This window comes from Sinohyriopsis cumingii, chromosome 12 (genome assembly GCF_028554795.1).
Source record: "Sinohyriopsis cumingii isolate HCF-2022 chromosome 12, ASM2855479v2, whole genome shotgun sequence".
Lineage (NCBI taxonomy): Eukaryota > Metazoa > Mollusca > Bivalvia > Unionida > Unionidae > Sinohyriopsis > Sinohyriopsis cumingii.
This window is the reverse complement of record NC_142972.1, coordinates 28,460,804-28,532,892: the sequence shown is the minus strand read 5'-3', so window position 1 is coordinate 28,532,892 and position 72,089 is coordinate 28,460,804. Positions and strand designations below refer to the sequence as shown.

At 36.2% G+C, this 72,089-nt stretch overlaps 1 protein-coding gene across 1 annotated transcript; it reads left to right on the top strand.

Annotated features, from left to right (window-relative positions):
- Positions 1-17,526: 17,526 nt before the first annotated feature.
- Positions 17,527-51,376, top strand: LOC149786157 (cornifelin homolog B-like). The gene is made up of 4 exons (XM_089978154.1): positions 17,527-17,660; positions 44,668-44,825; positions 46,761-46,900; positions 49,112-51,376. The coding sequence occupies exons 2-4, from the start codon at positions 44,681-44,683 to the stop codon at positions 49,202-49,204; spliced, it is 378 nt and encodes a 125-aa protein (XP_089834280.1). The 5' UTR covers positions 17,527-17,660; positions 44,668-44,680; the 3' UTR covers positions 49,205-51,376.
- The last annotated feature ends 20,713 nt before the right edge of the window (positions 51,377-72,089 follow it).

The window sequence follows — 72,089 nt, the reverse complement described above, 5'->3', positions numbered from 1 at the left end:
TAATGAGGAATGTGCTGACCGAAGAGGTCAAGAAGATCAAAGAAAAGTGGTCAAAGGAAAGAAAAGAAGAAGAAAATAGAAAAAAAAAAGGATGAATTCGAAAAACTGAACACAAACTGGATGAAAATCCAAGAGAAGTTCCGGGCCATGGGCCACCCGGACTGGCTGCCGGAAACAGAAAAGAAAAAGAAGAAAGGAATGATGGACAAAATAAGAGGATGGTGGAAGAAGTTAAGAAGTTAAAAGAAGAAGAAGAAAAACCCAAAGGCCCTTTTCAGGGCCAGCCATATTTCTCGAAAAGAGATAGCCTTTCCATTCCCTACCCCTTTTTTATTTAGTTTTTTTTTTTTTTTTAAAAAAAATAGAGACCCTCCCTGTTTCAATTTTACATAGACCCGATACAGACCCAGGGTTTTTGTCCATGTTAAATTTACATAGACCCTATACAGACCCAGGGTGATTAATGTTAAATTTACATAGACCCTATACAGACCCAGGGAGGTCTGTAATGCTAATTCCTCATAGACCCTATATCGACCCAGGGATTTTGTCCATGTTAAATTTACATAGACCCTATAGTGACCCAGGGTGTTTTTTAATGCTAATTCCCCTAGACCCTATATCGACCCCATTCACTACTGTCAGTGCTGGATTTAGGCATAGCGAGGCCCTACGCTATGGGAAGCTATAGAGGCTCTATTTGGTATAAAAATAAATTTAAATGGTCCCTTCAGACTGTGAGTTCCGACTGTGAGGCCCTAAACTGTAGCTTGATTAGCTTATGACTAAATCCGGCACTGGATATAGTACAGTGCTAATAAGAATAAATCTGCTTGTGAGGGTAAAGCATCTTACGAAGCTAGTCAAACATCTTAATAAAATCACAATCATTGATATTTGTAACAATATTTTTAATTAAAGATTATATCGATTATTTCCGTCAGGGGTGGTATGTGTGGTCTGCACTCGTTATGGTGCTATGGTTATAGTTATCTTGGAGATGATCCACTACGGTGTTATTGCCCGGATCGAGTATACAATAATTTAAAATATGAAATTATCGGATGGAATAATAGATATCTGAACATGGATACAGAAGACACCCCTTTCCCAACTAGAGGAACCATGCAGAAGTAACAATTGATGATATGACCTGTTGGCTCTCTCCAAATCATTGGCACTGCAAAAGGCATAGATTTATTTTCCCTGTTCAACCACTGGCAAAGATTTGCTGCACAAGTGTTGCAGCATATGTGTGGAGTCCTCCTCTTAACCTAATCCCAATTTTACAACCCAAATACTGGTAATAGGCGTTCTTAACCATAGTTTTTATACTGCGCTTTTGTTATGCAAAGTCACTTCATCACAAACATAGCAGAAGGTATCTGCATTGTTCACGCAAGTACGAATTATCTCTGATCACTTTGTTGAAACGGAAATGTGTCCTTTCGCAAAATCAAATCCTGATAAACAAGAGAGCACGACACTATAATTTCTAGACCTGATATTGGGCAATTTGCTCAGCAGAGTGATGTAAGTTTAGTTATGATTGCATCATCCATAACTAACATGATGTAATTCACATAATGTATAATGCAATACCAACTTCCTATTACATCATTCATTGTTCTGGCTAGAAAGCAAGTACTGTCCAAACCCAGTCTTAGATGTATACATATATCCAGTAAAAGATGTATTTTAGTCATTTCTGGTTTAAATTGAGATCCCCTCCATTTATAAATCGTTTATTAGAAGTCAATGGTCGTATATATATATATATATATATATATATATATATATATATATATATATATATATATATATATATATATTGAACACTACGTCAATCAACAATTTTAAGCATCATTTTCATTCTCAGGGACCTAAAATTAGTCAAAGTTTGACTACATTTATTTCGGAATAATTTTCGCTGTAGACCAGTGATATTCTGTACAAATAATTTATTGAATTATTTTTAGTCATGATAAAGATAAAACATGATGTTATTATAATTAAATTGGTAACACCTTTAATCTGGACTGTCCGTACATTCTATACTGGGGTGAGGAAATATTTCTTGTGGATTTTTGGGGCATATATGATAATTATTTGGTGTGACACTTACTTATCTGTTTTAGTACGCGGGTGGACGAGGGGCCTTTCCTCTAGCTTGATGTTTGTGGTCTTCTATCACTGTCTTTCCTGATATTTTTTGTTTTCTCCCTCCTTCCTAGCGTCTGTGTTATTCTCTCTCGTGGTGGTCTCATGTACTTGGCTTCTTTCGTCCTGATCTTCTTTATTTCTGCTCTTTGTCCGCCGTGTTTGTCCCTTTGTCTTCTAATATTGTTGTCTACGTTGCCGTTGTCTGATTGGTCATATGGTTAATAAACGTTAATTGCCTATTTAGATTTGTCAGTTATCTGTTCCTTTTCCCTAATTGTTATTTTTGTGCTAACTTAAGTTAAAATCATTATATTTGATGATGGCTGCTTTTATTTTTTTATTTTGCTATCTTTGTTCTTTCTCTAATTGTCTTATTATTATTATTACTATTATTATTATTGCTATTTTACCCTTTCTCCCTCTTCGCTTGATATTCGGTCTATCTCTTCGACATAGCGAACCTTGTGCTGCAAGTGGAGTTGGGGTGGGTGGGCTGATATCATATTTGAATACTAGTTCTCACAGTGGCGGGACTCCTATTACCAGTCCCTTCCCCATCGGGGTTGCTTTGATTATGTGAGTTGTGCTCATTGTGTTTATTGTGTGTTTGTTTTCCCTGTCCGCTTGACCTTTGTCTGTCTCTTGGACAAAGCGAATCTTAGGATAGTTAGGTTAAGTACGATTGGGATCGTTACGTTCAAGTTGATGATGTTGTTTTATCTTAAGTTTGTGCGATTGTGTTATCATTTCCCGTAACGGGGCCGCGGGTGACCGAATGGTCTGAAGCCGTTCCCTTTACTGATCACTGCCATCTCACCTTTGCCCGCGTGGCTTCGAGTCTCTGGCTCGGCCGATCTGGGTATGTGAGAAAGCTGCCAGTAGCTTCTCGCATGTCGTTGATTCTTACCTTGTCTACCCCAAGTTATTCTTCGACCAAGTTATACTGGCCGCTATATATTATCTATCTTGCCGTGGCGGGCTTAGGATCCCTAGTCTACCTTGGTTCGGTGTTTCTTTAACACCTCTCCTCACTTTCCTATGTTATTTATAAATTCCGTGATTTTATTGTAAGCTCTACCCAGGGTTTTGTTTTTGGCCTATATTAGTAGCTCCGGGTATGTGCTTTGTTTACTATGTTTTCCTGTTGTGTGTTTAATTCTGCCCTTTATGGACATTAATTCAATGACAGGTCAGGCGGACAGTGAAATAGTCATTGACAGTAATAATGCAACATCGAGATAAGAATCTTTATATTGCACAAGATGTGGGTTTATAACAATAAATAAACATATAATAAGAAAAAAGCATTTTGGGCATACATAACACAGAATAGTACCTGCGTACATTTATCTGACACATACGAGTACGTATATCTGACAAAAACAATTGCTTATATCACACACAATATATATATATATATATATATATATATATATATATATATATATATATATATATATATATATATATATATATATATATATAATCTGACACAAGCGAGTACATACATCTGACAAAAGAGAAAGAAGGAAATACATAAAATTGATGACCAAGGCATGTACGCATCAAATTTAACTCCTTAAATAACGAGTTCTTCATAATTAATTTGATCGTAATTAACTTTTATTATAAGGCAGTGGCGAGATATAGGTTTTGTGTGGCAGTGGCGAGATGTAGGAGTTCTGTGGCAGTGGCATGATATAGGTGTTCTATGACAACAGAGAGATACAGGTGTCCTGCAATGGCAAGATGTAGGTGTTCTTTGGCAGTGTCGAGATATAGGTGTTCGTTGGCAGTGTCGATATATATGTGTTATGTGGCAGTGTCGATATATAGGTGTTATATTGCAGTGTCAATGTGTTGATGATCACACTTGTGTTTAATATGATACCATTTGCAATTTGCTTGAATTTACTCAGAATAAAAAAAAAAACATTAGTGTCAAAACTGAGGTTGGCTTGTTTTACTAAATGTTGTCAACACTGAGGTAACGTTGTTTAATAAAATATGGTGCTGAAATCTTGACAACAAATTAGAACACTTAAAATATAACCAACACTGGCGACATCTCTCTCTCTCTCTCTCTTTCTCTCTGATTGAATTCCATTTTTCGATTTAAAAAAATACAAGTGAAATTGTTACTGTTAAGATGCATTTGTGTGTGCAGTTGATTCGTCTGCCGCGACAACAGATGCAGAGAGAGAGAAAGAGAGAGTAATCCTTCCATGAAATCGTTCATCATGTCTAGTCCGTTTGCTTCTTGGATCGCTAGTCCTTGGTAAGGATGTATACATCTTTCATACCTCCCATGTTCTACAATGCCGATTGTTTCTTGGACATAATTTTACCAGGAATATTCCATCATTACGTACTTTACTGATCAGTCCTCCAGTGTGAATATAAGGATGTCTTTAAGTTATACCAATCTGTCATCCAGTATGACTACACGGATGGTTTATATTTATACCAATCTTTCATCCGGTATGACTACTCGAATGTTTTAAATTTATGCCAATCTGTCATCCAGTATGAATACAAGGATGTTTAACATTTTTACCAGTTGTTACCAATCAGTCATCCAGTATGACTGCACGTATGTTTTAAAGTGATATCAATCTGTCATCCAGTAGGACTACATGGATGTTTTACATTCATACCAATCTGTCTTTAAAGCCGCGAGGCCGCATCTCGTTAAACCTGAACGAAATCACTGCGAGCGTGCCGATAGAACTTGTTAAAAGTTACATCGATGCTTCCGAGGCGGCCAAAAAATAAAATATGTAGATGTATAGGTCGCCATGATCCCTACACCACAACGCGTAGCATCTTCATGGGGAAATATCAAAGGAATATCGATCAACGAAGGGGAGGATTAAAAAAAACGTTATATCGAGTGGTCGATGTACTTTCCGTGTTAGAAACGGGGATTACTTTAATATACTTGTACCTCACATCTGTGTTCGAGTCTTGCTCTTATTTCTTTATCATATGTGAATACAGTGCGAGTCGGGTACAATGCCAATATAGGAAAATACACTGCTCGAATTTTTCGTTTAAAAAGGTACTTAAACAACTTAGGAATTTGTACTTAAGATTTGTCATTACATATTCATGATGGATTGTGAACAGCCACAGAATGACCATGACGATGGTGTGGGATTTTCAGACGGGGTGTCTGACTAGTAAAGAGGATATGTTAACATCAATAGTGATTTTGCGCCGTTTCTCAACATATATCTAACTGATAGGGGCACTTACAGATCCTGGTATACACTGAAATATAATCTTTTCACGGGTCAAATATAAATTGACCTTTGAGACCACACTGATTCACTAATATCAACACGAGTTCACCCTGGAATCATTGAATCATTGAATTATCGAGCGAAAATGTCCCGCCGCAGACTAAACGACCAGACGTGAAAAACCCAAGGAGTGCATCAACAAAGTGGCATTCACTAACAAGCCTACCGTGATAACATTTTCAATCAATCATGTCAAAAAACCAGCATTGATTTAGACAGGAAAAGAAAGGTCACACTGATAATCACTACTTGGGTACATAACAGTTCTTGCGAATAAACGAGAACCTTTGAGACACAAATTAAGGGCATAATCTATGTAGTTTTCGATTAATGTCGTGACAAAGTCAGTCTGTAGAGCAATTATACTTCATGGTAACAGCATTAACAGAAGAAACTTGATAGACTCTCAAAGTCACCGACGTAGAACAACAGCAGCGAGATGAAATCACCAAGAAAACGGTACGCGTGTGTTGTTGTAGATGCTATTTGTGGACTCGCCGCAGCAACACCCGTTTGCATTTGTGTGCCGGGAATTGTGCCTACGGCAACTATCATAGGTACATCAATTGTTGTCGGAGCCATATGGATACTAATTGATGTTACCGGTGATACCGAGAAAAAAGGTCTTCATTACGGTTACATTCGCGAACACGTGTTTGTCCAGAAAACCTTAATTTGATTTTTGACTGGGGAGAGTGCAGATTAGTTCTTGCAACTTCACAAGCCTTTGACAACGTATACTTAAAATTGGAAACATAATTTAAAAGAATAATTTTTGTATTTTCATTAGAAAGAAGTTTTTCTTTTAACAACTTGAATGGTCCACGCACAGTATGTACAAACACTAGTTAAAAGGGGCTGAAGCTTAAACATTTTTGAACTGATTCCCTAGCAGCAAACGATAGAAAATGAATGCCATCATCACAATCATTGTCCGTATCATGCCAATATGAGAGAATCATATTTTTTAAGTTTAATAAAATATTTCTAAAGCCGATTGGCTCTCAGGGCGATAGGCAGAAGACTTGCATTGTTGGATGCAGATTGAGCCGATTTGGGAAACTTTATCAACTCGTTTACTATTGTTTTAATTTTAATATTCCTCAAATGAATTGCCCCTGGGAATCTTCTTGACGCACACATAATGGTCAACAAGTATTGGTTACCTGACTTGGTCTTAGGTAAGGGACCGACACAATTACCATTATTCTGCTAAATGGTTCGTCAAATGCAGGAATAGGTTGCAGATGAGCATAATGTATCTTATGATAGGGGTTTCCTACCATTTGACAAGTGTGACAAGATCTGCAGTATTTACACTTTTATTTTAGGCCAATAAAAGTGATTCAAGGTCTTGTGATGAGTCTTATTAATCCCTAAATGACCAGCCAACGGGATGTCATGGGCCAGACTAAAACTTTCTTATCTGTACGATTTTGAAACTACAATTTGATAGTTCACTGACCACTCGTCACCAGCAGGTACCTCAAGTGGTCTCCATTTTCTCATACGAATCCCATTCTTAACGAATAGCAAACATATGCTGCTTTATAATCAGTTTCAGTAATTGCCCTTGAATCAAACAGATCTCAGAATATTTTTCCTGCTCGATGAAACGTGATACCACTTGATTGATCTCAACGAGAAGCGAAAGTGACCACATCGAAAGCCTGACCAATACACATGTCAGCTAAAGGAATACATTCCTGACTAACATCGTTCTCAAGCGTTTTCTTTGCCATAGCTCTAGTAACTGCACAAGCTGGATATAAATCACGATTTCTTTTTCAATAGGATCGACATTCTAATCCGACTAACTCTCGTCAGTTACAAGTGAATTAACCACCACCTTATCTCCAGCGAAGTCATTGCCTAGTAATAAATGAATACCCTCAATGGGTAAAGAAAAGACTGTTTCGACTGTCACGGGTCCTGAGACTAAGTCTGATGACAAATTTACACAATGGAGAGAAACATTAATGAAACCGCTCTTAACTCAGTGAATAATAACACTCTGATTTGAAGAAGAATTCTCAGAAAAAGGCAAAGTACCTGATAATAAACGACACCGAGAACTTCCTATGTCACTTTAAATTTTAATATGGATAGGATTGGTCGAATCATCCATCAGTGATATAGAAAGCTTCGACATGACTGACTCATAATTCTTCTTCATAAAATCATACTCTTATTTATTAGACCCAACAAATGTATTAGTTTCAATACATGACCGTTACTTTTACATCTTACATATAATAGCTTTTGAAATAGATCTGTCTTGATTCTGTTGCATACTTTTCAATATGTAATAACGTCTCCTTTCTTCTTGCAATAGGTACACGTATGAAGAGACAAGGATTTCTGATCAATCTTAACAGAATCTTGATATCTTAAAGTTGTGCTAGATCGAGATTTTGAAGGGCTCATATTAGGTTGAAATACTTTGTTATCAGAAGACGGCTGAGTGGAAGACTTACAGACAAATAAAATTATATGCGCTTAAGGAATATTCATCAGCAGTACGAGCAGCATTGTCTAAAGTTTCGACCATATGCTCATCAAGATAAACCCTAATATCAGCATGGACGCATTTCCTGAACTCCTGAGTTTTCTAAGATTTTCGTAATCTTTATTAACCTTTTTCAAAGACCACCACCTATCAATTGTCGTGCTTTCTCAATGCTAATTCGACATAGGTTTGGTCAGTTTATTTTCTAGAATTTCTAAAACCTTGTCGATAGGCCTCGTGTACCAACTCATCACCCTTTCTTTCAGATGTGTTCCTTAATCACATCCTAATCAGCACCCTGCTGTAGTGACAGTGAATTGTAAATATCACGAGCTTTGCCAGTAAGTACGCATCATAATAATAAAGTCCAGTGCTTACTTGACCATTTCGAAATTTACTTCTTCTTCCTAAATGGGAGTGTACTAACTTGATATTTCTGAAAACATCAAAAGTAGTGGAATGTTTTCCATTTGTCGGTTCTAATTCTTTTATTATAATTTGAAATTCCAGTTTTTTTCCTTTCTCTTTGCATTTGTCTTTGCTCTCTTTCTACCAGCCATTGTCCTTCTCTGTCTTCACTCTAGTTTTGCATTTTTATCATTTCTACCTACAACTGAACCCGTCTGAACTCTAATTCAAACCTTTTCAGCTGTGATTCCATTTTCAAACTTTCTAACCACTCCTGGGTTGGATTCAAAACAAAGGTCTCTACTTTAGATGATATTGTAATAAGCTTGCTGATTTCACTAAATATATCTCAAATATGAACAATAATCTGTGATTTAGAAAATTCCAAACCAAAGTGAATCAAAATCGTAAGCAGAAAGATAGTTAACACATGGAACACTGCTTCACTAATCTCTACCCAAACTTTTCTGTGCTACAGATCTATAGACTGACAATCTCATGGGACATGCTTGCCTTTCAATATATACTCTTTTCTTCCAAACAGTAGTGTCTGTGAACTTTGTGATAGCATACGATGATTTCATATACTGATGTAGCCTGTATTGAATAGGATGCTGGAGATGATAATGTTAAATTCTAATTGTCGTGTAAGTTCAATTTTTTGTAAAAACAATGTATAGCGACAAGACAACATGGTTCAATCAATGCACTAATATTAAATTCCACTTGTCGCTATAGGATAAGTTTTCCTGCCATAAGATCGTTCCTGCTAAATGACGGCCGTAATTCCAATTTCGTTGATGCTATATCGTCACATGTTGCAACTGATACTAAAATTTGATGAGTTGCCAAATATATAAAAATTAGTGTGCAGATTAAATAAAATAATATTTTCCAGCAGATAACGAAAACGATTTTTTAAATAAAAATATTAACGATATATTAGTTTAGATATATCATGTCAGTGTTACGGTCTCAAGAAGCGTGATAAAATCGAGCAAATAAGATTGAATTACATCAGATAAATTTAATATGATTGTGCAAATATTTCAATGAAGTCCAAGAACAAATTCGTGTGAGACCAACGTAGCTTTCTTCATATTGTAAACACGATTAGCAAAAGCGATATACTATTTTGTTTAGTCTCAAATAGTGCTCTCAGTGCAGTCCATAGTACGTGGTTAAACTATCAGTGCAGTCCATAGTACGTGTTTAAACTATCAGTGCAGTCCATAGTACGTGTTTAAACTATCAGTGCAGTCCATAGTACGTGTTTAAACTATCAGTGCAGTCCATAGTACGTGTTTAAACTATCAGTGCAACTTAATTGTTCACTTCTTAAAATAAACTGAAAGGAACTTCTATACTTGACAGTTATACTGTTACAGATACGGTAAATGATTATGTATGGTGAGATTATACACAAAGTTTGAATTATTTTCACACACAAAGGCAAACCTAATCTGAATGAACCATGAACTTCTCGAAGATATGACCTAAATATTGATTATTATTTGTGAAGGAAAATGTAGCTCATGCAAACATTTTGCAAAAGAAATAGCATACAATATATATATATATATATATATATATATATATATATATATATATATATATATATATATATATATATATATATATATATATGTGTGTGTGTGTGTGTGTGTCTGTGTGTGTGTGTGTGTCTGTGTGTGTGTGATGTATAACAATGACATAATCCAAAATGTCCTTGCATGAATTCGCAATAATTTCAAAGTAGTGATTTAGCCATAACGTATTTCTGAGCACATTGTATTGTAATTCCAGAGAAAAATTAAATCCTCTCTAATTAAATCCAAAAACAACTGAAGTTAAAGATATAAACAAAGAATTTATGTATGCATGGCCATTATCGAAAAACCCAAGATACTATGATGGCCAGGATAAGATTAATCTTGATGGAAATTTCCATAAGACCATAAAAAATTAGTTTCAGAATCAATGCTGTATATAGAACTGAAATCTAAGTAAGTATGCTTCCATAAACGTGATAACTATCTTTGTGTATAATTTACAATGTAATACAAATTTTAGCTTTATAATATGCTGTTTAGGAAAGAAATGATATTAGTCATTAGTCATGTAGACCCAAGGACCTACCTTAAAAATCGTATCATTTTTTTTTCTGAAAAAACTGAAAGCCATATGACCATCGGGTTGTCACCAGACGACTTCTTATAAAATCTTGTTGGTCTTAAATTAAAACGGATTGCTTATCTGACATCCAATATGACGACCATGGTCGATATCTTGGTAATCATGTTAACGATACCTATTTTTTTTTTTACTGAAATGATATTTTGACGGTGTTTTTAATACGAAGGGTTCTAGTGGTGTCTAGTTATTCTAAAATAAATGAGGCAAACTGATTCTCAATATGACCGCCATGGTGACCATCTTCAAAATGTCTTTATCTCTACTTCTATCAAATGGATGGCTGTATTAGTATGGGATTTTCACCAATTGACTTCTTATGATACCTATTTTTTCCTAATTGAGCACGGTGTCAAATGCAAATCCAATATGGATACCACGACGCCTCAGTTGACAAGTTTTGTTGTCTCTGCTCACCTTGAATTGATTCTCGTAATGACATGGGGTTTTGAGCAAAATACTACTAACTATGTCTCCTTGCTCATATCGTTACGAGTCTGTGCTCTTAAAATAAGTAATAGAAAAGAGTGAAGACAACAAGTTTGTAAAATTTAACAAATAGTTTATTTCCCTAGAATACAAATTGAAAAAATTAAGAGAAAAAAACAACTTTCCGTTTTACGAATTAAATTAAAAAATAATCAAAGAATTCAAAAACATGTCATCTCAATTAAAAGTTCTCAGTGAAGCACAGTTCAAATCCCAATGAAAAATCCAAAATATGTCAACAGTCTCTTGTTGAATCACAGAAAATATTATTCCAGTTTGTTTTTCAATACCGCACAATTCAGGTAAATGTCTTCGTCTAAGAATTAATTTAGAGCACTTTTGTATTTCCAGGGAAAACAATCACATGAATTCAATAATTTAAAGAAAATAAAATTTCAGCCCCAAACTTGAAACAACATATAACAACTTGACGTCTGAAGTGTTAAGAAGTTGGTTTACGAATTAGCACGTGTCACAGGTCAAGTAGTCCAGGTATGACCTTGACACCTTTAAATGATTCTTACTCTGATAAAGAATTTTAAAAAAATTAAAAAGGTTGTTTACCAAAACTGTCTCTGATTTTAAGGTCAGCAACTAGATACAGTGATTATATTATCAGGTATTTACATCAATAAAATAAATTATAAAAATCAATAAACTAAAACAGAACTGAATTAATTCTGAAGAAAAAAACCAAGTCCAGTAAACAATATTACATTACAACAATATGTCATGCAATAAAACATATTTTAAAACTAACAGACAAGCAATTAATTTAAATATACATAACACTATACGAAAACGATGTCATTCTGAGGTCCAATATCTCCACCACCGCAGCTAATATGAAAATACGTGCTATCGCTAAAGAATAGCAGAAATTGTTTCAACATTAAGTAGTTAAAAGGAAGAAATTGTCTTGTTGTGCATTCCTTGAAATTCTTTCCGCTTAGTTGAGCATCTGTACCTTAGAGAGACACGCTTTTGCAGATGATATTCCTAAACGAACAAAACAAATACCAACTGCACTTGGATAAAATATTACAGGTGTTTTCAGATTCGTGTCATGTCATATCATATTCATGTCATGTCATATTTACGAACGTTTTCATTACTATTTTGTGTGGGATCGGATGTGATGTTTTCCATAAAAAAGAAGTTGTAAAGATGACCTTTTGTCATCTACATGCCAAAGGTTCGCACCTTATATGACAGTGTGCCTTTACGACACAGGAAAGCCCAACTAGGAATGATTTTGAAAGTTGCAGTTTTTAATATAACTGCCAATGGAAAAGTGTCACCGACAGTTGTGTTTCAATCAGCAAGGTACTGATCGACAACGATTGGAGTGAATTACTAATGATCCTTGGTTGCAAACAAATTCAGAATTTTAACATGCTTTCGATGTATGCTGACGAAACAGACTAAATAGTGACTATGTCAACAATAAAAACTGAAAAAACGTGATTTCATTTGCATACTTATGTTTATTGAAAGTTGTTATTAAATAACTTAGACAAGAATTGGACGGTCTGGCCAAACTCTGAAAAGCCCCATCCTGTACCCCAATATCAATTTTTAGAAAGAAACATAGAATCTAGGAGAAAGCCTTGGTCATACATGAATGACCAAGGTCAATGAAACTAAGACAATATAAATAATCTCAGTACAATCAGTACAATAACATTAATTATACTTCACACAATTAGGCCACACTTCGTGGATACCTTGCAATTAGGCCAGGAGGAAGGCTGTCAAAAATTGCTCCAAAGGTCAATGATATTGTAATTGTATCTGAAAGATGTAAAATGGTTTCCGATGAAAGATTAGTTCTGCAATACATAGCACACCAGATTATCACTAATTCCATTCATTACAAACCAGAAATCACACGAAGTCTTCTACTCAAACCGCAAATACTGATGTAACCAGTCATCAAGGAAATGTAGCTATAATACTATATTCCTGATGCATACATATTTATTTATTTATGTTTATATTTATATTGTGTATGCTTAATTTTTGTCCATGATTGTAAATGAAGCTTTACGATAATGTTCATTTGTATTTTAAAAAGATATTTACGTAGTTAACGTTTGTCCTTGATTGTAAGTTGTAAATAAGATGCCGATATATCTTTCTGAGTTCAGAATATTCTAGAAACATTTTGATGGAATGTTCGAGTTAGACATTACTGGCATCTAGGGAATTCTATAACATTCTATTAATTGTGCATAAATGGAGGCTTTCTAAAAAAAGGTATTGATTCCTGTTTCATTCCTGTTGTGAAATCAGTATATAGAATCATGTTTTAATTGTGCTCAGATCTAATTTGAGAGGAATCAATCATTTAAATATTCATTGAAATCACTCAAGTTCTCGTCACTTCATGGATTATCCACATTCCTAAATTAGATTAATGAGGACTAATTCAAGCACACTCTGTGTCACATCATTGTAGCACATCGGGACGCACAGGATTATTGCAAATAATTTGGATCATTCAATAATCTTGTCAAATTCAGGATGATTTGAGATTTAATTCACAATAATGTGTGTCTTAAATTTACACTTTGTAAGAACAGTACTTGTTGATTTTACTTATATTGTATATTTCATTTTGTTTCTATTAATTATTTTAAGGTCTAGAGTCGTAAGTTAGAAGATTAGCAATGAAACATTTCTGAAGATGGTCTCTGTAACAACCATAAAATACCACCTCATGTCAATGTGACTTTTTGTTCAGCAGCATTAGCGATAATAAGGTATTTCAAGATGGCTAACGTAACGGTCATATCCTCAGTCCCTCATTACACAGGCCAAACTAGACCGAATAAGAAGTCTGTAGTGAAAACCCCATCATGATGTGTCCATCGTTTCAGAAGGCGTATGGATATCATGACCTTTAAGATGACTGCTATGATAGCCATATTGGATGCACGAGAGGGGCAATTTTTATTTAAGACAAGCTAGACAATAGTGAATATTTGTGTGTGTGCGTGTGTGTGTAAAGTTTCATAGAAATCTACAAAGTATAGATGACAAATTTTTGCTAACGGACAGACTGACGCCAACATTATCGAGCTCTTAATAATAATAATAATAATAATCGTTATTTACCAAGGATAACACACGGAATCTACAGTTCGTTATTAGCTGTTGATCTGAGATGATGGTCAGTATTTGATGATCTTTGCTCAGTTCGGTGGGAGATATAAACTGTAGCAAGATCGTTTACAGACTTACATGTCAGGATTCCTTTAAAATAAATAATACTTTTTGTATAAGTGGCTAGTGTATACCTAAGACCTATAAACAAAATATTCGGCAGAGTCATAATTGTTCGGGAGACCTCTTTCTAGAGTTTTTCAGTTCAGGATAGATTTTAATTGGATGTGTTTCTGCATATGATACAGACGTAGTCTAGCAGAGTTAGTAAATATCCCGAAAATAAACGTTCAAGACGTGAAGAGGTAGAAATTTCAACTAATTTTCATAGTTATTTTTTGATGACCGTAACAAATATATGTAATCGAGTTGAGATGTTAATCAATGTAGATACCCAGACGTTTTTTGTTTTCAATACAACACACACTGAGAATAAACTGAGCAAGAAATAAATCCATGTTAGTGAATAAACACTGCCTTGTTCCTATTTTTTCATACATTTCGTTTTAGAGGCATCAAAAGAAAAAGACGTGGGCCTAATATAGATCCATGATTAGCACCACTTAACATTGACTTGAAGTAAATTTGTCGGTGAAAACAACTTGGGGTCTTGTAGTGAGATACATATGAAATGAGTTTGAAGAAAACATACAGGCAGGTGGCTTTTTAATGATCACAAATCAAATGTTTTTCAAAATCAATAAGGATTACGTCAGTAAGTTCGCCTGATTCGATCTAAAGTAGCCACTGGTCTCTAACTTTTGTCATTGTAATTTGACATTAATGTTTCTGGAGAAAAACTGCATTGATTTATGGAGCAGTTGATACCAGGTAAGATATCCAAATGATGTTTGCCAGCACGTTTTTTCCTGCTGACATGTTTTTTCAATCATTTGTAAAGTACAGATAGAACAGTTATTGGTCGAGAGTTTGATGTTTTATTCTTTCCATTTCCTTTATGAATTGCCTATACGTTTGCTAATTTCAGTGACTCTAGAAATTTACAGGATGTGATACTACTGATAAGTACTTCTTTCACTTAAAGATTGATAAAGCCCAAATTTTCAGAGTTTTGACGTGTATACCATCTAGACCCGTTGATTTGTCTGCCTCCTTTTTTATTGATAATACCAATATTATCAAATATTGTAACTAGGGGAGTTTTGAAATTACCATATTAACATGATCGGGTACCCTGTCTTTCGCGGAGATACTAAGTTTGTCTCTGATAGACTTTAAACAATTAAGTGTTTTCGAAATATTAATAAAAAATAAGGTTCAGCTTGTATGCAATATCGTGATCATCAGCATAATTAGAGGCATTAGCAATAATTTAGTATTTACATAGAAGTGCTGATTTCGTTATAGTTATTCCTTGCAAATGTTTCCAAATGGATCTGTTATCAGAGATTGGGGCGTTGGCTTCTTCAAGAAATAATTGCTTACGCTTTACAATATCTTATTTGAGATTGTTTAGAGAGACATTCCTTTTCAACAAATGTTTAAGTATTGGTAATGCATACAGGAGTGTGAATTGTCTTTCGTTGCGCTCAGTTGCTTACGAGTTACACATATGGTATAGTGATCACTAATAGAGAAACAGGGTACGTTAATGTCAGATTGGGTAGTGTAGATGTAGGGTAGAAGCACATGGAGTTACTCTTGTTGGAACATTGACTACTTGTGTAAGGTAGTACAGTTGTAACATAAGACTCAATTAGAGTTATTGTCAGAGAGAAAATCAATATTAAGGTCTCCAATGAGATGTACTTCATTGTTAAAAGCTGAAGCGAATTCTAGAGCTCGGGTACAAAGTTGTCCGTCCATGACGAGAGGGCGTCCGTGGATCGGTAAGAGCAGAAATTATAAATAGATTGATTTTGGGGGAAACTTAACTCGCTCCATACTGATTCTACAAGGCATATTTCGAAATCAGTACATTCATCTTTGTTTGAAACGTACATGACCATGCGTTGGTGTTGATCTCGTCCTTCCATTTACAAACTGCTAGCATAAATAGCACAGTCAATTACATTACAGTCAATAAAGGTTTCGCATAGTCCAATTACTGCAGGGATTGGTTTATTTTGTATCGTAAGTTTTAGTTCATCGATTTCTTTCGTAATATGTGTTTTACAGTGAGGTTAAAAAGTTTCAAACTTTTCTTTTTCAAGTCAAAAGGTGTTTTGCGGTTTTTTTTATCAGTTTGGGTAGAACAGAGGACATTTATTATTTATTTCCGAGCTAGAGGAAGAGACATTTAAATCTTGGCATGTACACTAACAATTAATACTTTGGACGCTAAAGAAAAAAAACAAATGCCACAAAGAACCTGATACTTAGATTTGACTGAATGACATGTATTAGCATGCACCCAAAATGATGTACGTAATGTTTAAAATGACAAGTACAATTAAAGAAAATAAAATGGTGCAATATTAGGCTAGCCATTAGGTAAGTAGGTCGAATAATGAAACAGTAAGAATTCCAGAGTGGTTAGAATATGGCCATAGGTACGTCATATTATCGTGAGCTAACTAGTTCCGTTATGTTTTAAACTTACAAAATTGTGACAATAGCATTATTCATGCATTAAGTCTATGCACTGAAAATACAATGCTGAAGTTGATGCAGACGTAATCGCCATCATATCAAGTTAAATCATTTACCTTTTGTGTTTACCCAATCAATTTCGTTTTCCTTTTGAATTGTTTTATAAATTTAATATTTTTTGTATTGCCTCTTTATAACCTTCATTGCCTAGGTTTGATTATTAATGCGTCCCAGTTTGACTACTGTGACAGACGCAACGTCCATTTCTGGACGTCACAGACAACATAACAAGAATTATTCAAACAAATATAGCAATAATTCTTAGAGAAAACAAAAAGCAGGATCCATTTATCTAAAGACTGCACTTGTTAACAGGTGTTACCATGGAGTAGCAATATAAAAGTCATTTTGCATGTCAAGATTGGCATTATAATTTAAACAGTAAGAATCTTAAAGATCTTCTTGGGCTCTGTAGGCACTTGGACAAGGCATGCTCATGTTTGGTTGTGTGTATCATTATATTATATTATATTATATTACATTATATTATATTATGTTATATTATATTATATTATATTATATTATATTATATTATATTATATTATATTATCATAGCCACAATAAAAATATTATTCTTAATATTCATGAATATTTTGTCTACAATACTTTGGAAATCGAAAACAAAAGTAAAATGTATAGCAGGTGGCCTAGGATATATAATATCAATACCACTATTGCTAATGACGATACCATAATGCAATGTCTTCAGTCAACCGTTTTTTAGTACGGTATGACCTCCAGAACACTTGTTAACCAGGCATTCTTTGTTGAAGCATTTCCAGGGTATATTGCATAGCCGTTGTGTTTCTAAGGTAAGACAATCTAAATATTCAAAATCTTTTCATTTCAAATATAAATATCGATTTTCTTAACAACGACGACTAAGTGGGAGATAAGTAAACAATACGAATATAAATTGTTCGTATTTATGGTTTATATCATAGAGATGGGCATTGGATACCTTTTCTTTATGTATGTGATTGCCAAAATAAGGGACGTGTAGTAAACCTGTCTTCTAGCGCTTATATTAAAGTTGAGCCACATTCCCCTTGGTAACTCTTAAAATATGTTTCCAAAATGTATTTGCCGTTACATTTAAAACATCATAAACAAATTTATTTTCTAATTAACAATTTTTTTTATTTTTATTTTTTTTAATTAACCCCGTAATAGGTTGACCAATGGGTCGGGGAACCATCCCAGGGTCACCTTACAATCAAACATTTCTGGTTATCAGATAATCTAGGGATAATAAATATAATCTACAGAGAAAGTAGAAAAGAAAACACACACACACACACACACACACACACACACGCATATACACATGCATATGGCACACAATCTAGGTGACATGGCCTTTGCGATATTACAATATTTTGTTCCTGTTTACCATCAAGTCAGAGACAAGTTAAATCTTCATTGTTGAGGTCCATTTTTGAAGAAATTGGTCCTCTTTTTTATTTACCTTAGCAGTGTATTTTTCAATGTTCTTATGCATTGCAACTATTTGCTTAAAAGCAAAAATGGAAAGATTTTTCATAGTGAATCTGCAAGTATAAATATAATATTTTGCCAAAATAAGCAGAAAATTACCCAAACTGTCCAGTTGTTCACTTCCTAAAAATGTTTCTTTTTTGGACAGATGTACAATATTTGGGCAAAAAGGTGCAAAAACTTAAATAAAACGGTACCAAAACTGTGAAGTAATACTGCAGTCATAAAAGAGATGCTCAATACTTTCAGTTTCGCTCTTACAGAAAGTACATTTGTTGTCATCAAATATGTTAATTCTTTTAAGAAAATCATTAGTAGTGATTATTCTATGGATTAATTTAAAGTTAAAAGAGATCAACTTGGTATCCTTGGTACAGCATTTTGCCCGGCTATATATATCAGACCACTCCTCACTACTTATATTTTTATTTAATACTTGCATCCAAGTTTCTTGCTTCGCAGTGTGTTGCCTTTTAGCTTCCTGTAAAAGATCTTTGTAAACAAACTTGAGTGAATCTTGTTTTCGCAAGTTCGTTATTTTATCCTCCTGCTTATCAAAATTATTATGTACTAGGTGGTTTTTTTATGGCATCTTTCCATGCTTTAGGAATTCTGGATATTAAGGAGAAGTATTTCAAGAAATCATCGCTTCCAGTTTTTTGTTTTATTATCTCAAAAGGTATTAAATTACCGTGATCATCTACTAGATCGTTCAGAATTTCAAAACCAGCTTCTGTCCAGGATTTGTATTGATAAATCATTTTAGGGGGGACAAAATTTAAAATACTCATGGATAGATACTCGTTAGGACTTTGCGATTCTTCTTTCCATTTAGATACTGCCAAAATTACATCTCTCCAAAAAGTGTTTTTAATGAACTTACTAAATTCTTCTAATTTCCTTCTCCCTAAATTCCAAATATCCTTTTTATTTCTGAGTATAGTTGTATTGACTAAGTTCTGCCACGTTCCATCTTCCTTTTCCAGCAATCTTTTAACCCATCTTATCTTAATATACCTAATGAATGAAAATATGTGTATCATATTTAGTCCTCCCTCGTTTTCTGGGGAAACTAGTATATCACGTTTTATTCTCTCTACTTTTCCACCCCATACAAATTTAAATAACGTGCGATTTAGTTCTGCTTCAACTTTTGCTGATGGGTTAGGAAGTGCTGAAAAAAGATGTATGAATATGGGCAGAACAAGAGTCTTTACAACAATTAGTTTACCAACTATTGACAGATGTCTTTGACTCCAGCTTGCCAGTATTCGTTTTGCCTTTGTTAGTTTCTTCACATAATTAATTTCCACCATCTGTTGTAAATCTGGAGAAAATTCTATGCCAAGGAGTGTAAAGTTAGAAGAGGACCAAATTAGGCCCATTTCGGGACATATTCTTTCATTAGAAAATTTCCTGTTTCCAATCCAAATAGCTTTTGTTTTTGTTATGTTACATTTAAGTCCCGATAATAGAGAAAAACCTTGCAAGATATTCATAGTTGCTTCAAGAGAAAAACTAGATCCATCAAGAAGAATAAAAGCGTCTTCGGCATACTGACCCAATTTATATTCACTGGCGTCAAAGATTACTCCCCGTACATCCACATTTTGCCTTAAAGTTATAGCTAAAATCTCAACCCCAATGATAAACAAATAAGGTGCAAGGGGATCTCCTTGTCGACATCCTCTTTCAAGTCTAAAAAAAGATGACATATGTCCATTATTTATAACACAACTATTAGAGTCATTACAAAACAGTTTAAACCACTTACAAACGGAATCACCAAAATTAAAAGATTGTAGAGCTTCTTCCACAAAGATCCAGTTAATTGAGTCAAATTCTTTTTCGAAATCTATTAACAATAATAAACCATATCTGTTTTCATTCTCAAGTTGGTCCATGATATCATATAATAGTCTGGTGTTTTCTACAATGAATCTACCATTCATATATCCTTTCTGAGTATCGCTGATTATTGATGGAAGAACCTTTTTAATTCTAGCTGCAATTGCTCCCGAAGCAATCTTATAATCAGTATTTAAAAGTGATATAGGTCTCCAGTTTTTAAAATATCTTCTGTCTTTTTCCTCCTTTGGTAGACATGTGATGACTCCTTGAGTCTGAAAATCTGAAAGTTTTCCTACAGTATATCCGTAATTTATTGATCTACATATAAATCCCCCCAGAGACTTCCAAAAGAATTTATAGAACTCTACAGTGAATCCATCCGAGCCAGGACTTTTTCCATTTTCCATCCGTTTTAGAGACATACCGAATTCGTTAATTGTAAGCAGACCCTCGCATGATTCTCTTTCCTCTCGACTAAGTTTAATATTGCGATTAAAAAATCTATTTCGAGTTTCTTGAGTAGCCTCGTCATCAAGCTGAGCAATTCTACTTTTGAACAATTCCATATAAAACTGTTTTTGTGCTTCTAAAATATCTATTTGGTCAGATATATTTGTCCCATCATCTAAAATAATTTCCTTTATTGTCTTATTAACATAGTTTCTTTTTTCAAGATTTAAAAAGTACTTTGTGCTTTTTTCCCCAAATTCATACCATCTAGCTTTAGATCTTAATATAACACCTTCTATGTATTTTGTCCTAGATTCCTCTAATTCTGCTTTTTTCTCTCTAAATTTTCCAGAATTTCCCCATTTATGTTATTCGACAGTCCCCCCTGAATTTCTATTATTTCCTGCTCAATTTTCTTTAATTTTTCCCGTTTCTCTTTTGATTTCCCAATAGAATAACATATAGTTTCAGATCTTATTTTCATTTTGAAAATTTCAAAGAACATTTGGTCGTTACAGGAAAGAGAAACACAGAGAGAGCCATCTTTATTTCCCCCTACATAATATTCATTACAGTGTCAGTTATACACGTTTTGACCAAATCAGTATACTCAATGTTCCTCAACAGTTGGGTATTAAATTTCCAGTATCCTTTTCCCCTTGGAAACGTTGAAAACGCCACACTCAAAACAATAGCTGAATGATCAGTCTTGTACCCTGGTAAGATACATGCATCAGCTGTATTCATATGAATGTCATCCGATACAAGAAAGTAATCTAGTCTACTTTGTTTCAAGGGAGATTTTTGCCTCCAGGTATACATCTTTAAGTCTTGGTTGGAATTTCGCCAGGGATCAATTAATTCCAATTCGTTTTTCAGGTCTTGAATTGCTGCCCTAGACTGTTGGTGTTTGTCATGTAAAATATTATAAGCATCCAAATCTAAGTCTTGAACAGTATTCCAGTACCCGCACATTATAACTGATGAGTTCTCAAAAAATAAAGTCTCCTCCTTTAACTTTCTAAAAAAGCTAGGATTATCATCATTATAACCATACAAATTCACGAGGGTTATTCTGTTGCCATAAATTGTAATATCTAAAATAATAAATCTCCCTTGACTGTCACATCTTTTTCTATGAATTATAAATTCAAAAGTATTTCTAAAAAAATATTGCAACCCCAGCACTCTTACTAGAGCAGTGGCTTAATATACATTTGTATCCCCATTCAGCTGCCCAATATATTTCATCGTTCTTTGTACTATGAGTTTCTTGCAAGCATATTATAGATACATTCTTTTGTTTTACCCAGTGGAAAATATCCCTTCGTTTTAAGACTGAACCTTGCAGGCCTCTAACAGTAATAGATATAATTTTTATGTTATTATCCATGAAAACAGCAGAAATTTTACACATACATATTCTTGTACAGGAATGTATGAAGTAATTATCACCTTGAGTTTATCATATGCATGGCTTTCACACTCACACTCACGCAGAATACAAACATTCATAATAAAATCATCCATGGTGTTACGGTAAATGCTGTAGCTTTGGCTGCGTTTAACATTGATACAGTATACTATGGACAACAAGTGAAACAACTCCATTTGCAATAACTCTTATGCACCTCTGACAGACCTTTCCGGAGCTAAGACAGTTTTGTAAACCAAACGGCACAGATTAAAAAGAATATAAAGTACAACTTAATGAATGAAAGAAGGGGTAAAAGGGAAGAAAAAGAAAGGGTGAAAGAGCGCATACATGGAAGTGGTGGGTGATTGAATGTATGAGCAAAAAATGTGAGACTGAGAGATTTATCGTGGAAGAGTAATGTTGAGAAAAGTGAGTAAACAACTGAGTAAATATGTATATGAGAGTATAAGAGAGAAAGATGATTTATAAACTAGTGAGAGAATTTATTAAGGAGAGATATAACAGTGGACCAGCGAATAAACAAACATATTAATTAAGGATAAAATTGGTGAGGGAAAGAAATGTCTTATAAACAAAATATTAAAACAAATTAGAGTAGAAAAGGAGTATAAAAACGAAAGTTCACATACCTGTTCGGTCAATGTCATAAGTTCACAGAATTGCATATTACACTTATATCTAATTTTCTCATCAATTTCATCATAGATGTCAAATTTTATCCTTTTTCCTGATTTGATTTTACCATACACAGATCCATTAAAGTACCATGCACTGTCAATTTCTTGATGCCTGGATAATTTATTGATAAGTTCAGTATTCAGCCTGGTTATATCCTCTACCAGTCTAATTCCTTTGTACTGCAGAAAATCCTTCCACTTCTTGATAATTGGAAGTTTACAATTAACAACTTTTGCTTCAAAACGATATTTCTTTAACTTTGGTTGAAAGTCCGAAAGAAAACTTAAATATTTCTAATTCTTCAAAAACCAAAAAACGTTCCAATTATTTATCATATTTCATGCTGACAATTGTTAGAGTATATCCAAATCAGTTCAGCCATTTTCAAATGTAAAGTTTAGAAACAAATTGGTCAGTCATTGTGTGCATATGAGAGAAAAGGAATGAAATCGGAAATAGACCTAAATAAATTATTGTAGAAAGACAACATATACGTATATCCATATTACTTATTCTGGCCTCGTGGATTAAATAGAAGTTGGGCATCGTCAGTGCTAATATGGGATACTTGGGGGACAATGGGACTATCGATTGAAAAGCGTAAACTATTTATAGGAACAATGTGAAATTTATTATAAATGACGTCACGGGGTTTACAGCGACAAACGAGTTTATAGGGACAGAAGCGTTTTATAGTCACAAAATGGTTATGGGAAAAAAGAAAAACACACCAACAAAATAATTACAACACAAAAACAATTTTATTTCGGGATGCAAGAGTTAAAGACTATATCTTTTCGAAGCATGCGAGTGGCCTTGGAAAGGGCGTTGAATGTTTTGTTATAATTCCTTCAGTTCTTCAACCATATTCTCAGGTTTTGGATGAAATTAATTTTCTTCTTACCATCCTTCTTGATTGGCATTATAATTAAAACAGCAAGAATCTTGAGAAAAAAATGTATTGCGCTCTGAGCTTAGTTGGACAAGGCAAGCTCATGTTTGGCTGAGTGTATTATAACCATCTTGAAAACATTATTCTTGATAATCGTAAATATTTTGTCCACAATACTTTGGAAATCTCTCATTTCAATTCTACTGCTGCTAATGACAATACCATAATACAATGTGTTAAATCAACAGCTTTATCGTATGGTCTTACCGCCAGCACATTTATTAGCTAGGTATTCTTTGTTGAAGTATTTGCGGGGTCTCTTGCATAGCTCTTGTGATGTATGTGATAGCAAAATAAGGGATGTGTAGTAAACCTGGCTTCTAGTGCTTGTTAAAATTGGCCAATGTCCTTCACACTCCTCTTGGTAACTTTTAAAATATGTTTCCAAAATGTATTTGCAGTTACATTTGAAATATCATAAACAAATTTATTTTCCTATAAACAATGGTTGCTTTAAAACAATATTTCTTTAAAGTTCGTTGAAAAGTCTGAAAGATAAACCTATACGTTTTCTTATTCTTCAAAAATCAAAAACAAACGTGCCCATTATTTATCAAACTTCGGGCTGACAATTGTCATGCTATATCCAAACCATTTCAGCCGTTTTCAAATGTAAAGTTTAGAAGGAAATCGACCAGTCATTGTCTGAATATGAGAGAAGAGGAATGAAATCGGAAAAGGAGCTAAATAAATGATTGTAGGAAGACAACGTACATGCATACCCATACTACTTAATCTGTCCTCGTCCAATAAACAGAAGTTAGGCATCATCAGTACCAATATGGGATACTTGGGGGACAATGGGATTTTCCATTCAAAAGGGAAAACTATTTGTAGGGACCATGGGACATTTATTATGGATGACATCATGAGTTTATAGCCACAAAAGAGTTTATATGGACAGAAGCGTTTTTTTGTGCAGAAAATGGTTATGGCGACCAATAACATATTCACCAACAAAATAATTACAACACAAAGACAATTTTATTTCGGGAGGCAAAAGTAAAAGAATATATCTTTTCGAGGCATGCGAGTAATATTGAAAGGAGCGTTGACTTTCTTATTTGTTTCCTTCAGATCTTTCAACATATTTTCAGTTTTTGGATGAAATTATTCTTCTTCTTACCATCTTTCTTTCCATCCTCAGGTATCCAGTCTGGATGCCCAATCCTTCTAAATTTGTTATGAAACTTCATCAAGTTAGTATTCAATCTCTCAAAGTCTGTTTTACTTCTCATTTTCTTTTCCCTTTTTCTCCAACGCCCAGTCAGCCTTGATCTTTGCCACTTCCTCCTTCTTCACTTTCCTCACTAAAACATCAGCTCTCTTTAAGGCGGCTGTCCCTCTTCTTACACTGTGTAAGTCTTGGTAAAACCAACCGACCCAGGCATCTATCTATTGTAAACAAATATAATTTACTTCTGCCACACCATCCGCAGTCTCCTTCAGTTTACCAACTCTACAATTTTCATATGTAAAGAGTCCTTTCATCTTCAGCTCTTCTTTCTCCGTCATTTTTTTTACAAGCCCCTAGATTTTTTGGAGCTGACAGTTGTTTTGTCACATGGTGTTTTGTAACTCGGTAACTCCAATATGCTTCTGTTGTTTTCTAAAAGCTATTCCACATCAACCATCCAATGTCATGCTTCTTCTAAATAAATCACTGGCATAACTTTAGTGTTGTCGAGTCAACGAGGGTGATGGACGGACAAATGTGTATTTGATATATCTGAAGTACGAACGTGAAGGAAAACTACAACTCCCACAAAACCACAAATCACATACAAAACATAAAAACGAGATAGTAGCGTGGACGTAAAAGAAACTCTCTTTCAACGTTTTTAATAAAAATATACAAACACACCATGCAACACATATTGTACAAAGAAAAATATTTTTTGATAAAGATAAAATGCAATCAAAGAACCGATCTAAACTATACTCCATCATACAAGTAAGGGTAGTAAGTGTTAATAAACTAAACCCTCAAATACAGACCCTCACATTCTAACATACCAAACACACACTATCACAAAAGCAAAGCTGGTTAGTGTTTATAGACACCCCATCAAACCCTCACAAACAAGCACACATCTGAGAAGGGAAAGCGAATTATTTTGGTTTATAAAAATACTCATATGTACACAAACAAACAAACACACACATAACTATTTCGGCAAATTGATATGTCTCTCTTTACTACAGCTGGTGCTCCAATTTGGCTTCTCCTACGTCTCAGCCTTGAATGAATGTAGATAGAATTACTTATATTGCATTAGAGTCGTTTGCGCCTATAACGCATGCGCGGGCCAGTAAGAAGACCCGGGCCGAACAGCAAATTTTAATTTTATTAAAGAAAAATTCCATTTGAACAAAAACTAGGAGAGACCCTGGTGATTCTTACCCCAGGACCCGTTATAGCTCTCTAGGGCTCGGAGAACAACGATTGCAGTCTCCATTATGTTCAATGTCCTCTTGGCTCCAAGTGTCGTCAATAGGGTCTAAGATCCATTGGAAGAAGTATAAATGGAAAAAGAGAGAGTGAAATAAGAAGAAAAAGGACTTTTGGTGTTGTGTTTTGAATTTGCATTGTGCTTTTCAAAAAGAGAGAATGTACCAAAAAGAAAAATCTAAGTGCCTCTTGGTCTTGATTTTTGTAACAAAGACCTATAAAAACGCACGCATACACGTATTTCATTCAAACATGATAGGAAAATGGATCTGAGTTCTACATAATTCGAGTTTTACTTGATTTGGCAATCTTTGATTAATCTTTCTTTTCTAAAGAAATGAGTGGCCCTGAAGAGAACCGTTAGGTATTTGTTTTTTAACAAACTCATGAGCTGGAGAAGATAAGCTTTAACTGTCTTATACCCTTGCCACGGCAAAGTACTACATCTTCACCTGCTGCTATGGATGATTTGATAGTGATTGCTCCTACTGATGGCCTCTCAGGGATAGTCAACGTAAAGGTAGTGGTGACTAAGTTGGAAAGTTTTGCCCGAGAAAGTCTTTTTCTCTTCGGTCGAGTTAAAGAAGTCTGATACATTTGTCTCAGATACCTTAATAGGAGACAAAATGTCTAGTAGCAACGTCACCGTTTGACTTTCATCGTCCTTCTTTTCTCCTTTTCATCTTCACTTCTCTTCTTCTTCCTATAGTTTCATATTTCCTCTTCATGCTGCTGCCGTTGAATGACAAAACTTTGTTCCGCTTTTGTAAAAAATTATATAATTCTTCTTTATGTCTCTGTCTGAAAGTGTATACCCTAGTTCAGGAAGAAGAATGCGTTTAAAGTGTTGGAGCCGGTATAAATTCTAGTGAAGAGAAAAGAAAATTAACTAGATCCCAATTAAAACTATTCTCTTTTGGAAGTTGAACCGTGGTTGTTTTGGTAGCTGCCATACCATCACTCCCCGTCACCCCAACACATGATCTTCTTAGTTGCCGCCATTCTCAAACTATGTCGCATCGGGTCAGTAAGCACAGACGCAAACGCTCCTACAAAGTGCATGTCAGTGGAAGATTGGAAGAGAGGCCCCTAGCTCTGACTGAAGTTTATAACGCGCTTTTGGATTGGTGAAACTTGTCATTCGATTTCGATCCGACCTTAGACTATAAATATCATTGGCTCGCCTAGTGAATTTATTTGTTCCCATGATAAGACAAACAAACGTTGAGTCGTCTGCTCTAATTTCGGAGATGCTGTTCAGAAGGTACAAGTACATGTATGTGAAATCATCATGGGCTATCACTAAGATAACAGATAAGGCTATTTGGAAGAGAATATTTATGTCGAGAGGAAATAATGACTGAGGAGAGTCTTGATGTACGGTCCCGCTGTCAAACGAAGTTTACGGAAGAGAAGACCAATGCGATGCTCGATATGTTAACAAAAACACCCATGAATATCATTGTTTCCAAATAATGCCCGAACATCATGTTCTCAAATGGAAGCTATATCAACTCAAAATTACTATCACTGTAACAAATCATGTATCCAGTTTGTCGTTTGATACTGTCCAATGCGGTTACTAGGAAAACCGAAATACGCTCAAAAACAGAAATACACCGAAACACGAAACACAAACCGAAATGCACAATTATTTATAGCTTTTGGGTGTATATATTGGTGTACAGCCAGATATTATGATTTGCATGACTAGAGCCATAACTAGAAAAATATTAACAATCCCTATACAAATATTAACAATCCTTATAAAAATCACCGAAATCATTTTTTTTTTGTGCTTTTATATCATTATTCAAATTGTAATACATTTATTTTCATAATTATTATGGTACAACATATGTGCATTTTTTGTGTAGTGTATTTTGGTGTTTCTAATAACCCTGTTCAATGATGTTATGGAAGAATTAGATTACATGATCACAGTATTGTCAAGAAATTGAATCTATGGTAGCAAATAAGAGTCAAAAAGTCGCAATTGGCTTAACTTGAAAACTTTGATGTCGACCATTTATTACTTTTAAATGGAACACTGGGAATTGATTAAAACGTCTGAGATCGTCATGTACTTTCATACTCATGTTGGTTGTCCATTTTCAGTGACCATCCCAGCGCTACCCTCCTCGTCACATGTGGTTACATATGAATTTCTTTTATTCTTTCTGGTAAGTTTCTGTTGAAAGGCACAGGTGGCAGAATGAGTTCCATGGATGTATCTTCCATGTTGATTTACACTTTGTGCAACATATATACATCAAGTTCTCAACAATAGAACATGTATATGCCATCGCAAACATTTTTTTCTGTATTAACACGATGCCAGAATAACCGCCTTTCATACACTAGAATCTGCATGGTGTATGTTTATCTATCGTTTCCTGAAGTCATCTGATTTAAACTGCAAATTAAATGCATTATAATATAATGCAGAGAACAATAAATAGAGGAATAATATCTTGAGGCTCAGTGTTTTTATTTACTTATTCGCCAATCACAAATTTGAAGACCCACGACAACATGTCACAATGGTATACTCTTCTACTCTTACCAGATGTTTTCGTCCTTGTCTTGTATAAGTGTTTCTTTTGTCTATGTTTTGTTTATCCCCATACATCCTTTTGTCCCATTAAAACGCTAATGTCTCTATAAACTCTTTTATCTCTATAAACACCATGATGTCACCCATGAGTAGTAACGTGGGGTAGCCTAGGGACAATGGGATTTTACTATTACAATAAGGTATATGCACTCTAGTGACAATGGGAATTTAACATGGGGAAATTTAACAGGGATTGAGCTTGTCTAGGGACAATGGAAATTGAACATGGTGGGTCTGTCTAGGGACAAAGGAAATTCAACATGGTTCGTCTGTCTAGGGACAATGGAAATTGAACATGGGAGATGGATATAACACAGACAATAGACAACAGACATAACACTGATACAACAGTTTTTTAAAAAAATTTGAGGCAGGAAAGTCAATTTCTTTTCGAGATATAGGAGGGGCCCTGACAAGGGCCTTTGGGTTTATGTTAACTTTATTCCATGTTAACATAGAGGGCAATACTTGGGTCTTCTTCCTTCCCTTAAACTTTGTCTCACTTCTGGTCCGTAAATTAAAACCCTCTTTAAACAACCTTGCCTCTCCACGTAGATTCTTTTCTTCCAAATGCTTGTATCTGTCATCCTGACGATAGTCCACGATGATCGGACATACATCGGTAAGTCCGACCGGAACAGCATTGAAGAGACTAGAGTAGAGGATTCCACGTTGGTCCACATCTTGGTGACGATGACAGGTGAAGGAATGCAGCGAACTACGTTTATTTATAGGGAAAGGGACGATCGAAACGGATTGAGTTCATTGACCAATCCAAACACACGTTACAAAATTCAGTCACCCCATGTCCAATCCGAAGAGGTCAGTCTGTGACGTCACATTCCCTATATAGAGTCATTAGCGTCTGTGCGCTGTCAATCCATGCGACAGTTTTCAAACATGACGGAAACTCAGAAGACGATGAATTGGGGTGCACCGGTCGTAGCAACGAAAAGCGATGGAATGGCATCGATTACCCGAGTGAACCCGGACTTACTTCCAGAAGAGGTGAATTTAAATTGGGATTTTATGGATTTTCTTACTTCGCAAGAATTTGTTCCCGAACCAGTACCTTCGCCACCTTCTCCTTCTTTACCACACGTGGAGAATTTTAAACAGAGACAGAAAGAAGAATTGGAGAAATGTATATATCAGCAAAAGGAAGCAGAACAAGCTTTTCTCCTACAGCAGTAAGATGAAGAGGTAAGAAAGAAACATCAAGAAGAAGCAGCAAAGAACAAGGGTGTGAAAGTCAAATGGTCACGGTACTGGTAGACATTTTAGCGGAGTTAAGAAGACTGAAACAAATGTATCAGACTTCTTTATTACGACCGAAAAGAAAAAGACCTTCCCGAGCTAAACAGCCCAACCCTGTGACTACACCTACCATACCACCCTTAGTGATTTCGACCAAATCATCATCGACAGTACGCAGTCCAGAAGCAGGCCTTGGCCGTGGCAAAGGCTTAAGGTAGTTAAAGTTGATTGTTTGAATCAACAAATACCCTAAGGCCCTTTTCAGGCCCACCCATTTCTCTCGAAAAGAGTATTTCAATTACCAACATCAATTAAAACTTAAAAAGCCCCTTTTTTTACCCTTATGGTACGTGTGAATGTTTGAGTGCGTGAGTGTAGATTCTTATTCTATAATTCAAAACCAAGAGACACTTACGTTTTATAGACTCTATTCTGGTACAAATTTTACAATCCAATTCACAACATAGCACTTTAAAAAGTTCACAAGCTTCTTCTGTGCCTGTCTTCACTCTCTCTGTTTTTTCAATTTCTTCACTTTCACAGCTTTTTCCTCCTCTTCATCCTCACTTTCTTCCCTTCTTATTTTTTTTCTTCTCCTCTTTGTGTCTTTACCTGTCTGCTTTCTTCCTCTTCTTCCTCTCCATGACTCCTTCCTTCTTCTTCTTACTCCTGTTGTTTCTTAGGGCAATCTGGAGACCAATGTCCATTTTCTTGACAATGATAACGGGTATCTTGACTTTTGTCTCTTCTAACCCCTGTTTTGCTTTATTGACGGTCTGGACACTCTGAAGACCAATGTCCTTTATTCTTACAGATATAGCAAGTACTATGACTTTTATCTCGAAAGGAGGGTGAGTAATCCGTCGGCTTGTCTGAAGAAACTTTTCTGATGACCCCTCGCAAAGCTCTGATGAAAAGTTCGATCTATGTAGTCTCTTCTATCGTTTTGCTCAGTTTGAGAGAGAAATGAGTAGTGGAAGGACAAGACACACACCCTTTATATATACGCTGGTCTGCTATGGATATAAAATGACCCATGGTGTTTAACATGAAGTCATTTGACTTTTTTCAGTCAAGATGAAACGATCACATCTATTCCAGAAGAAAGAAGTAAGAGGCAGAAACGTGATATATCGCCTCGTACCAGGGCTGAAGTCTTGGCACAAATTCATGCCTGTGACTTTGAAGATGACATGAGTGAACCAGAATCCAGACCCAGAGAGTCTGTACCTAACCAAACTTCACCACCCTTAGTAAACCCTGAAAAGTAATATCATATTCGAGAGACGGAAATGCGCTCCTCTAGAAAAATTTAGAATCACGGCTTACAAATACACGGTGAAGTTTAAAGATTTCAAGTCCGACGTACCGTTCGAGAGAGTAGGGAGAATCACCGAGATGTGGGATTCTTTGTTAACCACACTGAAACGGCAATGTCAAGCCAAACAAGATGATCCCTTGAGACTTTCCATACACCAGGACGGATTGAAATCCTCTGCTTGGATCGAGTTTAGCAGCCCCGCAGAATTGACCCCTTCCAAAGTCATGGACAAGATTCAACACGTGCAACAATCCAACGACCAGTTTGACATCACCGATGGAAAAGCCACACTGGACATGACCCACGTCTCTCCTCCTCAAGGGACTGGACGCAAAAAGGTCTTATTGGTGGACGACTTTTGCAACACTAAAACAACTCTCGTCCGAATTAGCAACCTCAAGACTAGATGTGTTTAGCCAAGGCTATCGTGGCGGGACGAACCTATGCCAACAAGAACGACACGGCAGAATGGAAAAGAGCCTGGGAGAACATTCGAAAATCGGAACGAGCCAAACAAGGAAGTGAAGCAGAACTCCTGTTGCAACAAGCCGGCCTGTCCAAAGACACACCTTGTGGCATTCCTGAGATGCAAATATTGCAAGATGCCCTAGCTCCACGCTACACATTCAAAGTGCACCCTGAAGAAGTGCGTGGAGCTCTGTTGTTTCGAGTCCAAGACGTAAAGGAAGGAAAATACATTCACGTATGTCATCACTATGAACATTTTGATACAATTACCAGTATCACCGCATTCCTGGGATACAGTTATTACTGTGAGAAATGTGACTATGGCTATAACAATCGAGAGTATCACAAGCATTGTGGATCGAAATGCTCAGGATGTTTGACCTTTCAACCCTGTCTGGACAAAGAACAAGAAAGAGTGCATTGTCTTGCTTGTCAGCGCACGTTTGTCAGCCCTGCCTGTTACCAACAACATCTAAAGACGCAAGGTTTACAGCAGAAATGTGCTTGTCAACTGCTGAGATTGAGCCCTACGTGTGGACAAGGCATACGTACCAATAATGCCAAAGCCCACGTATGTCCAGGAAAGAAACGATGTTACATTTGTCACCAAATCGTGGACTTGGAACACGAATGCTACATGCATAAATACCAACCCCAACAAGAGGAAACTGAGGACCACAAGAAGAAAGGCAATTTCATCTTTTTCGATTCCGAATGCATGCAGGAGACTGGCATTCACATTCCTAATTTCTGCGTGGCTCATCGAGCGTGCGAGAAGTGCATCCAAGAACCTATCTTTAGTCATTGCCCTCAAAAAATCTATAAAAACTTCGGACACTTTTCGTTTGTCTCAAACAGCGTCAACATGACGTCCTTTCAGTCTCATCTTCTCGTTAAATTGATTCGTGGCTTATATGGCATCAGTGGCGAACAAAATCCACAAATACGGTCTCGTGTCCTAGAAGCCAGTCTCAAAGAAGTCTTACGATGGTTTACGCTGACAGCACGTCAATTACTACAAGGCATCATTCAGATTCCTCATCAAACCAAACGCGTTTTTGATAGAAACAAAGTAGCTCTGACCCAACTGGCCGATCCCCGCATCGACACTCAAACCATAAGCAAATCATTTTGAAACCTGGAGGGAGCGGTACTCTAGAAGGTGTCATCATTCGCTCCCTCTTAAGGTGGGATCTTAATGCTCCCAAAGTTCTCCCCAAGAAAAAAGTTAAAAGAAGCCCCAAGAAGAAAAAGAGCAACGGTGTCAAGACCAGGTCACAACCCCAAAAAAAGAAAAGCCTCCAGAAAAAGAAACAGAGAAGTAATCCGAAAAAGAAAAGTTCACAGAAAACAAGTCGCAAGAGAGGCACTTCGGCCAGGACGCAACCTTACATTCGCAAACCGCGACCTGCAAAGACGGTGACCGCGCCTCCGGTAGACTCAGGTTCATCCACTTCTCCGTTGATGACACGATGGAAGCCCGTGTCTCCAAGAACTTCTCCAGTGGCGGGACCCTCCTCTTTAGTGGCAGTGGCAGCTATTCACAGAGTACCTGCTCCCAAAATTAAAGTCAAAGAGAGATCGGGGATGTTACAGAGTTTACCGGATTTGTCCCAGCAAGAACTGGCTCAATTTAGTCCGTTGCGAACCCCTGCATGACGTCTGTTGCCTGTCCTCAAGTTGATACGACGTAAAGATAATCAGTGGCGACGCGTTCCAGTATAAAAAAGGCCTGCGACAAAATAGGGGTATCAGTGTTTTGTGCTCCTAAACTCCATAAAGATGTCACCTCAAAGAAGTACACACCGTCACAATCGTCAAAAGAGAAAGAGACAAAGATAGACGTAAACCTTGACATCGAATGGAAGGACGAAAACTAGCTTTATTGCCATGAAAACGATGGAAGGAATACCATCGTTGGCAAGAACAGCTGACCCCGCATTTGCCTCACAATCCCAATTTGACCGAGATGTCCCAGTTACAACACGAATTTCAGTCATTGATGAATCGCCAAGATTTGTCCGAAAGAGAAAAATCGCAAAAGTACGGACAACTCTTGCAACGACTGCAACTCTTTCACCAGAAAGCTTCAGACGAAACAGCTCTACCCACTCTGAATGATTTTAAGACCTTGATGAAAAGTCCATCCCCCACACCACCACCACCACTTTTACCATCCCCAGGGGTCACCAGAGACGCTAGCACACGAAGGCCTGAGGAAGAAGGGATACGAGAAGTTTTTCAAACACCGTCAGTAGCTCCCATTTCTAGTAAGATTGCAGCATCCTTGTTGACCCCGTCCCCCACACCCCAACGAGAAGAAATGAAAGCTTAGGTTAAAAACATGATGTCCACTCCTGCTGAAAAAGAAAGAAGGGAAACCAGAAGGGAAAAAAGAAACGAAGACCATTACCACCTCCGCCACTAACTTCGACTTCTATTCCCGTAGCCCATCGGACACTTAAATTCGTTTCCAAGCCACCATTTCGCCCCATTCAAGGTAGGATCAGCGAAGAGTGTGTCACATATTAACAACAAAAAAATGGAAAAGGTGTTAGCCAGCATTTATTACAATCCATCCCATCCTGCAGGTTACGGAGGAGTTCAAAGATTGTATCGGGCTGCCAAAACTCGACTGAAAAACTCCGTTTACCTCAAGTACAAAGATGGTTACAAGAACAAGCCACATACACTTTACACAAACCCATTCGACGCAAGTTTTCCAGAAGTCGCACCTAAGTGGAAGGCATTGATCATCAATGGCAAGCCGATTTAGCTGATGTCTCTCATTTGGCCAGCTACAATCGTGGCTACAAATATTTGTTTTGTGTCATCGACGTCTATTCCAAATTTGCCTGGATCGTGCCATTGACTTCCAAATCGAAGCAATGAGTTAGTGCGAACCCTGCAACGGGTGTTGAAACAAAGTGGTAGTCACCCTCTTCGATGGCAAACGGACAAAGGTACCGAATTTCTGAACCAAGCTTTCCAAAAAGAAATATTTTACGCATCACCACACTCTGGTCGCCTGTTTGGTACGTCCCCGACGGTGGCTGTCCCCAAGAAAGGTGATGTGTTGGCTGTGGGAGATTGGGAGCCCACTGGCAAAACCAAATGCACTTTCGACAAAGGTTATTTACCTAACTGGACCACCGAATTGTTTCGTTTCACCGAACGAGTGTATGGCCGTCATCCTGCCGTCAATAAATTGGAAGACACGAACGGTGAAGTGTTAAAAGGAACGTTTAATTTACCCGAGTTACAGCATGTCACCAAAAAGAAGACGACGTGTACGACATCGAAATAATTCTCGAACGCAGAACTCGTAAAGTAGGCAAATGACGTTTCAAAGAAGTTAAAATACGTTGGAAAGGATATCCAACCAGTTTTGATCCTTGGATAGACCCTTTGCAAATCATCGACTATAAAAAGAAGTGGCCATCATGCCCGTCCACACAGCTTTAGCTACTGCTACCACTTCTGCGACCACTCCTTCACCCAGTTCTTCTCTGCAAGATTTACAGAAACAACCCTTGTGGGTGTGGTGTGGAGAACGTGTGCCTAATACGCAAATCGTCTTTTCCTGTTAAATCTTTGTGGTGTATTGTGTTATCGGTGCAGCCATTGCCAATTTGAGTTTGCAACACGGGGACAAACAATTGTGGACCATTTTATTAAACAGCTGCATCGGTTACCTGCTTCCCAATCCCTCCCTGAAATTCATCTCGAACAGCAACAACGGGAACCTTGTGTCCAGTGCCAGTGCCAGTCACCACTCCAACAACATTAGCCCCATTTTGGGCGGAGATACTCCTCTGACTTCCAGTAACCCCTCGGACAGCCACAGAACTCTTAAATTATGAGCCACTATAACCAATTTTACTTAACCTTACCCAGTGACAGTTCCATGAACGTGTTTCCCAGTAACACTTTGTGCTGTTATACTGTCAAATTACCTCAGGCCATCCAATTAGATCACGAAGCCTATTGAGAACTGGCTTTAGTGGAAATCATTCACCCGACCCAAGTCCTCAATATCCTGCACAATCAAGTGGAAGATGACCAGCAAATGCAAAAGTACTTGAATAATTTAAAATATGAGATTAAAACCTATAATGAACAGACTCAAAAGTGGACCTACCACTTGATAATTCCCACAGAGTATTATTTTAGTGGTCAACATTTGGTGAGCACCATTGCCTCCAGATTTAATGTCGTGTTTCTCAAAGCTTTGGAAAGTGTCAGAAAAAGTGTCACCCTGGAGTACCACAAAGTAGCTCGTCGCTTCCTGATGAAATTTGACGGGGGTAAAATCATGTCTATTTTATTTTTTCCTGAATTATTTGACATCTCGGGCGGGGACATCGACACGGGGATGGCAGTGATGAAGAAAAACGAATTACCAGTCATTTCCGATAACGATTCTTTTACCAAGTTATTTCGTTTCCCAGTGGAAATGAACCAAGGACTGAATTTGATCTTTGTTTACTCCGATGTGGTTGAGTACAATGTGGTGGGACACACCTCCGTACCGTTACTGAGTGTCATTCCTTTCAAAGTGGATTCTGCCACGGTCACTGACGAGGAAGGTGGAAACACTTATCACGTTCACCGCGAATTTGTACATCCTCATTATTTGCCCGTCAGTAAGTCGTATTTTGACACTGTAATCATTGTTATGAAAGGAGATCTGGGACAAAATATTTCATTCTCCAAAGAGAAAGTCACGATGAAACTCCATTTTCATAAACGTTCTCTAACGAGTTGTAAGTCATGTATCCAGTGTACCGAAGCGTTCCTCGATAGCGAGGATATGGTTTAGGAGATATGTTAAAATCGGCCTATCGTTCGGTGGCTCCGGTGTTGAAACCGATAGTGACACGAGGATTGCACGCCTTGAAAGATGCCGCACTGAAACAAGGCAAAGAATTTCTCCAAAATGTCATCATCGACAAACAAAACCCTAAAGAAGCTTTCTTGAGAGCAGGCCAAAATGTCTTGTTGCAAACGGGCAAAGACCTTTTGGGTCGACGAGAAACTCCTATAAATGCCCTGAGCACTAGCGAGTCAGGCATTCCCGCCTCCCTGAAACCACAGCAAGGACAGGGTAGAAAAAGACGAAGAAACACCCTTTCACAAGACTTCACACTTCAAAAGCTAGAAAGACTAAGAAAAGAAGAACTGTTCGAGATTTAAACGTTTTTGGCTATTAGATTATAGAGAGACAGAAAATTTATGCACTGAGAGTCTTGCGCCTGTTCCACGTTGGAACTAGATCTGTTTGCTATGCCACCCACCATGATGACCATGCAAGAATCCCAGTGGGTCGAATTTCATCCCGTCTCCTCTTTGATGGATTCAGCTGCCATCGTGTTTGATATCAGTGGTCAGCCCGAAGATTAGATCGATCTGAATAGCAGTTGCCCGTACTTGAAAGTCAAAGTGATCAAAACGGACAACACTAATCCAGTAGCCGATGCTAGAGTAGCTCCTGTCAACAATTCATGCATTCCTTATTCAGCGAAGTGGACTTCTACCTGAATAACAAACTGGTCAGCAGCAGCATGGATACTTACCCTTATTGAGCGTATCTGGAAAATCTCTTGACGTACGGAAAAGAAGCCAAGAATACTCATCTGGATGCTTGCGTGGTATGGAAACCTGACACAGCGGGTGAGAACACGTTTAAAGACACAGTCCTGACAGCCGATCACGATCCTCACAATGTGGGGTTTAAAGACAGTCATAAGAAAACTCTGCAAGGACGTAGTTTAGAACAGTTGGATCGTTTGCATTTGGACATGTGGTTACACGAAATGTATTTGCTGAACGGAGTGGATATCCGCCTGAGACTGAATCGTAGCACTGCTGCTTTCCAATTGATGGCCCATGCCAATGATTACAAAACTATCATTTAAGAAGCCAGACTCTACGTGCGTCGTGTGGAAGTGTTACCTAAAGTGGGAAATGACATCAGTCACACTTTGAGCAGAACGACCGCCTAGTATCCGATACGAAGAGTGGAAGTGAAAACGTTCACTATTACTGCTGGACAGCGTTCCATGATCGAAGATCATCTGTTGAAAGGACAGTTACCCAAGCTTTTGATTATTGGTATCGTCAAAAATTCAGCCTTCAATGGACTTCACAACGAAAACACTTTCCAGTTTCAACATTACAACGTAGCCTAAATTGAAGTCAGTCGCGATGACAAGACCTTGTGTACCAGACCCTTCGAGCCTAAGTTTGGTGACAGGAATTATTTGAGATCGTATTTGTCCCTGTACGAAGCCACCGGTCAGTTAGGGACAAACACCAGTCACGGTATTTCGTACGAGCGACGAGGGACATTTCCAGCCTATAAAATCCGGTCAGATTCGTGTGGAACTTCAATTTGCGAATCCAATACCCCCAGATAAGTCAGTGAACGTCATCATATGTGCCGAATTCGATAATACGATAGCAATTATCAGTTTGTGAGAAGTCATTTTAGACTATTAGAAGCCATGGAAGGCTTTTATCAATGTTTATATAGTAGAGATTGTTTGGACATGGAATGTGAGGAGACTGTGGAAGGAGACGAAGGAGACGAAGACAAAGACGAAGAAGAAATAACGATGAAGTCCAGATGGCCAGAACAAGAAGCACATTTAGTCTCCTGTTTTTGCTACAGTCCTGTCAGATAAAATTAAGGAATTGATCAAGAAGGATTGCTATGATCATCCCAATCAAATTCAACACGATAAATAACAGATGTTGATACAAGAAGAAAAATTGGACGAGTATCTGGAAAAAGCTTGGAGTCTCATAGAGATAGGAGACGTGTTTTATCAGTGGTATAAAGGCTTACGTGAACATTTTTGTTCTCCATTAACGCCTCTTCAGATCCGTCGAAAAGAAACTCTCGTGATCCAGGGACCGAAGTCGGAGCTCGTACCCCTTTACTTGTCAGACATTTTCCAAGAGAAAATCAGGATCGAATTGATCACTTATCATCCTCTGTGAAGAAAAAATGTTTGTTAGTTATATTGAATGGTTAATGTTAAAATTTTATTGTTACTTGTTAGTGATGAGTTATTGGAATAAAAAATGTTTTTTGAAAAAATGCGTTTTGTTTGTTTTGCTATGGGTATCATGAACCATGCTCTTTGACTTCTCTCTATCCCTCACATGACACTAATTTAGCGTTCCGACTCGAAAACCGTGTAGGGATATTTTCATTCGCGTCCGCGCTTTGACCATAAAAACGGGGTAGTCTCCAGTCTGACCATCCATTGTCGATTATCCTCCTACGAAGATGTGCTCAATATTAGCCACGTTGAACGAAGCCTACGTGAATTTGCATCGTGTCAGACAAAGTCTGATACCGAAGCCTGAAGAGATAGAGAATGTTAGAATGTCAAATGTCACTGAAGACCTGATAGAGGAGCTCTTCAGAGAAGAAATTAACAGGGAGAAAGAAGACTGGACAGAGAATAGACTTCAGAAACAGCAGAGAGAGCAGCAACAACAGCAGCAGCAGCAGGAACCTGACAGAGGCTTTGTCGTCTGTCGTGTCGACACGAAAGAGTTCCCGTTCTCTTTCCGAAGAAGCAGACCTTATCCTGTGAGAAAGGATGTCGCCAGAGGAGGCCGCGCTCTTAGATCCTAAAAAGATTGCCATAGCTCCTCGTTCACACAACAACAAAAAAAAGCCCTTTTTAGGGCTACCCCATGCTCTAGAAAAGAAATAACAATCCATTGCCTATGATAGGTTCGAAAAAATTAGAAGTGCATCTATAAGCGCATACATTTTTTATCTAGGCTAGAAAGTGAGTGTATAAGCATTGTCTTTAAGTGGTTAGTCAAAAAATTTTAAAATAGCGATAGGTAGTAAAAAAGTGAGTGAGTGTTTATTTTAGGCCGGCGCGTTTTTAATGATCATATAGGTAATGTAAGTTTTGGGTCTTAAGAGATGTTTTCCTTCACGTCCGTGCTTTTGATATAAATACGAAAACACTAGGCAGTCTGGGTACCCTTGTTGATTCGTTAACAACAAAAAATGAACACCTAACAAAATTTATAGAACTTCAGATGCACCTGGAATATGGCCATGGAGGCTGTAGAAGAGGTAGCAAGAATAGAGGAAGAGGAGAAAATAAGAAGAAGGAAGAAGAGGAGGAAAAGAAAAAAGGAATCCTGCCACACATAATAGGAAAACCTGTGTGTGAGGTTAAGCCAGGACACCTCCACAGAGACAAGTACCACAGCCGCTAGCAGTACCGCAGCCTCTACCAGCACCACAGCCAGTACCAAAACAGCTGCGTACACAGGAGGCAAGGGTGCTACAACCAATAGCTGCACCAGAAATTAGACATCGAAGAGTATGCAATAGGAGAAGAGAGAGGGGAGCCTACAATATTCCAGAGACAGAATATTGGGGTGCTGAAGCGAATCATCCTTCTTATGCGCTCCCAGCCACATGAGTAAACTGGGAGAACGATTGGAGGATTAGATGTGTCTCCAGTGCCAGGCCAGGGAGATGTAGGCATTAGTCAGGAGCCTCTGTAGTTATAAAAAAAACCAGCCCTTTTCAGGGCTAACCAAACCTCTAGAAAAGACAGCAATTTTCAATTTGCCAATGTGTGAACGTGGAGTAGTGTGAATATAAGCACTCACTCGTTTCCTGGCATGATTGTGTGTGTGTGTGTGTGTGTGTGTGTGTGTGTGTGTGTGTGTTTGTGTTCGTTAACGCTAACGTATGTTTGTGTGGATAGTAGATTATTGGGGTTTGTAAGCTATCAAGTACGTATTTGTGAATAGTAGAGTGTGTGGTTATTAAACATTCCCTGCTGGGTGGATGGTATGTTTGGGTGGGGGTTTTTTGTGTTGCTTCTCGTGTGTGGATAGTAGATTGTGGTTATATTTTTGCTGCTTCCCGTGTGTGGATAGTAGATTATGGTTTTGTTTTTGCTGCTTCCCGTGTGTGGATAGTAGATTATGGGTTGGGTTTTTGCTGTTTCCTATGTGTGGATAGTAGATTTGGGTTTGTTTTTGCTGCTTCCCGTGTGTGGATAGTATATTTTGGGTTTGATTTTACTGCTTTGAGTGTGTGGATAATATATTATGGTTATGTTTTACTGTCTCATTACCTTAGTGTGGATAGTAGATAATATGAGAAGAGAAAAGTAGGGGATGTTTTCCTTCACGTCCGTGCTTTACATATATCTATCGAATAACCGAGACAAGATGGCGCGAGTGTCTGCTTTATTCAATCAATTGAGAGATATATATTTCTGGATGATGGATGTAGAATATGTTATAGAAAGGATAGAAAAGGAATGGAGGTATGGAGATACCAAAGACTTGGTAAGCAGTCAATTCAAAGGTCTAAAGGTAGCCAGGAATCTAATAGAAGGGATGATAGAAGAAGAAGTTAATAAGTTGAGAAGATTAATAGTCCAGTCTTTTGGCAGAGTGAGAAGTTTGAAGGAAGCACTAGATCATGTAATCCACGTTCGGTGCTTCCTAGAACATATAGTGTATTGGACGGAGTTGTCTTATGTGAAGAGGGGCCTGGACAGGTTGAAAAAAGGAGAAGAAATAATGAGGCAAGTAATGACCCAAGAGGTGAATAACAGCAAAGAAAAATGGAGTCAAGAAAGACAGAATAAGGAAAAAATAAAGAAGAAAGAGGCCTTTGACAAACTCAATCAGAATTGGATCCAGATACAGGAGAAGTTTAGATCTATGGGTCATCCTTACTGGTTACCAGAAAATGAAAAGAGGAAGAAGAAAGGAATTTTGGGAAAGGTCTGGGCATGGATGAAGAAATGGAGAAAGTTGAAGAAGAATAAGCAGAAGAAGAAGAACCCAAAGGCCCTTTTCAGGGCCCCTCCTATATCTCGAAAAGAAATTGACTTTCTTGCCTCAAATTTTTTTTAAAATGTTGTATCAGTGTTATGTCTGTTGTCTATTGTCTGTGTTATATCTGTCTCCCATGTTCAATTTCCATTGTCCCTAGACAGATCCACCATGTTGAATTTACATTGTCTCTAGACAGACCCACCATGTTCAATTTCCATTGTCCTTAGACAGGCACAATCCCTGTTAAATTTCCCCATGTTAAATTCCCATTGTCCCCAGAGTGCATAGACCTTATTGTAACAGTAAAATCCCATTGTCCCTAGGCTCCCCCATGGTACTACTCCCATGTTAAATTTCCCATGGTCCCAGTAATACTTTCTACCTTTTTTCGATGGAAACTCCCATTCTCCCCCAACTATCCAATATGACTACTCTCCTCAACCAAAATGTTATAATGCTCAGATTTCCCATCGTAACATTTAGCAAACATAAAATAAATTAATAAAAACATTGTCAAAATAACACTTTCTTCTAAACAACCAACCACCGAAAAAAATGAATGAAATAGTGTTTCAAAACAAACAAAATTATGATTTGTATATTCTAAATATATTGATAATTTTAACAACGAAAGGAAGAAAGAAATTTTAGTCAATTGCCCAAATGGGGACACAACTCTTTCAAGTATCTCTCTGTATAGGAATTATTCCCCTTTAAATTTCAAGTTTTGATGTCTCTGTACACGGTAGATAACACATACAACAACAAAAAACCAAAATAAAATCTTCAAATTAAATGTTAAATTAAACCTTTTAAAAAGTGTCATGGCCTTGAATCGAATTGTGATTCATATGAACCGCTTCTCCCCAGTTTAGGAAAGGACAATAAACACAAATAGTTCTTTCATTACGTAATGATACGGCATTCATAGAAATGTTTTCCATGGAAAAATGTCTCCTTCATTTGTGCGCATTCTACTCTTATTCAATACACCAATATGTAATCTAATTGGAAGTATAAAAGGATATATTAACACAAACACATAGGTATTCATTATTCATTGTATATGAAACAAGATATTGTGAAGGACTTCAACTTAATTTGTTGTCCCATTGTTGGCACGACTGTATGCAGTATACATATGTATAAATTTATAGGAAAGGTAGACATATCTAGGCATCTTGCAAACCTTTGATAATTTGGACGTTTTCAAATATACCAAACATAAACAATAGCCTTATTTTGGTATACTCTAAATGGCATCGACTGATTAGGACGTGTCAGCTGGATGGGCAACGATACAATGAATTTTGATTGTTTGTGCCTATACAAAATCTCATCAGAGCAAATTTCCGGTGGTATCTACGGTTTCGAAGACTGAACAGATAGACTTTATAGTCTACTGAATCTGAGTTTGTTTTAAGCGATATCTGAGCAGACTAATATGATGATGAAATGTTTCGTTGATTTGGCTACCTGTTGTTTCTACCGCCAATTGGATTATTGATATATGGTCATGTTATCCAGCTCTCAGATTCACGCACCGGTCTTCTAAATATGCACAGTCACCATCTGATTCATTGAGAGGCCATATTACTCACATCGAAGACATAAAGTTGCATTGCTGAGATACAAAATTTGTGATTTTAGAACATCTAAAGATATGTTCAAATTTTTTAAACTTTCATGACCAGATGCAATATATCTCATTCTTGGATGAAGAACTAAACATTTCATGTTAGCTATGTACTGGATGAGAAGAGAAAAAGAACCAATTATTAGGGTTATTAAAGCTTGGTTAACGTCGCTTGTATAGGGTCTAAAAGACAAAGTAGCGTCTATCCTGTATCATGTCTACTTGTAAACCTGTAGTAGTCACGTGGTTCAAAGAAACATGTTTAAAAAAGTAAGACAAAAGTGTGGATTTGTGATATCCTCAACAAGAAGCAAATGTCGGCATGCTGTTCCACATCCTGTATGTGTGTTGTCCCACATCCTGTCTGTATGTTGTCGCACATCCTGTCTGTATGCTGTCTCACGCCCTGTCTGTTGTCACATATCTGTATCTGTTCCACATCCTGTCTTTATGCTGTCCCACATCCTGTCTGTATGTTAAACCACAACCTAAAAAGCAAATTTCCAAAGCAAACATCGAACAACTTGCAGTTAATTACAAACCACTCTCAGCTATTCAGCATTTGTATAAAGCATTTGCTTTCAAAAGTAAGTTAAGATGGAAGGAGTTTCAGAGAATTTCTAGTTCAAGGTACCAAAATATTCCCTCATCTTGAAAAGAAGGTATACCTTGCCACGTCATATTTTCATGACACTTTAGTAGATGGATGAAATCGAAATATTTTATACAATTGCTAAGCCTATAAGTTTCCTAGTCCATAAATATATGAGGTAAGAAGTGAAATGTTCCTCAAACATTTCTTTTGAAACAAATTCACCTAAACAATAAGGAAAATGAATAGAATCGATTTGAGACATGAATTGTAAGGATATAATTTCTCACTAAGTAGGAAGATTCCCTAAACAGATTAGAATTCAAACCTTTCTGTTTGTATCCTTGTTAGTAGGACAATTCCCGTACCTAAATGGATCAGAATTCGAACTGTTCAATTTTTATTAGTGTACGGTTTTAAGGTTTCTTGTTTTGTAATAAAATGCCTACAGTGAACACGTATTGATAGTGTACTTTGTTCATAGTTTTGTCTTGACATAAATTCAGTAGCTGATGAAAGTGTACATTGCCAAAATTCCAAAAGCGAATAGCGCATCGAAAACACTGATAGACCACGTCATTTAGAAAGTTTAGGTCTCTGTTGTACATACAGTACTTTTTAACGAAGAAGAATGTGTTTTAATGGGAATATACTCATAAGGGGAATTACATCAAATTATTTATATTATTATAGTTACAACATCACTTTTTATTATGAATTAAAATGGGAACAACTATGATATAAATCAGAGATACCATTTGCAGAGGACACCCAAAGATGAATCAAATAAACAACCAGGTCAATACGACGGTGGTCATCAACCAACCCTTTGCACAGGGTCCAAAGTTACTAGTTGGGAGCAGGAATGGAACCAGAGACTGGACGACCGGGCTCTTTGGATGCTGCGAGGATTGCGGCTCGAGTGAGTTCCTTAATGATGAAGAATTCTGAATATTTAAGGGATTTTATGGTTTTTATGGTGATTTTATTGTTGCGGATACATTTTCTCCGCACTATGAAAATGTTTAAAACTTTTGTTGGAAATACTATTTTTTTAAAAATCAAATTGTCTGTAGCACTACGCAAGTCGTTGTTTTAACTCTTCCTATCCTATACGTGTTTTGTTTTCCTGCATCAATTAGGCGCTGGTTTTCCTTGATTTAATCAGCAATCACCTTACATTCCCTAGTATATTTGAATATTTCCATTTATGTCATTGGAAGTGTTATTAAAGAATATTTTTCTTAGGGTATGCCAGCTGTATTTTAAACGCACATATCCGACCTCAGATTTCGCTGGATTTATTTATTCAGGCTTCCTTTCATTGGTGTATTTGTCGAACAGGACAGCCAGTTCAAAGACCTTGACCATCGCATACTGCTGTGTATATTTGTATTGTTTGTTGGCTTTATTCAGTGAGCATATTTTATGCAAATCTCTATTTTGTACTTGAACTTTGTCCACATTCAAGCTAATGGTGTACCTGACCAGTGCCATTTATTTTGTAAACAACATATTACATTGCTAATATTTTTCTATGAGTACAGAATAAATATGCAGGTCATTATTAAGGGAAGCATATATCTTTACTTCATTAAGAATGTAGGATATATTGGAAATTCCTAAACTTGTTGACAACTCTGAATGCTTTAGGGAGGAAACTGACCTACATTCAGGCTCTGTTATTGCGTATTAGCCTTTTATATAATGTTGTTTACTTTAAAAATTACTCATTCTTTCCGTAACATTTGAAGCAGAATCAGTCTTATTGAAGTGGTCAGTTGTAATCGGATAGATCTACATATTGACATTATTATTCATTAGAATTAAAAGTGCTAAATAATATTCTTGGACTAAAACATTAATTTGGAATTATAGTGAATTCAGACATGGACATTTTGGATAATATAATTTTGATACATCAAAATACCATAAATTTTTAACAATACTGTGAGCAATCAGACACCGGTTATATGATATCGCAATTATCATTTTCTCAAATTATGTTTGATTTATATATCCATTAAACTGTCAAATAAACACATTAGTAGAGTAAAAGATTGAAATGTCACTATTTCTATATTGCACATCACTTCGTTGTAAGACAATCCAAAGAGGTGTAGTCCACTAATATTATTATAGCTCAGCTACCTGAAGGTTATGCTGCTAACAGTTAGCAGGTTTAATGGGGACAGAGAAGGGTAGTTTAATCCTTTCAATTGTCGGTTTTTCATTATAGATTATTGTTATTTTAAATTTTTTAGGACAGTAATGAGCATCAGTCCTAGTCGACGTTACCTTTGGAGGGGTCAAAGCATCCTTAATAGGAAATATATTACAAAGGGCACATTCCAGTATGTATTTGAAGTCGGTGAAAATGTCCGGTGTGTGTGTGTGTATGTGTGTGTGTGTGTGCCGACAGATAGATGGGGAGATCTGTTCTTCAATCTATTGATTAATAGCATGACACATTAGAAAATAGATAGGCACAGACAAATTTAAGCTAGCTGCATTGTTGAGTTAACTTTTGATCTCTGATTTATTTAGCTTTTATTCACTTTTATTACCGTTTTATTTATGACACTAGGATATAATGGTATGAAGCAATTAACACAAATTATCATACCTTTATCATACACACACACACACACACACACACACACACACACACACACACACGTGTGTGTGTGTGTGTGTTTGATTTACACCTTTCTGTTTAAGAGTGGGGTCCTATTTTCGTTATCTATTTCCACTGCATGCTACTCTCATATTGTTTAATTTTAGGAAAAAAATTGATATAGGCTCCGAAATTATGTATTTCTAAATTACCAATGGATACTCTATATTATAATTTTAGTGTGCATGACCTGCTTCTGCATTCATTGGACGATAATGCAGCTGGCCGTTCGACTGGGGGACTGTATCTGCATGCCTTGTTGTGTCCCTGGCGCAGTTGTTACAATGAGAACCCGGACTCGGACCCTAGGGGACATTAGTGTGAGTATCTAGCGAATAGAGCATGTATTAGATTACCAAAGCACAGTTGAACATCCGTAGTATATCAGTAGGAAATTGACACAATACAATTTGAAGCAAAACAAATGCTGATAAAGAGATTTTCTAATTAACTTCCATGCATTGAAAAATCGCACACTGTTACATTGATGTTGTTCCATTCTATTCAATTTTGCATGTCCTCCATGTGATATTAATATGGTGATAAGATTATATCAATGACAACAGGACATGCATGTTCTTTTCCAGTTCTTTTAGTCAGACAGCGAAACTAAACAAACTATGATCAAAACTTTCTCTTTTTTCTTTGCTCTTTTCCGATATTTTTTGAAGGACATTTTGTTAATATAGTTCTTTAGCTTTAGGTGCCATTCTAAATGTTTGAGCGATGAAATGAATCAAGCTCATAAGACCGAAGTAACAGAGTCTAGGAATAAATTCGCAGAGGTGAAGATGACGTGGGTGAGCAGGAGCAGTCCAAATGGGTCCCTAGCAATGTGGAGAAGTTGGCATCTGCCAGATAAATTACAGGAACAGACCATTGGCAATATAAACCACTGCAAAAAATCGAGTTCCTTCTATGGTTTGTGTACGATCTGCTCCCATGGCTTTCTCATCTGAACAGATGGAACCTGTCAGATCAGCCAACATGCATGTTGTGTTGTACCAGAAAAGCGCTACACTCCAACATATTCTCTCCTCATGTCAGATTGCTTTCACACAAGAGATGAGATATGGTCTTGAGAGAGACGGCACATTTTTTGGAGAGAGAATGATAAAATGGCCTGAACTACGGACGGGTCAGATTTGATTTGTTAGTGACAAATGAAACCTGTAACGTCAAGCAATGCTGGATTATTCCATGACGCAAAGCATGGAACATGAGAGCAAGCATGAGGCTAAAATTCAAATTCCCAAACGTTTTGCAGATATCACTTCATCCATATATCGTCATATGATATCATACTGCAAAATGGATCGTCTTGGTAGAACTAATCGTCCCATGGGAAAATGAACGTAAGAGGCATATGAAAGGAAGACGCAGAAATACCAGTAATTAGTAAATAACTGTAGAGCAATAAGGAAAAACTGGGGGGGGGTTCGGTGAAAGTATGGTGCGGGGAGATTCTTGCACAGTCGACCTGGAGGATGCTCGGTGCACTAGGAATAAAAAGAAGAGATCCCAAAACATCAGTGCAGCCACTGAGCAAGGCAGCTGAAAGTGCGTCCATTAGGATCTGGCTGTGACATGAAGAAAGGAAATGGCAGCCAACGTATATGGGTAATGACTGGTCAATACTGTCTAGTGAGCCGAGATTAAAGGCGTAACACCAGGAAAAGGACAAATACCCGGCGGATGACAGATTATAACTATATATATCAACACTCCCGTTTGGTTCTTGTGTTTTGGTTCCTTAATATCGAAATAATTTCACGGTTTAATGAAACATAATGATCGATTCCTGACATTAGCATATAAACATACACATGCTGGTACAATTGGCTTTTCCCTCTTTTGCTTCGATAAATGTAGACGCATGGAACATAAACAATCACGAGAACATTTTTTGTGAAATATCTTCAGTACTTTTTGTTTTCAACTATCACAACATCTTTGTGTTACGACACTATGGTTAAACACTAAGTAACAGAAAGAAGATAAACCATCAGGTGTTGTAAACCTTAACAAATAATTTCAAAATAATAAAATACAAATGTAAGAGGAACATACAGTATTATGAACTGAATCCAAAATAATCCTTAAAAGTTATATTCAGGTCCAAAAGAATGGAATGTTCCGAATGAATCGCAGACTCTCGAATGTACTGGTCTCCCAAAAGTCCTGATGTATCCAAATGACATTGTCAATAACTCCTTTGAACACTTCACAAAAAAATACACATAATAAGATACAGTCACAAATAGTAGATATACATAACAATTCGTTGTACACATCGTGAAAGAGCTACTTCTATCCTTATTTCAAATCATTTATTTCCTTTCATACTCCGAACATTCTCTTGAAAGGCTGAGGCTAATGTCAGTTTATAAACAGGTATAAATTTGCATTTTGAAATGTGCAGACAAATGGATGATCCAGTATTCAACCAGTCATCATTATAGGCATGGTATACGTAATCGAGTAGCAAACATCCCATGACTTCATATTTCATGCGTTTAACTTTCTTACAGGGCTCCATCTGCAAAGACTGGTGTGCTGTTAATTTCTGCACGTCATGCGCAGTTTGCCAGATGGACCGTGAGCTAACAGCAATGGGACTCTAGCAAACAAGAGAATCTTTCTAACCCAGTCTGAATGCAGTGTGTGCTTCTTATAGTGCTCCTAAATGCGATAGCATTATGTAGCAATTATCTACTATTAGAAAATAAACTGTGATTTTCTTGTTTCTGTTAATATGTATTGTAAAGATGATCGGCTTTATCGATCGTCACAGAAGACAATGTATAACAATTTATTGCTTCTATTGCTCAAAAATTGCGTATCTAACAGAGTGAAACAACAGTGTTAAATATACATAAACTCCCCCATCAATTTGTTTGGCCGGAAAATAGCTCTCTGTGACTGTTAGACAAATCGGCATTCATTGTGTAGAGTAATTAGCTGTGTGATCCAAGTGTGTTTAAACTATTGCTCTACTGTGAAGGTCGTAATACCAGCAGTATGCCTAATATATCTTCCTACTAAATTTGGTGTTTTTATAATGTGTCTTTCTAATTGATTTGGTACTGTTTCTTTCACTGAATGGATATTATGAGAGTGCCCATTCTTATACATCTGTAGCGACATGAGTTTCCAAGCTAATCTATCTTCACGTTTAAACTAATTACCTAACACTCAGTGCATGCTACAACGCCCTATACAACCTGTGTCTTTAGTAAAAAAGTTTTACACTAAATGGTGATTGCAGACTAAGTGCTCACAATAGGACAAGAAATCGTGTTTTATACATGGGTTTTTAAAAAGCAGTAATTTATTCTCAATAGTATTTTGACCTTTAAGGTTACAAAGACACTAGATGAATCAACCTGCATATATGAAAGTCATTTAGTGTTTCATGAGAGAATTAGCTAGATGCCAACTTTCAAAAGATTTTCGGATACATTACAATTAGACAACAGTGACCTGCATTAATGATCGTTTAGCAGAAAGCCATCTGACTGATGTCCTGAATGAATTCCAAAGACAGAAAATGCATGTACGAGCTACTATTGTAAATGTGAAGTACACACTGCTATTGTAAATGTGAAGTACACGCTACTGTTGTAAATGTGAAGTACACGCTACTATTGTAAATGTGAAGTACTTCTGACCATACCTCATCTGACATTATTATAAGTAAGAGGAGGAATCCTGACATAATTATAAGCAAGGAGGATGACATATGTATAAGCAAGGAGGATGACAATTATAAGTACGGAGGATAACATAATTATAAGCAAGGAAGATGACAAAATTATAAGCAAGGAAGATGACATAATTATAAGCAATGCTGATGACATAATTATAGGCAAGGATGATGACATAATTATAAGAAAGGAGGAAGACATAGTTATAAGCAATGCTGATGACATAATTATAAGCAAGGATGATGACATATTTATAAGCAATGCTGATGACATAATTAAAAGCAAGGAATATGATATAATTATAAGCAAGGATGTCGACATAATTATAAGGAGGATGACATAATAATAAGCAAGGAGAATGACATAATTATGAGCAAGGAGGATGACATAATTATAAGCAAGGAGAATGACATAATTATAAGCAAGGAGGATGACATAATAATAAGCAAAGAGAATGACATAATAATAAGCAAAGAGAATGACATAATTATAAGCAAGGAGGATAACATAATTATAAACAAGGAGAATGACATAATTATAAGCAAGGAGGATGACATACTTAATAAGCAAGGAGGATGACAAATCTGCATTAAACAACGTCCAGGAATTAAACCTGACTGAAAGTGTTATGCATACCCTACAGCTTAAAAAATACATTCTACATGCTAATCTATTCTAGTATTTAACACGTAGGTCTCGTAGTATTACCTGGTAAATGGAACAGGACAACATGACACAATCTTATGACACATCTTACGACACACTTTTACGATAATCACTTGAAGGAACACACTTGCTTACTGTTTTATTGCGTGCTTTCGAATTGTGTCGTCACCTATTTAAAAGCAATACATTTAACGCTCTATCATACCGTTTGTAAAAGGGGTGGTCTGTTTTAGGACAACTATTTACAAACTGAAAATCATAGCGTCCACGTTCATGGTATGGATTTTACAAGCAAGCCTATTCCTTAATACAATAGATAAAACATGTATGTAGAAAGACCATGTTTGTAGCATAAACACATAAAGTTATTCCTACTGGATGTATTCCACGTCTCTTTCTCTCTCTCTCTCTCTCTCTCTCTCTCTCTCTGTGCAATTAAATACATTGAGTCAAACAACGATGAGTTGGTTCAATTGCTGTATCTTTAATAGTTAAATGTAGTTCTGTTGTCACAATATTTGTTCTCTACAAATTATGATGCAAGTATCTGAGTGTATCGTGAGTCCAAAGTGGATTATATCATAATCCTCAGTATGTACATGCGAGGCAACTAATCTGCCATGTGTGTGCTACCCAAACGTAAGTTATATATATATGTGCCACTCAGTATAGGCTCCACGTGTGTTACAGTCAAACTTAAGTTCCACATATGTGACACGTTCTATATGATAAAGACAGTCGTTCAGTGACTAATTACTTCTCGAAATTGCAAATAGACAGAAAACGCTATTTTCTTAGTCGCTGTCCATGTGATTATTTTAAGTTCCTTCGACCATATATATCTTGTCTAATACGTTTGAGGCCCATGGAAATTATGGGAAGAAACTTTGATTATGTATACATCCTCAAGTAAACAAAAATGGCGGTTCTGTCTTCAAAGTCAAAATTATATTTCAATATGCTTAGTTTTCTTTGACGCTTTCATTCCCGCTTAAGTCGTTAAGTCGATGGACATTCATAGGATACGGATTTCCAGACTTATGCGTCGCATTTCAAGACATTGTATTGGGTACCACGCTTGTTTTTTTTTTTCTCTCAAGGTCAAGATCACCTTCAATATTTGAGTTCTCTATCGGACTGTTCTTTCCGCTTTACAACATAAAGCCATGTGTTCCTTACGACTCTGCAATCTTAAACTAAGTAGCAGAAGAGACCGAAACCAAAAAGTTTAGTAAAATTCAGAAAATAATGTATTTTCCTGAAATACAAAGTGGATATGTATGATGAACTTACGGCATTGTGAAAAAATCTCAAACAGTTCTAAAAATTATATTACAAGTCTGAAAGAATAAGTATTTCGAATAAATTCCATTGGTGTTCCAAATTAATTCCAATCTTGAATGTACTGAAGCAAATTTAGCTTGGAACAAAGTTGTTGTGATATCAGTCGTGATGTATCACAATGATATATTCAAAATGCCTCGAAATGAATTCACAATACTCCCAAATTAATGTATTTGTCCCACAACTATCAGTGAGCACTATGGAAAGCCCATGAATAATTGAAATAAATAAATCCTCTCAAATACATATAAAAAAAACCATTCTATTAGGTAGATGTTAAGTTAGGAATGACTAGTTCTATTGATCATTATCTTTATATAAAACCTTAATCTACAATAACTGTCAACAAGGTCAGGTTTATGGCTTCAATTTTAGTATGCTACCTGACAAAGATCATAGAGGCTATTTTTCAGGAGGGGAATACCAGTATCCTGGACTCAAATTCAAGTAAACATTTTCACCTACAAGCAATATGTATATTCATATAAAATTTACAATTATCAACAAAAATTAGCAATGTAAAATGTTGTTTACAAAACTGAAACATTAGTCTTGAAGGCTCAAACTTATAGTCTCAATTATACACAAAGATCAATCACACAATACAGATTAAATCTACATAGCCTGATACTAGTGTGTGAAACATGGTACAGTTTAAGTCACACTTTAGAAGTGTTTCGAGTGCCACAATGAGGATGCTAAAATGCAAAAATGAAGGTCAACTTCATGTGTCAAAATATTTGAAACTTGCTGTGGTTATTTACTTTCTGTTGTATGACGTTATAAAAGTCTGATATATGGGGTGAAACTGTGCATAATTATATACATGTACCATTATTAGAAGTTTTCAAGGTCGTGGGTCAATTTTTAAGCTGTTTATCACATTTTCCTTTCCACTTTATATTTCAAAGTTCTTTTTTTTGAAAATCATGAATGAATCGTGGCATGGTTATATGTTAATAATATAATATTTTTCTAGGACAACAATTATAATCTAATGAATGTCAAGGTCATTGGTAAACATTTTGAGTTTATATCACACAATATTTCCATATATAACCACAGATAACGTATGCGTCATTTGATACGACCTTCATTTATTGTGTGTGCTTTATTGCTTTACAGCCGCTTGATATTCAGAGTAAAAACTTATCTTTTCATATTATCAAGCTGCGGTATGTCTCAGTCAATGTCACTGATCATTGTTGTACTTTGACTATAACACTTTCCTTTATACTCAGTCCCAGTTTGGAAATCGATACGCTCGACAATAATGTGCTTCATCGTCTTTAGAACATAACGCATGAGACACGGATGTGTGTCAATACGCAAGAGGCTCAATACCATGTCATCTCTGTGATTTGGTTTTTATGAGGGATGTCACTTTACAATGATAGGTTTGATGATCCAAAGCTTCTGTGTTGAATTTGCATTTAGCATATGTTGATTCTAAGGATGAGAGAATAAATCCTAATTTGAATACACATAGCTTCGTAATAGTTGTTACGCATAGTGTTTTGGGCCTGTTATCGTAAAGGTCAAACCCCAAGGTCAATATTTTGAACTTCCATCACACGTTCCTCTCTGCTTAGAACCCAAATGTCATTTGAGATCAAGGGAGGAAACTAAGTGTAAATATACATCACCAATAAAGGAAAAGCTCGTCCTACATCGTATATGATATCGTCCCACATCGTATATGATATCGTCCCACATCGTTCAACGTCGTGGATGCAATCTATCAGGTCAAAGCCGGAGATCAAACTTTTAACTTTTAATCATAATTTTATTTTTATTATTGAAATGTGCGTCGGATACTATGTTGGCTGTAACAGGATGTAACAGGATAAAACTGGGTGGACCTGGGTCTTGTTAATTTATATAACTAAAGCACGTGCATGAGGTGTTCATCAATATACGCATTTTAATGATACTTGAATCTGTTACACCATCTATACACCCTAATGCTCGTCTCTCACAGACTGAACTGAAATAACTGAAAACTTCACTTTCAAACGAAATACATGATTGGATATAACAAATGATATCTTTCGCCAACGGATACGATCAATGTATTGTTGTTATCAACATACATGATTCATGTTTGGATTTATCAACAAGTAGGATCAATATATTATCAATCAACAAGTAGTATGATTCATTATCATGTCAGACATAATGACACTAGCTTTAGATGAAAATCTCGTAATGCTTATCAACAAATATGACGTTTTTATCTTACAACACCCCTCACGATGAATGGGTGAGGATCCCACCTTCCACGCATGCTGATGGATTCCACTAGAACCTACCTATCCGCAGACCCGTTGGTCCAGAACCTTCATTTGGCCCTCATACTGAGCCGACCAGTATCATTAATCGAATGAACATTGCCAAATTCACCAATGACTACAGAAACCGGGTTCAAACACTAAACAACTGTTTAAGAACGAATACAGTGGTGTACTTTACACATGCGTAAAATATAAACTGTGTGACACATGAAACATTTTTCAAACTAAAATTAGTACGAGTGTATTAATATAATGGCTACGTTCTCACGTGAACTTGTTTATGACAGAAATAGTCACACTGGATTATAAAAGCTAGAACGCTTCTCGATATTTTATACGTACAACATATTATTGAATTTGTTCAGTAATAAAATGTCTAACCTGAAACAGACTATATTGAAACCAATATCATAATGTTATGTGACATAGTTATGATTTTCTGTAACTGTAGAATAATTCCGACCCATTCAGTATATTACACAATTTTCATCAAATTGAACGATAGTAAGAAAGAATAAAGTTTGACCATTCTACCTACCTCTACATGTGACGATTGCTTTTGTAAAGTGAACTTATAATCATTTAGTGACAAATAGCACCATATGTACTAAGGATGTAGTCAACTTAAGGGCAAAAACACACGGGGTAAACACCCCCTCCGTCACTGCCGGCACATTGTGTGTGCTGCAGTAACTGAACAGAAATCGCTTTTCGATATGGCCAATGTTAAATCATATACCCTTGGTAACGCTGTACGCGGCGGCTGGACACAAAAGAGCGTGGTGGTTAAAGTCCCGGATAACTATTTTTGTTTCCCATCACGCTCTCGTTTACCGTTTCTAATTTTTAAACCCTTTGAAAGTTTGGGGTAAATTGGTTATTCTTGCATGTTAAATGATTATCGCATATCATTCAAGATTTCAGGTAAATGACGTTAGGTTTCGTTTATAGTTTATCTTTCGCTCTATAAAAGGTGGTGTAGGACAGACACGTGAAGCTTAATATTTTCATATTTTGTCATCAAAATATGTGCTACGTTTATATTATGTGCCGTATTTATAATGCAAAGGTCAATACTTCATGATTTCTTTGGTTCCTTGACATCTTAATTTTTCTTTTGAAGTACAGGGATGACCCGGGATATACTAATGATGGCATCTCATGTATGCCAGTCATGGTTATATCTTCAAAGTCAACACCACTTGCAATTTTTTCCCAGTATATGGTATTTCTTTTAATGCCATTTGAGATGGACTCGTGCTACTTGGTTCTCTTTCATGTCTCCCCATTTACCCCACAGATCTATCACAAATACCAGAGACAGATTTTATCATATTGTTCTTTTCAATTTGATAACATTGCCAAGGCATTTGGGGAACAAAATTCTAAATATGATTCTTAAAGCAGCATCAATCTCCGTTTAATCCGTGTAGGCTAAACATATTTTCCATTTCAGCAATTTGCTAGCAACAAAGAAAGATGAAAGTCGCCTAATTTCAATTAGTCTTTCAATTAGTCACAACAAAGGAAAGAACCATAAGTTTTAAGTAGGGGACGTCGTACCAACATTTCTGATGAAATCCATCCGTATACATGTATATGCAGCATTCATTATAGGTACAAGTAATCGATATGTATATATGTATATGCAGCATTCAATATAGGCACAAGTAATAGATATGCATACATGTATATGTAGCATTAAATATAGGTACAATTAATCGATATGTATACATGTATATGCAGCCAATATAGGTATAAGTAATCGATAAGTATACATGTATATGCAGCATTCAATATAGGTACAAGTAATCGATATGTATATATGTATATGCAGCATTCAATATAGGTACAAGTATCTTGAGATGAACCGCGTTATTTCTCTAAATGGTCTGAGTGTATTAGGTAAAGATTTATGGTCGACGGTCTTGATGTTAGGTCTCTCATGATCACACTAATCGGTAACTGAGAACAGTGTTATGGGATCAGCATGGTGAATCTATATCTGTAATTAACAATGGGGTTAACTGTCATACAAATATGCTTGTTTCTGTTTCCGCAAACTTTATCTACCTCTTTTGAGATAAAGTGTATTGTTTTAGGGTCGACGTTATTCCAGGTAAAATTGTTTTTCTTTCCATACAGGTGTTGGAAGACTCCATACAGTTGTCCTTGTCTAAGTATAAATCTATAAGATTTCCATACAGTTGTCCTTGTTAAATCATAACGCTGGGAGATTTCCATACAGTTTTTCTTGTCTAACCATAAAGCTGGAAGATTTCTATGCATTTGTACTTGTCTAACCATAAAGCTGGAAGATTTCTCTACAATTGTACTTCTCTAGACATAAAGCTGGAAGACATAAAGAAAGAGAGGTTCAGGATAGCCACTCAAAGTAAATAACTACACAAACCATTTCACGCATGTACTCCTGATTTTAGTTCAGCTATATTCAGTCAGTATCTAAATCATGGGATTTACTGATTCAACAGTAATTTCCGTGATTAATGTATCAAGGTAAATTGTTCCTACAACCAAGTACACTCACTGTTGGAGATAACACCTCTTAAAAATCATGGCGTGGCGTTCTTGCATTATGTGCGATAAAATGAAAAATTAAACACAGGAAGAGTCTAATTTTGTTTTACATATTATCTGAGGCATGCGTTTATACTCAGTTAATAAAATATGTGACGATGTTGAGGATAAAAGTTGATTCGCTGATTGATGATGCTGATCCACTTGACCATGCTGCTTTAAACATCGTTTTCAAAGAGGATGTCCATCTAACTAAAACATTTATTGTGGGACTGTTCTTTGGAGAGATGGTGATACTGTTTGCTGGTATCTCTTTGTAATCTCTTAATCTCCTGGGAAATTGGGTTTCGTTGTTTTGTAATATGCTGACTAAAAGCTGAGACTGTGTATTAAATTAAGTGTAACACACAGGAAGCAACGGTATAAAAATATTGCAGCAAATACTACACAACTACTACTACTACTACTACTACTACTAATAATAATAATAATAATATCAATAATGACAGCAGCAACACCACCACCAACAACAACATTAAAAACAACAATAATAACAATAATAACAAATAGGAATACTGCCGCTACAGTAATGATGATCACGATGATGTAACATGTTGATTTTGATGAAAATGAAAATAACGACGACGATGACAGTAATAAAGGTATCCGTCAAAGAAATGTGAAACTTACAAATGAAATTTCTGCTGCCTAAGGTTTGTAAAGATACTTTTATCAGAAAATGTTATGAAGCTAAAAATCTTCCACTGCGTTGCTCTGTGCAAAATCATTGCATTCAAACGGAGAACAAGAAAATACTTCCAGGCATACAGCAACCTGTGCAATCTTTATAGCTAGATATGTAGACATAAGCGGTCAGCAAGTAGCCTTGCCGTCCACAGCATTAAACATGCCCATCCAATCACAGTTCCACCTACAAGGTCGCTTGAGAAGCTATCGGTTTTTCAACAACACTAATGTCCTATTCCAGTCCTGCGTTTGTTTAATAATAATAATAATAATAATAATAATAATAATAATAATAATGATAATAATAAGCATGTGGACTTAGCGCCTAAGCTTTGGAAGTCTAAGAGCTTTATAATATTAGATAACACAGAGAAACATCTACCCTTAATATGACAGATGGGGAGGGTACTATTTTATGTCATAAATTAAACATACGTCAAGTTCCTGTTTTGATTGAAATTCACTTCTTGATTGTAAATGCTGGACTTCTTTTATACAGGTATGAGTATATTTTGAATATTTAGTAGTGTATTCTTCAGATGTATGCTGGTCAATATATTTTAAACGTTATCAGCGTTCACTGGTAATTGTTTACTCTTCACCCAAACTCAGTAGTCTTGGTTACGACTTTAAATACTTTAATGTTTGACGGACAGGATATAATACATAAATGTATATAAATTTTCTAATGATAGCGTGTAAACAGACAAGTGATGCCACTTCAGTTGTATATTAACATTCAGTTTGTGTCCCTGGTTGTAGAGTATCTGTTCGGCACCGTCCTACCTGTTCGTCAATCCGGTCAAGCTATGATTGGTTAAAATAACATCACATGACTAGCAGCAGCAGAGGAGGCGAACAGACCAATGTCGAAAAACGTCCAAATGTCGAAAATAAGCCTTCCTACAAATGGTCGAAAAAAGAAAAGCGTCGACAGATTTAAAAAAGCATCGACACTTTACTGAGAGAGTCTCTATGGAATTTTTCTAATTAATATTACTCCATTGTCGTTGGTGATTTTTTCTAGTTTATTATGCGCGTTGTTTACGCAGTTACGTCTTAACTGAGGTCCCGCCTCCTCTGCTGCTATATTAATTAAATCATTATGTTATAATAAAATGTTACATCCGGAATCTTATACTGCAAGGATAGCTCGAGAACGATTAGAAGCAATCAACAAATTTCTTCCTGTTAGAGATTCATTTAGAAAAAAAACTACAAGCGTAGCAACAATCACAAGTTGAGTACGAAGAAGGCACTAAAAAACTATTTAAACCCGTCACTGCAGCTACTAAGAAAGCTGCAGCGGCTGTTGAAAAAACTATATGGGGAGATATTAAGGAGGAAGATGAAAAGAGGAAAGAGGGTATTTTTCCAGTATTAAAACAAACCGCAGATTGAAAAAATACCAAGATGAACCAAACAAACAAAAAAGATTTTACGAGATCTTCCAACTGATATAGCTGCAGCTCAACCTCCACCTGTCGATGAAGAAATACTTGAAAATATTGGAAAACTTCGTACTGAAGTCGCCGACGTGAGAAAGGAACTTGCGTCTGAACCCAAACCGGTAGAAGAAAATGTTAAATTGATTGCAAAATTTAACGAAGGGTTTGTCGAAGATATTAGAAATACTAAAAGTGAAGAACTACCCGAAACAATATTATTTGGTATATTTAATAAATCTTATATTTTAAAACCCTGTCATGAAAAAGTAAGTGATGATAATCTTATTAAATGGATATATCGCGTATATAGAAACAAAAAACAAGCTAGAGGTCCAGAATACAAAAGTCTTGATGAAGAAGTAAAAAGACTTTATAGAGAAAAAATAAAACAACTAGAACAAGAACAACTCTCCCAGCAGGAACCTTCATATCAACTTCTTCCACCGCAGCAAGAACCCTGATATCAGCTTCCTCCACCTTTACAACGTAAAAAAATTTCTGCGCCGGTAATGACATTTACACCAACAGATTCACCACGTGGATTTCAAAGTGATTCACCTGGCACACACCCGGTCACCACGGAATCATTTTCTCCGGTAATGCAACCACCAGTATTTAAAACACCTCAAGATGAACCTAAAACAGGTTCTGGTTTATGTCCTCACAATATTCTCAATGATGTGTCACGGTTAGAAGTTCTCATAGGTGGAAAACGTGCCGGAAATAACTCACCAGAAATAACCAATGAAGCAGCTGATATTTGCCAGCGATTATTTCGCGGCGGCATCATGGATATCAGTATTTACCGAGAACTAATTGATGAACTCGTTGATGATTAGTCACCGCGATTAGATAAATGGTAAATAAAATAAGATGATAGTACACAATAATCATCGTAAATCCGTATCGGTCAGAGCGGTAAACTCACGATTACCAATCTATAGAGCAATTTACGGAGATGGACTTGGTGATGTTATTCAGGGATTATTTACAAGGTTAGCCCCAAAAGCAGCGCCTATTGCAAAACAATTATCGACGAAAGCTATCGATGTTGTTCGTTAAAAAGCTCCTGGTGCAATTGTCAATGTTGCTGGTAAGGTGCTCTCGGCGATCAAAGATACACTAGCACGATTAATAAGACGAAAACGACAACCAGTAAAATTGCCAAGTACTGAAATTATGCCCGCAGATGTCAGTAAAATAATAAATCGAGCTGCAAATCAAAAACTATCAGCGTTAGCAGATCGGGGACTCGGTGAATCGGGAAATAATATCTCAAATTTAATATCCGGAAGTGGAATTTCACGAAGTGGAACTTCCCGAACGCGGTAATCAACGTGTTAGTCGAAAATAATTACAATAAAATGTTCAAGCGCGTATCCGACACAGCATTTGACATGGAAGCAATTGTCCTTATGACGCACGAACACCAGATCAACGTGGAGGAAGAATTGAACTACAAGTTCATGACACAAGTAGATATTTTCTACCCGCTGAGGCTTTTATTGAGGTAGAAGGTACAATTGTAAGAACGGATGATACTAATTACGGAGATTTAGTAAAAGTTGGTTTTGTCAACAATGGTATTATGGCATTATTTGATAGCGCCACGTATATGATCGATGGAAAAAATATTGAATCAATTCAGAAAGATGTCGACGTTGCTACAGCAATAATAGGATTGGCAAGATATTATGATGATTATACAAGATCAACAGGTCCCACAATGATGTTTGCGAAAGATAATTCTAATCACCCTGAAAGCGATCCGTATAATATAAGACGACCAAGAAACAATGCCAATAACGCTGACGCTGATGTGTGGCCAGTAGTTCATGGTTGTAATGAAAATTTCAACTTGGGATTTGCAGCGCGTAGAAATATGTTGATAGGAGCCAATTGAAGTTTTTCATGTACAATTCCACTATCGCATATTTTTTGGATTTTGTAGGAATGTTAAAAAGGTTATTTTTGGAGCTAGACACACGGTTGTTCCTGTAAGAAAGGTTGATGATAACGATGCTATGTGGAGACCACTTCGTGATGCTGGTAAAATAGTATTATCGAAACTTTGACTGTGGATGCCGGTAATGACTCCAACGATCGCAGAAGAACAAAAATTGATTTCTTTCATGGGTACAGGTAGTAAATCCTTGTTGTCATGGTTAACAACAAGCACGGATAGTATGCAAACTGACGTTAACGGTCAGTTTACACGGCATATTGCATCACAACAAGGTGTTTCTGCACCACGGCATATTTTTATTGCGTTTCAGGACCGTGATCGTTTAGGCTCACAAGTTCGCTCTCATATGATATTTGATAAACTAGGTATCACAAATATTTCCTTACGGATAAACGGACAACAAGAACCAACAGAGAATATACAACTAAATTATGAACAAAATCATATAGGACGTGTATATCATCGTTTGATGTCATTCATGGTATAACGGTACCAATTGCGCAAGTCCAGGTGGGCGGAGCTTAAGGTGTATGGAACATTGTATTCAGAATTAAAGAACAAAACTAGCTGTGATTGGTGCATTATGTAAGACTTGTACTTTCTGTTTGGCTTAAAAAAAGTTGAGCCTCTTGGCAACATGTGAGTTTGTGTTAATTTCTATCTAGATCATATTTTGTATTTTTTATGATTTTTTTAAAATATGGTACACATGACTGAAAATGTGCTTGTTGTGACTAGATAACTCTTACCCCTGTCTAGTTCCAGTAGAGTTATCTCTCTTAAATGCAATGGAGTACCTGGTTATGTCATTGTCAAATTGACAATCTAGCATTGTTCTATATGACAGCGTGTGACATGCATGCCCAAGTAGGACAGAAAGTATATTTATTTCACAAAACATTAGCATTGAGGTATATGGAAAAACAATTGGTACCGTGATACCTAAAGGAAAGAATAGCCTCACAGTGTTTCCATAGAAACGCATGCATGTGGGCGGCATTTATGAACTATACTAGTTTGATGTAGGAAAACAAATGTATGCTGAACACTTTTGGTCAAATATTGAAAGTTCTTTAAGAATAAAATGTATGAAATCTTCAGAAAATAGCACAAGATGGCTTTGGACGGGGACTTTTGATAACTATAGCTATGATAGATATAGACTTGTGTTACCTGATGCCTTTATGTATGTGCTGTTACCTCCTAGATTGGAATGCATGCAACAAAATAAGTTATGTAAACATAATATAGTTGATTTTGGTCAAATATTGGCTATTGTACCTGCAGAAGATGAAAAATCATGTGTACATAAACAACTATCTTGTTCTTGTAAGGCATGCCATAAACCAGGATAGAGAACACTCTAAGTACACTTGTAGATAGATCACTTGTACCATGTGGGATGTTCTGGCATGAGTAATTTTTAGGTAATTTATTAAGGATTTGGTATTCCTTGCCATTTTGATTTGAATTGTCCTGCTCTAATTGTCCCTTTTTTTTACACTCTCCTGCTTTGAATTTGTTCATGTAGTTAGTTCAGTTCTCTTGCATTCCCTTTTGTTGAAGTAGCAGTGAATACCAACAAACAAGACCAGTTTCCTTAAGTCAGCATTTCCCATTGGCACTTGTATAAGCCCAATTATAATCTACTATTGACTTTCAATTAATCCTATTTCTTTCTGTCAAGCTGCTCCTGTGGAATTTCCATGTTTGGTCCAACATTACAGAATGATAACCATTTTAGTCACACAGCGCGTATTCATTCCATTCAAATCCACACTGTTCTTGAAACTTTGAATCCCATTGCAAGAATCCAAATTGGCATGAGATGATATCTGCATGGTTATGGAAGGCTGCACTCTACATGCCGGCATTGTAGAAAATATGAACTATGTGATATGAAAGAACTGCGTCATCTTAGAAATTAAAATTACATGACTCTTGAGGTCTCCACTAAACATAGGAGTCTAAATGTTAGGTTCTCACTTTGTCAGTAATGTATTTTGAGATAATTTAATTGCAATGAAGTTAATACAGGTTGTTGATGAACTCATCTATATTACATGGATAATGTATTCAAGGTTACCACACCTTATGTATATCATTCAGTTATCTCCCTTACACCAGTCATAACATTTCAAAGAAATAAAATCTCACATTTTCAGTGACTGATTATGAAAATAAAGAGAAGATTTGTGAAGTATTATATTAGCCCTCAATCTTGATGCAAATGTAAGTAGAAGCAATTTGATAATTTCTCACAGTAAAGTTTACAAGTTTAAAAACTGATAAGGTATGTTCTGCTTGGCTCTGAGATAAGTTTCTCTCTATCTTATGCCAATTATTATTAAATTCTTATGTAGAAGAAATATACTTTATATGTATCTATATTATCTAAATTATTCACCCTTTTATGTTAGATGGAAATGAACACAACTTCACTTGAAATTTGGGTCCTGTAAGGGATGTTATAGCACAGTTGCCTTTGGGCTGTCCTTGGACCTGTTGGGCCCTGCCCCATATATTTGTCCAAGGTAAGGTCATCAAACTTTCACTTCTCATTTTTCGCATTGCTGATTTTGCCACCTTTAATTCCTTTATCATAAGCTACCTCTCCCTTTTAGATAAACACTTTCCTCCTGTTTTTAACTCCATTTGATGTGCTATACTTAGTGTTTATATTTGGCATTTTTCTGTATTTTATTCCCCTAATTTCACCTCCCAATCCAAACATAACCACTTAGAAGCTGCGATTTACTATATTTGGTGACTGACTGGCTTATTGAAACAATTTTATTCACATTACAAAGGAGGAAAGCTTACTATTTGTGTTACAAAGAGGATGGGTAGGTGGACCTTTGTGTGAGGACTGGTGGTTAGTGACCTCTTGTATCTGTAGATAGTGTAAAGTGGTCAAAGCTTATACTTTATAATAAGATTGGGTCATGTCCACCTGTCTCTGATGTTAAGTTCTGCACCTACCAAACAAATATAAATTCCTTTCTTTTAGGTGAATTGTACATTTTGAAGTAGGACAGGTGCATACTATTTGGTACATTGACCTTTGACCTAGTTATTACATAATATGATATAATGTGATTTATCCCATATCACCTATGTGAAGTTCAGTAATTGCTGATATGAATAAGATACAACTCATAGTTGAAAGAATTCATTTTATTTCAAAAGATGATTTTGATGGTGAAGCAAAAGTATGAAAACAATAGTTCAAACAGCTCAATGACATTTCTATACACATTCATATAAGACATAGGTTAGTACCTCATCAAATTGTTTTTCACAAGTGAGACTAAGTATATTTGTTACTTATACAGTCCCGAACTATTTCACAGATTATTGGAAAAATTAAGGTTTGCTATAGGTATAACGGTACCAATTGCGCAAGTCCAGGTGGGCGGAGCTTAAGGTGTATGGAACATTGTATTCAGAATTAAAGAACAAAACTAGCTGTGATTGGTGCATTATGTAAGACTTGTACTTTCTGTTTGGCTTAAAAAAAAGTTGAGCCTCTTGGCAACATGTGAGTTTGTGTTAATTTCTATCTAGATCATATTTTGTATTTTTTATGATTTTTTTAAAATATGGTACACATGACTGAAAATGTGCTTGTTGTGACTAGATAACTCTTACCCCTGTCTAGTTCCAGTAGAGTTATCTCTCTTAAATGCAATGGAGTACCTGGTTATGTCATTGTCAAATTGACAATCTAGCATTGTTCTATATGACAGCGTGTGACATGCATGCCCAAGTAGGACAGAAAGTATATTTATTTCACAAAACATTAGCATTGAGGTATATGGAAAAACAATTGGTACCGTGATACCTCATGGGACATGATCAAAATGTAGATACTGGGTTGCAAATATCACAACATGATTTCAGAACTTTGTATCCGATTTATTATTTTTCACTGGAACATCTTGATCTATCAAAACAATCTGTCGTTGATATACATCTTAAAGCAACATTAAATACAGGTGGTGTTGATTATTGGGCAATCGCGGTTATACTCAGCGATAAAGCCATGTTACTTGAAGGTGGTAGTGGTCGAATGAGAGTCGTTGATGCACCAGTGGACAATCTTTAATCATTATTTGGAGCGTGGCAAGCCTTTATTATAAAATGCCATATCATCACGTTAGTGTCAGTCTGACTCCTGGTCAAATTAAAAACCTTCATTCAAATTCAGCAAAAAACTGCGGAATGAAAATATCACTAAAGCGAGATCAGATCACGGGTGGTCAAAATAAATTATCATTATCAGAACGTCAACTTAAACATTTCAACGGCGCTAAACAATCAAAAACAGGCGTCAAACTTAATCTCTCTGCGGGTGCGATTAAGGACTCAATTAAAACCGGTGGTATTTTTCCACTTCTCGGGCCATTCCGGCTTTAAAAGCTGCTGATGTTGCTGCTGTAGCAAAAGCAGCCGCATTAGGTGCTGTTGGAACAGCTGCTGAAATGGCTGTAAAGAAAGCAACAGGAATGGGATATAAAAAAGGGACGCGGCCTAAGATTACCGGGATCTCGTTGGGGAAGAGGTCTAAGGCTTCCAGGATCACTTCGTTAGATGCTCCAGCATCGAAACAACCGAACAAACTCGAAACAGGTATCATTAATCTTGACTCGAATTCAGGACCCGGTACTCATTGGGTATCATACGCGGTTGATCCACGTGGAATCGTTTATTTTGATTCATACGGGTTAGCTCCACCCATTGAGTTTATCAAGTATGTCGCGCCACTTCACACGCAAGTTTGGTATTCAACGTTACCCACACAAACAATGACAGATCCGCCAATATGCGGCCGTGAAGTAATTAATGTACTTAACGCTATCTCAAAATCATCCAAACCGCCACATAAAGTCGTGCATAATTATGCAAGCAACCGATTCGTTTTAAACAGATCTTAAATTATAATGGTTGATATTTACGGAAGATCGTCTTCACGCGTTAAGAAAAAGTCCGATGACATTAATCTGTCGAAGTACGCGACTAAAGATGAACTCGCTGATATTATGAACCTGGCTTGAGTTGACCCAGATGAGGTTGTTATTTTTCAGGATCGACGTGGTAAACTAAAAACGAGCAATATCAAATGGAATGATATAATTCGACGAGTACTCGGTGCGGTCACGGATAACATCCCTGTGTTTACTAACGGCGGTAGAATCAGGGATTCAAGTGTATCGTTTACAACCATCAGAGATCAAATTACAACAAGTGTTGCTAATCGCGTGAAAAATACCGGTGACACAATGACGGGAGAACTCAGCATGAACGGGAATAAGATAGTAGTTTTGAGAGATCCAACATCCGACGAAGATTCCGCAACAAAAAAATACGTTGACGTCAACTACAACACCGTAGATGATAAATTATCCACGTTGCGGGCAGAGTATGATGTGCACGTAGGCGCTTTTGGAAGATTTCGAAGAAATTTTCAAAAAACCGATGAATCCATAGATAAATTCTTCGGCATTCCGCACGCCGTTGACACAAATCTCGTTGATATCAAGACCAACATCGACACAATTAAAAAAACACTCGAAGATGTCGTAGCGGGGATTCCTGAGATCGTTAATAAAATCAGTCTGATTAAAATTACCGGCGGGGTTACTCCCGGGCATATTACCAACATCGTATACACAGTATCATCTGGATTCGCAACATGGTCGCAGCAAAATAAAACTATCAAATATACCGCAACAGTCACTGGCGTGTACAGGCTGTCTGTGTTCAGTGCTGCACAATTTGAAATATTTGCAACGTATCCATGGCGTCATTCAACTGATAAGTTTTCCGGGGTTGTATCTGTTATATTAAATAGCGGAAACGAAGAAATATTTATTCTGGAAGCAGCTGATAAGAAATTAACCGCAACATCTTACTGGTGGTGTCTAGAATTTGTAGCTGAAACACCTCAGTTGGTTACTGCATAAAATATAATGAGTACCTCAATCGACGTTCAAAAATTTAGGTACAATCAAGCGCGTGAATGGCAAACGAACTTAAAAGATCGAGTCGAACAATACACGGTTAAAGTAAAGAAATATCGACGACGACTAGTTATCGTCGACGTAATCGTATATTCAGCATCCGCTGTTGTTGCTGGAACCGGTGTGATATTATCAACAATGACAATGATGGCACCAGTAGCTGTAACTATTTGTATTTCAGCAGCAACAACGATTGCAGGTGTGCTCAATATCATTGCAAAAAAAATATGTACTTGCATGAATGAACAATTATCCGATTACATGATAAGATTACATAGAGCGACAGTCGCAAACTCGAAGCTATCTTCGTTGTTATCAGCGAGTCTCAGTGATGGAATTATATCTGATTTTGAGTTTTCAGAAATTATTAAAATATATAACAGCGCTGTTAAAGGTACGAGTATTAATATTGACGGAATTACTCCAGCAGATCGTGACGAACACAACCCCGCACAAGATCACTATGATCTCGGTAAGCTCGATTAATCCTGAATTTAACATCAATTTTCCAACTGCAATTCCAGTAAAAGAAATTGCACTAGCGCAATTACGAGTACACCATAGTTTGCCAAATATCAGATCGAAATCATTTAATGGAACACCAGCAAATAATTCGCTTGTATTTGCTAATAAGAACAAACCCGATGGAACACCTGACTGGGTTGTTGTTGGAATACCAACTGTCAGTTATGAGATCGAACAAATCAATGATGAATTTGCGTGTAGAATAAAATCAATAACCGGAAGAGAATCAAAAATATCGATTAACGTTCATGAACCAACACTGTCTTCTGCAATCGAAATAAACTCTCCTGATTACGTCGTTGATATTTATCAGTCTACGATAAGATCCGTACTAGGTTCGCCTGATATTGCGCCAGAATATCATGTACCACCAGAACCAAAATTAATTGAATTTCTCACGGACGAAGCCAAGTTTATAACAACTCCAGAATACTGAAATGTGTATCCATGGACTGACCAGGATAATTATCACATTCCGAAAGATGATAAAAGATATCCTATAACACCGTTTTCTATCATTGATTTTGATATAAAAACTAATATTGTTTATGAAAGAAATTTCAAATCATTAGTTAATGAAATTAAAACTGAATACACAACTACATTAACGATATTAGCACATTTATTTAAAAACTATATCCCGGAGTATCCCAATATCAATCTAAAACATCAGATCATTGCAACGATACAACATTTAAATCAAATTGTATTAGATATTAAATACGCTAATCAGACTACTATTGAAGTAATAAATGCTAATAATGATATAGATACAGAAAGAAAAAGTATCAAACAAGCATATATTGATCATTATAAAATAACTGAAGCAGATTTATTAAATTTTACACTACCAGGATTTGAATTGATAAGATCACTCAACGATATTATCAACAAGAACTTTCCTGAAATACTCGATGCGTGGAGAAAAATAGCTCCACCAGCAACTGTTCTTAGATATAATAATGATCCATACGGCGGCGGCAGACATGCATCTCCGGGAATCGTTAATATAACATCGACAATCGCGGTTAATCTAGTTTGTGACGTAATCGATGGCAGCTATCAATAAATCTTGGAAAATCAAATCAGGCTCAACAAGGATACATTTTATGCACGTTCACACCACAAGTTCCCCCTGGGGATTTGATCGTGCAAGAACCAATTAATCCTGTTTATCTTCGGTTTCATAATACTATATTAGCACGAATAAATTTTAAACTAACTGACCACATAGGACACTTAATTGACCTGAGGGGAGAGGAATTGATTGTGAATCTGCATGTGAAACGTAGACTTTTATCGTAGATTTTTCAGAAATATTGTATTTTATCAGAAATATTGTGTTATTGATACTCAGAATCATGTAAATCGATCAGTTTGTTAATCCTGATATGTATTTAGGTAGTCAAAATCAGGTAAATCGATCAGTTTTGCAAAAAATATCCTATTATTACTTTGAAATATTTTTTATTCTCAAATTGATATGATGATTGGTACTCAAAAATTAACAAAATCAATCAGATTGTTTGTTTTGATATGAGGATTGGTACTCAAAATTAACACAATCAATCAGTTTTGCAAAAAATACTCCAAAAAAATATTTTATTATTATTCTGAAATATCTTTATTTTATCAGAAATATTTTTATTTTACCAGAACTATTTTTATTTTATCAGAAATATGTTAAATTGATATGGTGGTTGGTACTCAAAATCATGCAAATCAATCAGTTTGTTAATTTTGACTAGCAAATGGGTACTCAAAATCGTGTAAATCAATCAGTTTGTTAATTTTGACTAGCAAATGGGTACTCAAAATCGTGTAAATCAATCAGTTTTGCAAGTAATCTGAAATGACTATTATAATCTGAAATATTTTATTCTGAAATAATTATTGTAATCTAAAATACTTTATTCTGAAATAATTATTATAATCTGAAATATTTTGTTTATTCAGAAATTGACTAGTAAATTGGTGCTCAAAATTATACAAATCGATCAGTTTGTTAATTTTGTCTAGTAAATTGGTACTCAAAATTATACAAATCGATCAGATATTTTGTTTTGATATGTAGTTAGGTACTCAAAATTATACAAATCGATCAGATTGTTTGTTTTGATATGTAGTTAGGTACTCAAAATTATACAAATCGATCAGATTTGCAAAAAATACTACAATTTCTTTTTTATTTTATCAGAAATATTTTATTTTTTCTGAAATATTTTGTTTTTATCAGAAATATCTTAAATTGATATGGTGATTGGTATTCAAAATTATACAAATCGATCAGTTTGTTAATTGTGATATGGTGGTTGGTACTCAAAATTATACAAATCGATCAGATTTTATGAAAAATAAAAATATTTCAGAATAATATAAAATATTTCAGAATAATATAAAATATTTCTGATAAACTATTACAAGTGTTCGGTCGTTTCACCAACGAAGTTACTTTGGATCGTTTCACGATCTAACATAATTTTTCTTAATTGTCTTATACACGAGTACTAATCGTTTTCTTTGCCTCGTATTCGTGGGATAACTCTAATCTAATTTTTTCTACTGCGGCAGACAGAGGAACGAATTCCTTGACTTGATCATCTTTTACTGCAACTAGTGACCGGAACATCGCCGCCTGAATTCGTTTTATGAACTTGTATTCAGACGACAGTATAAAACCGCCATCATTTTTCCGTTCTTCTAAGATTTCAAAATCAGAAATAATCTTTTCAGGATTCAGTTCATCAGATATATTAATACTTTTTTCTAATTTTTTAATAGCAACAATTTTATCATTGATATTTTCATGGTTCATTATTTAGTATATATATATTTAAAGGAAAAAAATATATCCTCAAACCCCTAGTTCAGTGTTCTAGCGAGTTTATGAGGATGTTTCAAGGACAGCACAACATAGAGTATTTACATATTTACAACCCAGAACTCGTAGCTTGCCACCGCATTCTACCAAGTTCAACGGGCACACAATACAATGAACGAATGAAATATATACAATGAATGAATGAATGAAACATATACAATGAATGAAATCTTAATTAAGGACGGGACAAACATATATGGGGCCATTTTCTACGCTCAACAGAACACCCACCCCCAATAATCAGCCCGTGGGTGATACAAAACATGTATCAACCACCAGTGACGTGTGATTGTAGGGGTTCTGTTGAGCGGAGAGGGGCTGGGGGGCCCCAATTTAATTATAAAAATTACTAATAAGCGTAAACCACCGACAGTTGTCAGTCATGGGATTCGATCCTGGGGCCTCGAGTATCACGGTCAGATACGTTTTCAACTGAGCTATCGAATCATCTAACAAAATATGTTTCAGAAGTTATTATATAGCTACAGATCGGTTTCTGAATAGATTGTGTATATTTCAGTATGGATATAATAAAACAGCGGTTTCTGAATATATTGTAACTATTTCTGTACGGATATAATAAAAAAGCGGTTTCTGAAAATGTAAATGAGCAGCGTGTTTCTGCCTTGATTTCTCGTAACAGATTGTAAATATCTTGCACTAACAGCGTGTTCTGCCTTGATAAAATATATTTTCATACTACCACTGCACCATCAAACGTTTTATCACCTACAGATCGGTTTAAATATTTCTGCATTTCTGAACAGATTGTAAATAAATGCATTAAAACAGCGTGTTTTGTTTCGATTTCTCATAACAGATCTAAAAATAACTCCGCTGTATTTTACGATGTAAAATACGTTTATTTTTCTATTTTTGAAGTAAGAAACCATAAATATCTTTCTTTGGTATAATTATTGATATTAATTACGACGTAGATGATTAATTGACTAATTACGACCATAAAAATCAAATCTACGAAGAAAGCTATATTGAGAGAATTATCTCTCTTTCGCATAAGTCAAAAAATAAGTAGTATACGATTGTACAATACTTGGTCCCCCAAAAAATAAATGGTTAATATATGCAATTTAAGGTAGTGATGATAGTTTATCTCATTAACAATATTGGAAGGTGATTTTCTGTTTATATTTCTTGGAAAAAGTGGATTTTCATATATTTTCCGCGACAAATTGTACTGAAAGCGGATTAATATCAAAATATTTCGCAGCCGCGTTCATTGATTGAAATATAATTTCTTCGCCAGTTTCTATGTTTGTAGATTTTACCGCCCTCTTTCCGGTTGTTTTACATCTCTCAGTATTACCACGTGTATTATTCTCGCTCTGTGTAACAGCTGGAAGATTGGA

Coding starts and splice junctions, on each gene's coding strand:
- LOC149786157 (XM_089978154.1), top strand. CDS start 44,681: ATGAATCAAATAAACAACCAGGTCAATACGACGGTGGTCATCAACCAA. Junction 44,826..46,760: donor CTGCGAGGATTGCGGCTCGA/GTGAGTTCCTTA, acceptor TTATAATTTTAG/TGTGCATGACCTGCTTCTGC. Junction 46,901..49,111: donor GGACCCTAGGGGACATTAGT/GTGAGTATCTAG, acceptor ACTTTCTTACAG/GGCTCCATCTGCAAAGACTG.